Source organism: Marmota monax, unplaced genomic scaffold (genome assembly GCF_021218885.2).
Source record: "Marmota monax isolate L192 unplaced genomic scaffold, Marmota_monax_Labrador192_F-V1.1 WCK01_AAM20220418_F8-fsc00325, whole genome shotgun sequence".
Classification (NCBI taxonomy): Eukaryota; Metazoa; Chordata; class Mammalia; order Rodentia; family Sciuridae; genus Marmota; species Marmota monax.
Window position 1 is genome coordinate 999,351 of NW_026694961.1, and position 72,089 is coordinate 1,071,439.

Genomic DNA, 72,089 nt, shown 5'->3' on the forward strand with positions numbered 1-72,089 from the left:
TTAAAGAGCTTTGGTTTTGCTAGTTGTAAATACTGCCTGATATTGACCTTTCCATCAAGATCTTTATCTCAGGTCCCTTCCAGAAGATCAGGCAGCACATTTGAAAAGCAATGCTACACACATTGTTTAGGAAAGTATTGAGATAAGGCTTCTGGCCTGTTTGATAAGAACAGATCTCTCCAGTCCTTACAGAATTTACTTAAGCAAGGACATTTTAGCATCAGAGGTAATAATCCCAGACACCATAGTGGCCTGTTACTAACTCAGCCCACAAATTATGAAGATCTCTGTGAATTTTATCAATTCTTCTTTAAGAATTACTTGTGTTCTTTTACCTTTTCTAAAGAAGATAAAAACAAGGGAGTCTGATTCAATAAAAAAAATTTTGCCAAATCTATTAACAAAATTCTGATAAAAGCGTTTTCCCTTCTGTGTACAGTGGTACATGTCTATAATCCTGGGGACTCAGGAGGATGGGACAGAAGGATTGCAAGTTCAAGTCAGCTTTAACAACTCAGTGAGAACCTATCTCAAAATGAAAAATCAAAAGGGTTGAATATGTGAACAACTTTGGGTTCAGTTTTGAGTACCATAGAAACAAACAAACAAAAAGAAAAAAAAATTCCTACTAGAAGGGAGACAAAATAGAATTCCAAAGGCTGAAAAACATTTTTCTCCATGTCTAAAAGAATCAGTGATGAGGACACAGGTAGAGTCCACTGCCAACATTAGTTGTATGGATCCATTTGGATTTTGCAAAGGAACATATTACACTTTTGCTAAGACTCACCTGGATGATGGTTGATATAAGCTCTAAAGGTGTATTTAGAAATATTAGTAAAATTCCTTTCCCACTCTTGAGTGCATACATTAATCAACATGATTTCAATGAATTAAAATGGTTTATTTATACTGTTTTATGATAATCCATGTGAAGAAATTAGATTGAAATGTTTTCTTAAGTTATAAAGTAATTTGTGGGAATGGAGTTAAGAATTTCTCTGAGTTTAAAAACAAATTAAGAAAGAATACTGGCAACACCTAGATGAATTGACATCATGCACATCTGATAAAGGAATCAAAATCTAGGAACAAGTGTGCTGTGTAGGCAATGATTTGGGCAAACTTTTTTTTTCTTAAACAAGAATTCTTTTTTTTAATTGAAAACTATACATTGTTGAAAGGCTTTAATGTATTTTCTTTATATATAAATCTGAGATGTTCCTTCATTAATTTGGCAAGAAATCTTTAAAATACCTTTAAGTTAATTACCATTTGGAACATTTCAAGAAAAATAAAATTATTTCTATTTTTATTTCTTTTATAAGGTAAAGAAACAAAGCTTTGTGTCACCTAGTGTAACTTTCAAGAAATTTAAATGCATTAACACTGTGTAATCTGAATTGGGGGACTAAATTTGGACAAAGCAACACCAAATACATCCAAAATGACAAGGTAGGTGTATAGGTCTTCATTTGTCAAAGTTAAAATACTTACTAAAAGATAACATTGTAAAAACCAGAAACAACATGATTATCATTTTTTTAATATCATAAAAATGAATCCAAGTGTTGTTTTTTTAAAAGAGAAAACCAAATACCCGGGTGTCCGGTAAATACATGAGCAATGTAAGATGGGAGCTCTCAGGAAGACAATAGAGGTTTCAGTGTAATTCTAAAGTTAAGTTGCAACTTAACCATTACTTTTACAGATAGAAAGAATCAAGGCTAGGAAGATTAAGTAATCTACAGTGTATTATATAAGTGGAAACCACAAGAAACAAGAATTAATGTCAGTTTTGTATGACTAAAAACATAACCTTCTTGCCTTTGAATTTGTAAAATGAACCAATTCCATACTGTGTGGACAGAATAGAAAGAAGAAATCATAGATGAATTCTAAATTTCAGCACCTGGAGATTAGTATTACCAAGTGTGCTGAGGAAGGAAGGTAAGGAAGTGACAAGTGACAAGTGTGTTAGGTATGGATAGAAAAACATCTATTTTAGTCCTAGATGGTAATGTGGACAAAATGGTACCTAATGTGGATAAGAAAGATATTACCGGGGATTGCATTGTGCTGTCACTTTTGTGCCCTTGCACAAGAGGATTTCAAGCAAAAAACCAGACTTATTAGAAGACTAGTAAATGTTATTAGAAGGGAAAGAAGAGGGAAGATACTCTCAACGGGGAGAGTGGCTTCTCTCAGAGAGGAGAATAACAACTCTCTTCTTTGTGTCCCAGTGTTTTCTGGCATAGGAGTAGAGGTTTCTAGAGAATTCTGACCAAACACTGCCTCTGAACTTTTGACTGAAAGTAGAACTGCTTCTGATTTTTAGGTCCCTAATGTGTATGTTTTTACCTAAAGACAACTTTTGATCATTTTGGCTTGTGTAAAGGTCACGCCCTCTTTTATCCAGATCATCTTCACATCAGGGTAACTTGTGGCTTTTTTTATAAGTAGAAGAGTTTTCAGACATCTAACCCTCAGCTTTAAGAAGGAAGACCAACCCTGAAAATAGCAAGCTTCTAGGTCAAGAATTGTAACATTGTTATCTTTTTAAACCACTGCTGGGTCAGAATGGCTTGTACAAATTGCTTCAAAGAAAGACATGGAGAGAGTTAGAACAGAGGCTCAGGCTATAGATTTAACCATTTAAAGGCCATATTCCCATCTCCTTAGTCTACCTGTTACTTAACATAGTAATTTTGAGATGGCTTATGGGTGAATAGTGAAAATTAAGGGATTAGGGTAAAGCATGTAATCAGCATGTGTAATGTCTGGGTTTCAATGCACAGCAATGCAAAAGACACACACACACATACACACACACACACACAGAGAGAGAGAGAGAATTGTATCAGCACAGATAAATAATTTTGAGATTTTTGAGCATAGCAGTTGTCTATAATATTATGTAAATAAAGAAGATCTGATGGAAAGGCAAGTATAGATGAAAGAAGGCTAGAGACCAAGAGACCAAGATTTGAGACATTCTCAAATTTTAAAGTTTAGAGGATAAGGGGCTGGGGATGTGGCTCAAGTGGTAGCGCGCTCACCTGGCATGTGTGAGGCACTTGATTCAATTCTCAGCACCACATAAAAATAAAGATATTGTGTCCACCTAAAACTAAAAATAAAATATACAAAAAAAAAATAAAGTTTAGAGGATGAGTAAAGAATCACTGGTGGATGGCATGGGATTGACAAAGAGAATGCGGTCACACAGAAGTAGAACAGAGTTTTTTCAAACATTTGGAGTCAATGGTTAAATGCACCCGCCAAATACTGAGAATAGTACTCAACAGTGGTTCAGATAAATATTTCCCAGAAAACAAAGCCATTCTGATAAAAACACTTATTACAAACAAACAAATGAATTATTTAAAATGTGAAAAATATTAAATAAACTTTATTTATGCCATATGCTAAAACTGATTCCAAATGAATGCAGTTCACTGGTTGTTTCACATTTAGTGACTTGTTAATCTTACCAGCGACTTCTCTGAGTTAAGCAAAACTGTAACATTTTTCATGCATTATTGCAATATCCTCCTAAATAGTCTCCCAATAAATTGAGGCAATGAGAGATGGTGAAATTTGCTCAATACCAATGAGCTACATAGCAATGGATTTGGAACTGGAAAGCAGGTAATCCAGCTCCAAAACTTTGGTTTTACTCATTGCATTGCACAACACAATGACTTAGTAAAATACTTACAATGTTATTGATAAAGTGGATATTAATCTGGTTGGCATTTAAGTTACCTGTCAAAAATTGAGATTCAATTTCCCAAATTTAACAAAATTAAAAATTAAAAGTAAATTTTTTGTTAATTAATTTGCAGTGAAAAATATTCACTGTCATAGTGTGCTGTAAAAAAGTGAACATTTCTAAAAATAAATACTTTTTGAAAATCTTTTTGAATTACATGACAAGAAAATTGTTAAATTTGTAGTTTATGATCAGCAAAATTTTTTCTAGGCATATAAATTTATATGTGAATGTGTCTCTGTGAATTTGCTTTAAGGGAAAAAGTACACATTAAGTTTATGTATCCCATTGTTAGGATTTGAACTTGAGGTATCCCAAGTGCTCCTGTTAATGTAAAAATATTCAGAGGTGAAATAATTGGATCATACTGTAACAAAATCTGTCTATCCTAGTTTGAATGTCTGACTGTGTGATAACTGTAGGCAGATGGGGTGTGACTTGAAGAGGTGGGTTACTGAGGGTCCAAGGAACTGTTCTTCCCTTAGCCCCTTTGTCCCTTCTCTCTATCTCTGCTTCCTGATCCCATCATGAGCCGAACAGCTTTCCTCCACTGGCACTTTCCCCATGATATACTTCCTCATCTTGGGCCCAGAGCACTGCAATGAGTCATCTATGAACTGAGGCCTCTGAAACAATGAAACCAAATAAAGTTTTCCTTCTCCAAGTGATTCTTGTTGGGTATTTTGGTCACAGTGAAACCATGGACCCAAATAAACTTTTCCTCCTCTAGGCCATTCTTGCTGGATATATTGGTAAGGATGAAAAAAAAAATGCTAACTAAAGCAACTATGAATACCTCATTTTATATAATTGAATCTACACCTATGTGCATAGAATCTATAAAGCAAGCATGTCATTAAAATGCCCACAATTTTGATTAATAAAACAAAATTTAATTTTATTTTATGCTTTATTATATTTATGTCATGTTATTATAATTCTTCTTATGAGTTTTTCCAGTTTTCTTCAATGTCCATAAGCTACTTGGTCATTGAATGAATTTATTTTTTAACTGAAATTTTTATTATAATTTTTTACACACTAAAATTTATAAACATCTAAGAATTCAAGAAAAAGTAGTTTAGTTGAATATTCAATGATGGGAGAAAATGCTGGTGATTAATTTTTACTGTTTCAGTTATAAGATGAGCCCTAAAATATCATAAAATTAACTGGCTTATAAAAAGGTAAATTTAAAGTTTGTTTATTTCTGTTTTTCCATTGATATTCTAATATTGTGCCATTATTTAGATAACTGGGAATACAAAATAGCATTTCCCAAAATAGAAATGACCAAAATTTATCTATGATAATGACGGAAAAATATTTTGATTTAGTGTGAATCATAGTAACCCCTGGAAACAGCTCTGTAACTTTTCATTCTCATAAGTGACATCTCTGTATTGAGCATTACTGCCTGACCTGTTCCTTCCCTATAGCTTGGAGTGTCATGAGAGAAGCCAGGAAAATTGGTTCTTCTGTTAATGTTTTTTCTCTAATTTCCATGATCTGCCAGTGTTTTCAGGATAAAATTATGGAAAGGATTTTGAAATTCAGCATGATTAGGCAAGTCATTTTCTACAAGATTGAAGCACTGTCTCTTGGGACAAAGATCTAGAGAATAACTTTACTAAAATACTAGACTTTAGATTATTTTAAATCATGGTAACATTTGAAATTAAGCCTTTTGTCCCATTAAGATACATACCGACACTTTTCCTTTCATGATCTTCAGTTGTGCTTTCATAGGGAAAGTACTTTCTTGGAAGAGCTCACACTATCTGAATGATGCCACATATAACATTAACTAGAAGCCTTTTGTAAAAACAATTTTTAAAATTTGTTCTAATTAGTTATACATGACAGTAGAATGCATTTTTGCACTTTGATATATATATATATATATATATATATATATATATATATATAAATGGGGTATCTTTTCTCATTTTTCTTATTGTACATGTTGTAGAATCACATTGGTCATGCAGTTTTATATGTACATAAGATAATAATGTCTGGTTCATTCTACAATACTTCCTATCCACGTATCCTCTCCTCTTCCTTCAAGAAAAGCAGACCTCCAATAAATCATTCAAAACTGTGTCGTTCAGAGTGAATTTTAAAACATACCCTACCTCCCTTCATGAAATGCATTTCAGTGTCAAATAATCTGCTCCATTTTAAATTATGCATCAACCTGACTATAGAGATAGCAATGAAACTAATTGATTTGGCAATAATCCTTCAAGACTTAACGGTAAGTTTACAGCAGTATATATTGTCACTACAAATTTAGTTCACAAACCAATCAACTTGTTAGGGTCAAAGGAAAATATCTCTGTATGCAAAACATGTTTTAGTCCTGATTTATGTATAAAGGAATTTATGAAATTACATAAGTATTTTTTTTTAAATTCCTGCACCTTGTGATCTTGACATTAGCAATTTTGAAGGAAGCATTTAAGAAAAAAAATTATATGGAAACATTATTTTGATTTTTTAAAGAGCTAAAAAGCAAAAAATCCTCGGTGATAGATACAGATTCTATTCCAAGGAAGGAATCTTATCTTGGCTACTGGGAACAATGTTACAGAATGACTTTAGCTGTCAACCCATCAAGGATTGCCTGAACTGTAAGAGCTGTCTGGCTCAAAGTTAGGCAGGTACTTCCTGGAACACCTGACAAGCAAACATTGATGGAGAAAAGGATATAATATACAGTCATCCTCAATGGGATGATTCTGAAAGATTCTTCATGTTTATATTTGGTCCTGAATTGATAATTATTTTTTAAATCTTCCACCAAAATAATGGTTAAATGATAGAGAAAATTGTTTAAATTTATTTTACATCAATAACATAGTTTACTATATACAATTAAATAATAATTTTTCTATAATTTATGTTCATTAATTCCACTCTTCACAATTTATTATTATTATTGTTAACTCAGCTATTAATTTTATTTATTTGTGGTGTATATTCTTATACTTTGATGATATGTATATAATAATAATAATGAAAAGTTTCCTCATCAGGCAGGCTATTCTATGTATTTGAAAATCACTTGTTCTGTGAGTTCTAGTTTATGAGTGTGAAACATGTAGGAGTGGGAGTGAGAATAATAAAAATTTGTGATCTATATATTTCTTCACTGCAACATAATTTACTACATTGATTTTTTACTCTTTAACCCCCATCCAAGTAAATTTTTTCAGCATGCATCTAGGAAGCGCTGAATAAAAGGAAGAGAATTTAATATCTTACACTGAGACAAGTAGTGACTTCATTTTGATTTTCCATTTAGAGTTTATAGTCTAATTAAAGAAAATGTACATATATCTGGAGATAATCATGGATAATAAACACATATAATTACCATTATCAGTAGATATTGCAACAGCTAAAGCACAAAGAGAAAATGAAAAAGGATTATCAGCAATATGCAAATTCATATGCTCTTAAAGAATTCCAGTTATAGTTGAAAATATTAAAATAACATGCAGAGCCCATAATCTTTGTTATAATTTTAAAAACACATTCAAAAATATCTCTGTATGCAAAACATTTTCATAATGATCTTGTTTAAATGAAAGTGTTTAGAATATTGCAGGGTAAAACTATATTGCAGAACAAAATTATTTTTCTCTTTAGAACACATATAATACAATGTAATTACTGGTGTTTTTTCAGGAGTATTCTCTTAAATAATAAAGATAATTTTTCCTTGAGGCAAATATAGTGTTTTAATTATTTCTTAACCTAAAGAGAATATTAACAGACATAGTGCACAACAGAGATAGTGATATATATCACTATTGATATCATATATCAATATATGTATTATTAAACTGTAAAGCCCAGTAAATATGCTACATATCAAATATAGCCTCATATTCATAGGTTCTTGAGATAATATTATTTTTATTATACATTTGAATTCTTTTAGTTAATTTGTTTTTGTTTTTTATTAAATTATTTATTTATTCTAATTTGTTATACCCAGTGGCAGAATGTAATTCATTTCATATTACACATATAGAGCCCAATTTTTCAAGTCACTGATTGTACACAAAGTATTATCACACAATTTGTGTCTTCATACATATACTTAGGGTAATGATGTCTAACTCATTCCACCATCATTCCTACACCTTTTCCCCCTCCCTTTCCCTACCTCCCCTTGACCCTATCTAAAGTTCTTGCATTCCTCCCTTGCACCCGCCCATCACCATTATGAGTCAGCATTTTCATATCAAAGAAAACGTTTGATCTTTGTGTTTTGGGGATTGGCTAACTTCACTTAGCATTATATTCTCCAGCTTCATTCGTTTACCTGCAAATGCCATGATTTTATTCTCTTTTAATGCTGAATGATGTTCCATCCTGTATATATACCAAAGTTTTCCTATCCATTCATCTACCAAAAGGCATCTGTGTTTGTTCCACAATTTAGCTATTGTGAATTGTCTTCATGTTTTTATATTTCATACTAACAAGTAGAATATCTTAAACCACTTATAAAATATATATACACACACACACATATATATATATATACTTTATATATTGTATATCTACATTTATATATAATTATTATTAACCATAGTGTTTTACTAAGAATCCCTAAATAAAACTGACAATCATGTTACAAATTACTACATATTTTATATATTTGGTCACTTTTAAAAATTTAGTAACTTTTTGCAATATCAACATCACATTAAGAATCTACTAACAAGTAATACTTTTTTTAATAAATTTGCTATTTTTGCCTGTTAATATTCTGGTATATAACATTACTCAAATAATTAATTCAATGTCTTTACTGTGTATATCATAGGACATGTATTAGTCTTCTAATGTTCATGGTTACATCTGATGACATAAATTCCAACTTTTAGCTGAGCCACATTTACAGGAATCTTTTGCATCTGAATTCAACTGTGTTAAGACAAATTGTATGTAACTTCTGGAACATCTTCTTTAATGTATTGATTCAGCATGAGGGTATGCCTTTTCACTTTTCTCTACTTTCTGTTGCTGGCCTGGAATACAGAATTGATGGATGGCAGTATGAGGTAACCTTAGAAGTGGAAGTCATGTATAAGGTTAGGGAAAGGGAGACATACTAGATTTGTTTCTGATGACAATGTGACACTTGCACACTGACAATAGATTGCCAGTTTGTAGATTTCTTATATGTAAACGAAAGAAATCTTTATATTTTTAAACTTCTATAGTTACATCTCTAATGCTGTTTTCTAAATGATACAAAGGTCCATAATAAAATGTCTTAGAAGTTTATTCATTACTTTAATGTTTATAATTTATTGGAATGTTACGCTTGTACTCTATGCATAAAAGCACTTATTCAAAGCACAGTCAGATACTGAAATCTACATGATAAGTCTTACTTCTTTTTGTTGTATTATATGATTTTGTTGACCTAATGATTCTGTTAATTTTAGTATCAAAGTTGAATGCATTTCTGCTTATAATTTTGGAATGGGAAGGTCTATCCATTGTGTACATTACTGCTAAGAACATTATTTACTTCAATAATCCAATGACAATAATCTCTTACATATATAGGGACTTACAGATTTTTGTTAACATACATTTTGAAAATATTAGAAAATTTAATAATAGCTTTTCTAAGTCTCTTTTCAATGTGACTATTAAAAGTAGACATGGAATACTTACTTTAAATATGAAATGGAGAAAAATATGGTACATTGAATCCTGACAATGGAGATGATGTAGCTATCATATGGAAGTATTTATTTAGAAGAGTTATACTCCAATAGAGCTAGTCAAAGGAAAATTATCAAGACAAATCTACAAGTCATATACTGCAGGAAAATATTTCAAAGCAAGTATAAGTAACACTCAAACCAGTAGATGTTCTTTAAATTGTATAAAAGTCCATAACTGTAACAGCCAGCACACGTACAAACTAACAGGGGCTTGTCCATACTTATCTCACCTGCTGATAAAAGCAGAATATCATGCTGTACTTCTCTTAACAAGAGGGCACTAGGAATATTCCTTCCAGTGTACAGCAAAAGAAGTAATGAAGATATTTTCCTTTGTTATAAAAATGAATATGGAGATGCTTTAATGGCATGTGATATTGTTGCTGGGAGAAAGTCAGCACCACCCGAAACTGTTTACCCCTTGAAACAATTTGTGATTATTTGTCTCCATAACACTATTATATGCTTGATCTTTTTTTTTTTTTTTTCTATTCACACAATCTGGGAATGAACAGAGGAGATGCAGAAGATGGAAAAGTGCAGTGATGGACGTGCTTTTTGGCATCCTGAGTTTGGTCACATCACAAAAGCATGCTCAAATTTATAGTCATGAGAGAATAGAACCTCTAATGAGTTGAGGCTGCTTTATTTTTATTTTGATTGGGTCAGCATTTAGGCCTTACAAAGGATATATACAAAGTGAATCAGCTCTGAGGGGATTCAGCAACTTTGCCACTTTGCCATTCAGGGCCTGGCTGATATTTGGTTGTTCTAACAGTGTATTAAAAAAAAATAGTTTCTTGAATTCCCTATTCTCAGGGCTGTGGCCTTCATGTTGTTTTGACAGGTAGGTAGAAAGCAAGCATCCTTCAATATTCAAGTGTCTCCTCTATTGTTATATAAGAAATTCATGTTGTGCCAGATCTAAATTTTGCCAAATTGTATTTCTTATGACATTATTTAAGTTTATTTATAGTTTAATAGATGAATCAATGCATACCATTCCTGGGTCATGAAAGACACAAGGTTATGTATATAGTCATTACAACTTAGAGGAAGTTTAGAAAACTTTAAGGTGGTGTGAAATTGCAAATTGAATCATTACAGAAAAAAAAAAAATGGATGCACAATATCCTTTGCTAGCCTGACTTCCACCACGCTTAGAACACAGCCAAATTTTAATCTAAACTTTTTTTGTAATTATTTTCCCAAATAGTGGTCCCTTCTTGTCTGTTTTTTTTTTCTTTCTGCTGTTTCAGTTACTCATAGTCAATTTCTGTCTGAAAATATTAAATGGAAAATTCCAGGAATAAACAATTCATAAGTCTAAAGTCTTGAGCCTTTTAGAACAGCATCATGGAGTCTCACACCATCCTGCTCTGTCCCAGCTGGTACAGGCATCATCCGTTTGGGCAGCTATATATGCTGCATACACTCTCCAGGTGTTAGTCTCTTAGATTCCTCAGCTATCTGATCAACTGTCATGCTATCACAGAGCTATGTCCACACAACTCTCATTTCACTTAATACTGTCCCCAAAGCTTCAGAGTGTTGAAGCAGATATTTGGATTTGACAAAGTGAAGCCATAAAATGTCTCCTTTACATGAAATTTAAACATAAATAAGATATTTTAAGAGAAACACCACATTCACATAACATTTATTACAATATATTATTATAAATGTTCTATTTTATTTTTATTATTGTTATTCTCATTTTTCCTACTTATAAGTCAAACTTTATTGCAGGTATTTTCATAAGGGAAAACATAGTAAATATAACATTTAGTACAAGCAGCAGCTTTGAGCATCACCTGTACAATTTATTCCCCTGGGTAAAAGAGAACTACTGAAAATCTCTCATTTTTTTTTTACAACATGCCACTTCAGAGATAAAATTAGATTGCCAAAGAGCAATTGCCAAGAGGGCTGTGATACTAATTGTCTGTTCTGTTTATTTGACTGCTTCTGAAGTCTAAAAATTATTTTATTTTGTAGTAAATCACACAATTTTATACAAACATTTGTCTGCCAGGATTCCTGTAATAGTTGTCAGATTATCAGTATGTATAAACCTATTTCCTCCTTGTACAGATTTTGATTCTTAATATAGTACATTTATTTTATTAATGATTCTAAGGTCTTTTAAAATAAGATATGCTTTTTAGGATAATGCTTTTAAAGTAGGTAACCCTTTGACAAAAACACAAATGGTGAATTTTTATGCCTCTGTTATAAAAAGATTTAAAATTCTGTGCCATATGGGCTATGAATTCCTGTGTTTCATTTTTTTACACTTGTTTCCCATATTATTTAAAAGTATGACATTAAATAACATCATTCAAATAATTCATTGTTCAGTATAGATGTAAGAACAAATTTGATGTTCTATATCCATTATACATACTTTATAAAATCAAAACTACATAAGATGTAGGATTCTAAACTTTTCATGTCCACAATATTCATTATATAATTTAATAAAACTTTAAGTATAAAGTTTGGAGTGCAGTTCATTCACAACAAATATTTGTATAATAAGAACATACAACATAAAACTAATTTTAAAAAATACAAATAGTTATTCTCCTTGACAGAGTCATGAATATTTTTTGACATTTCACATTACTCTTAGCATTGAGACCATAAAGGCCAAGAAAGAAGAGAAGACAAAAATACAAAAGTGTTAAGGTATTTTATTTTACACATAGTGTTGACAATATACCTTGATATTTGTACATTCTAAGTTTCTTTGTATGATTCTTGAACTTGTTTTTTTCAAAGATTTCAGAAAAAAATTCACATCTGTTGTGGGATTTAAAAATTTCATAGCATAACAAACATCTTCCTGAATCTGAAGGTGGGCCAATAAAATTTTTGTTTGAAGTTGTGATGACTCTTCAGGATGCCTAGGGAAAAGACCTGAACATGATAAAAAACAAACTGTTCCCTCTTGCTTCTACGTCTAATTTCTTCCTGAACAGTCTAATTTCTTCCTGAACAGTCATCATACTAAGTAAAAGCAGCAACCTTCCTATATAAATACAACTGGAGAGGGAAAGACTGTTGAGTCCAAAGTCAAATCCATTCAATAATGATGATTGAAGAGATCAGGTATGTGTGCAGGAATGTGATTCATTGGCCCTACTTCTAATTGAACCAGTGAGATACTGTTACATTCTGTCCCAGCAGCTTTCTTTCCTTCTCTCTGTTTCTTCTATTCATCTGTCACATGTTTGTAATCTCTTTATTTAAGTTGCTCTTTCATAGATCACCTCATATATTATCTAATGCATCAACCTCTCTCAAACTATCTTTTAAGAGATATTCTGCTAGATCAGCTATTTAGTCCAAATGTACTTTTGTATCTATATGATACATGTTCTAGTAATATGGATCCCATTATAAAAGTGACCAAAATTGAATCAAGACATGCTTGCTCCCTCTGGGATTTCTATTATGCATGGCTAAGTCCAAACAGCCTTATCTTCTCAATTATTTTGCTAGCATTAAAGCAAATATCTTTTAGTTCTCTCCACCTTGTTTTATCTAGATCTCTTCTCCACAAGCTTCTAATAATTTGTGTGCATGTTTCTATTTTAAATTTCAGCTACTTTTATTCCTACTAAATAACTTTGGTTCATTTTCCTCCTACAATACAATAAATTGCTCATTAAAATAATACCTCCAAGTCAAACATTAAGGTCAACTTGAGACATAACAAGAGGCACAATGGAGGACAAAGTCCACACCCTTTATAGTTCTGGAAAAGCAGTAGAAGTAGATAGAAAGAATGTATCTGGAGACTACAAAGTTTCCACACTCAATTCCACTCATTAAAGGCATAATTTTTATTTAAACTGCTAATGTTTCCCTCCTTAAACCATGTCCTCTCTCTAATATTCAGTTATCCAACAACCATTTATTTATCTTTTATTTACTTCCAAGCAGTGTTTCAGTGTTGAAAATTTCGGTCTAGTCAGTAAGCAATATAGATGATTCCTGACCAAATGAACCTTTGTTTTTTGAAAGTAGGGGCAGGGGTGGAGGATACCAGGGAGTGAACTCAGTGGCACTCATCCACTGAGCAATATCCCCAACACTATTTTGTATTTTATTTAGAGACAGGGTCTCAGTGAGTTCCTTAACACTTGCTTTTGCTTAAGGCTGGCCTTTTTTGCTTGAAATTGTGATCTTCCTGTCTCTGCCTCCAGAGCTGCTGCGATTACAGGCATGTGCCACTAAAGAGATGTGTGGAAGGATGAATGCATTCTCTATAGGTATGAACAAAGTTGCAATTTCAAGTGTAATAATATGGTGTCACTATAGTCATTACAACTGATTTGGCAGTAAGGGACAGAAATCCAAATAGAGAGAGCAAAGCTATAGGAAATACACTGCATATATCAAAGGGTATGTGTTATAGCTTTTGGGAAAGTTCAGTGAACAGGTTCGAAGTTTGTGGGTGTAACTTGGTTTAAAGAATTGTGACATATATGGACTCAGTGACTGCATACCTATAATGCTAGCAGTTTGGGAGGCTGAAGCAGGAGGATTACAAGTTCAAAGCCATCCTTAGTAATTTAGCGAGAGCCTAAGCAATTCAATGAGACCCTGCCTCTAAATAAAATACAAAAAAAGGGCTGTGGATGTGACTCAGTAGTTGAGTGCCCTTGAGTTCAATCCCCAGTACCAAAAACATAAATGGTTTTATAAAGACTTAAATATTTCCATTCTTTTGCAGGGTTTTATGCCGATATTTCCTTAAGTTTATCATCACTATTGCTAATTCTCACCACCAAGACACTGCTTAGAACAAAACAAATAATAACTATTTGTTGGATAAGTATATACATGTTCAGACTTATCTTTTGGGATGTTTTAATATGATGCAAAATCTAAATGGTGTTTAAAAATGTTAATAACATGTGAAGTCACCAATACCATGCTGTTTTTGTTACTATTGTTCTGTAGTACTCTTTAAGATCTGGTGTAGTAATGCCACCTGCTTCACTCTTTCTGCTAAGGATTGCTTTAGCTATTCTAGATCTCTTATTTTTCCAGATGAATTTCATAATTGCTTTTTCTATTTCTATGAGGAATGCCATTGTGATTTTGATCAGAATTGCATTAAATCTGTATAGTGCTTTTGGTAATACGGTCATTTTGATAATATTAATTCTGCCTATCCAAGAACAAGGTAGATCTTTCCATCTTCTAAGGTCTTCTTTGATTTTTTTTCTTTATGGTTCTGTAGTTTTCATTGTATAGATTTTTCACTTCTTTAATTAAGTTGATTCCCAAGTATCTTATTTTTTTGAGGTTATTGTGAATGGGGTACTTTTCCTCATTTCCTTCTCAGAGTCTTTGTCACTGATATACAGAAATGCCTTTGATTTATGGGTGTTGATTTTATATCCTGCTACTTTGCTGAATTCATTTACTAGTTCAAGAAGTTTTCTGGTGGAGCTTTTTGGGTCTTCTAGGTATAGAATTATTATTATCAACAAATAGTGTTAATTTAAGTTCTTCTTTTCCTATATGTATCCCTTCAATTTCTTTCATCTGTCTAATTGCTCTGGCCAGTGTTTCAAGAATTATGTTAAGTAGAAGTGTTGAAAGAGGCATCCCTGTCTTGTTCCAGTTTTTAGAGGGAATGCCCTCAATTTTTCTCCATTTAGAATAAGATATGAAAACTTGTGCTCTATATGTGTAATAGGAATTGTAATGCACTTTGCTGTCATTTATTTTTTAAAAATCAATTAAAAATGTTTTTTAAAAAATGTTAAGTCACCAAGACCTTAAGTTTTAGAATGAAAACTGTTAAGAAGAAAGTTCAATATAAGAAATTGTACTTTTTGTTAATTTATCCAATAGTTTTTTTGTTGTTGTTGTTGTTGTTGTTTTGTTTTTTTGTTATTGTTTTGGTACTGGGGATTGAACTCAGGTACACTCAACCATTGAGCCACATCCCAGTCCTATTTTGTATTTTTATTTAGAGACAGGATCTCACTGAGTTGTTTAGCGACTTGGTTTTGCTGAGGCTGGCTTTGAACTCCCTATCCCCCTGCCTCAGCCTCCTGAGCTGCTGGGATTTTGGCATGCATTACTGTGCCCAGCTAGTAACTGTATTTTTGATGTTTATATCTAAAAACTAACATCTATAGGCTATATATATATATATATATATATATATATATATATGCACTTATATACATTCACAAGTAGGGAAAGAGTAAATTTTTAACATTTTTGATGTTTGTTAATTTTAGTTTTATTTTTTCCTCTATAAATCTTTTACTGAATTAGCATTTCTAATTTTAAACAATAGTACTTTACAATTTGGAATAAATTTTCCAGGAGGGCTGAAATCTTCTTTTCTCATGAATTTCAACTACCAGGAATAGTGTGAAATCAGTATTTGATGTATTTGTATGCTAAGATTTATTACCTACATAATACACCATTCTTATAAGTTAGAGCACATAAAACAAATAGTTACTGGTGGAAAAAATAATGTATTTTTTTGAACCTATTACAACATACATGTCTAGCACTGTGGTAAGTACTTTACATCTTTTATTAGCTTTGTTCTCCTCTTTTTCTTCATAATGATGTGTAGGGCAGGTACTTTCACTATGTAATGGATGATACAAATTATCATTTATATTTTCAAAAGATTTTCTACATGTTTATGAAAGTCCAAATAATTTTTTTATTTTAAATAAAATTTTCTAAATATTTTAAAGAATTAATAAGTGTTGAATTCAAAGTCTTCTAAGAATTATATATCAAGATAGGAAGAAACTTTTTTATAAAACATTACTTTTTTTTGTAGGTTTTTGTTTCTCATTGCTCAACTATACCACTTCCTGAAGACATTCAATTTCAGGATGAAATTTTGTAATGGGTTGGAAAGGCAAATGTTCTGCTCAACTTCTCCAGCTTCTTTCTGTCTTTTCTCTTTGAATCAGAGGCTGATTTGCTTTGAAGTCAGAATTTTAGCTTTTATTATTCTCTGAAAATAAATTGGAAACATTCTAGTTTTTGTCTTCCAAAAATATCATTTTCCCTGAAGAAAGCAATGATGAAATTTCATGAATACAAATAAAGATGGCATGTGATTTAAATATATATATATATCTATATATATATCTATATATATATATATATATATATATATATATATATATATATGCACACACACACACATACATACATATATATTTAAATTGAATTATTTCCCTGTTAAGGAAACAAGCGATTAAATTGGATGAATATATAATAGATTTGGCCATATCAATTATATACAGCTCTCTGAAGTCTAAAGTAATTAAATTATATCATGGTTTAGACAATAGAACTCTATAAATCATTGCATTCTTCAATACTAGAATACATTTAGTATTTTTGGACATAAATGTATGACACGGAGCTATTTATATAGCAAAAATATGTTTATTTCAAATATTGTATCAATATTTATGGACATTTATGTTTCTGTAGGAAGTATTAAGTAATTATGAATATTTATGAACTAATTTTTATCATTTTAAATCTTCATATTGTGCCATATGTGCACTCTTCAAGTTAGTCTGTTTAATCAGTGACAGGGTAATCTCTCAATATGTGTCAACATGTGCCCTCAGGGTGTACTTGCACACTAACATTGCCATGGAATCAAAATTTAAAATTATTTTATTCAAAATTTGTAGAAATTATAATGAATTGCTAGAAAACTCTCTCAAATTATGCATGATTGATCCTGGATAAAAGTAAAACGTCTCTGAAAAACATTAAGATGAATTAATATATATTTCTGTCCATATGTTGAAAGTTAAAATAAAAGCACCCTGGTGTCCTTAACTTTGATAATGGTGAAATGTGCTGAAATAGAGAGGGTCAACCTACACTTTGAAATCCTTGTACCTTTTTATAAAAGTTGACACCATCTCATCAGATTGAGAGTCACTAAGCTTCTGGCTTATGAAACTGGCAATTTTATATACATAGACAAAGCTATACTTCAGTGTCTTTAAATTTTCAAATGTTGATCTCTTGGAGGAAATTAAAATAAACTAAAGTCTTATTTAAACAAAACTGTACTTTGAAACAACAGAATACTTTGAATGCAAATAATCAGGATGTCAAAATATATGAGCTTACTATCTCTACTGATATGTAAATTGAAATAGTACTTTTAACTCTGTTAACTGAATTAGCCATATAGATCTTTCTGCCCCAACATAGGAAATCCAGTGCATCAAAATATCAAGAATTAATCTTTACTCATCATTCATGTATGCATTTATACTTTCAACAGATAGTAGTTTTCTATTGAAAATGAGTAATCTTGACAAGCAATTCACCATTTTTACTTTTCCTATTTTGGGGAAGAAGACTAGAAACTGATTTTCATAATCTGAAAAACAGGCTATCATCTGCTTTATCGGTGACCAAACTGTTACAACTTGAGCAAGGTAATGAACTCATTCAGGGTCCTAGCAATTGATTGAGAAAACGCATCCAGAACTAAATCTTCGCTATTGAAAATGCTATAGTAAATAAAAAGTAAACTAAGAAATGGGAACATGAGCAGAAAATCATTAGATAAAATAATTGGTAGAGCAAAACACGTTAAATTTTTTTCAGAGTTCTACTTCCTTTTACATTACAATTGAAAAATTTATGCACAAACCTAAAGCTAATTATGTCACTTTACATTTTGTCAAAATATCAACTGATGCTCCAAAATACAAGTACAAAAGGGAGTCAGGGACTCAAGCTAGCTACCACAGAAGGCAATATTAAAAGCAGAGACCAGAATAAAATATGTTTGGGGATTTACCCAGTAAGAGGATTTTAATCCAAATCACATTTAAGGATTTATGTAGTTCTCTCAGTCATTCAGACTAGAATTCAAAAAAATATTGTGTGCTAAGTTGACAAAGTACAAAGGGAAAAGATAGATTAGCTAAGAATGTCGCATGTATAACCTCCAATATACATACTTTAAGCAAAAAAATGTATTATTACAAATAAAATTTTAATTCTGAATTCTTCCTTGGCAATAAACAACTAGTTAAAATACACTGAAGAATAATAGCCTATAACTCCTATATATAATTTTGTGAGTATAAATATTAAATTTATTACATTTATGTTTTAATTAATATAATTTATTAAAATAATTTGTTTCTTACATTTTTCATAGTTAATAGAGAGCTCTCTCTTTCATCTTTGACACTGATTTATATATGTCTAATAACTGTTGTTTTAACTGTTCTAAGAGATTATTTAGTGAGTTAAAGCAAAATGAATCCTATAAAAGGGCAAAAACTGAAAGATTATTAATATTAATTACTATAAAACTTGATTTTTCATTATTCTTGGGCCAAAATATTTAAAATATCATTGCAAAAATAAATATAGAAACTGGCCCAGGTCAAGCTTTATGCCGAATAAAAAAGTAGTTGACATATATTAAGTTCTATGGCATAGTTTTAAGTATGTGACATCATCACAATCTTTCTTGTTAGTCTTTCTCCAGTTACTGCAACCCTTAATAATCTCATTTGGTCACATAAAAGTGATATGACACATAATAGTTATGTCATGATTACCATCAGAAACTGGAAACCCACAGTCTGACATGATCCAAGATATCACTTTCTAGACTTCATTGTAGATTTAATTTGCTCTTTAATAGATTGACTTTCTTCTTGAGAGTAATAAAAATCAATTAATTCTTCTCCACATTTGTATTGTGCTATCTATTGATGCTTCATGTAATACGAGATTATGTGCAGAAGTCTATATCTAATTATTCTGAAATGAGCTTGCCAAAATGCAAAAATAAAATGAGATTCATATCAGTGGATTTACTTTGGGGATCAAGTGCTTTATTAAGTAAAAGTTTTTTTTTTTTTTTTAAATCCTTAACCTAGCACAATTTAAACCTGGCATATCTCTCAAAAGGTACAACTGCACTGAACATGACTATCTGTAAAACTATAAATATGATCAGAATACACTCAAAATAAATTAAGTTTTAGCAGCCATCAATTTATTCCAAAATGACACTAGCATGAAATGTGACTTATTGAGATTATTTTGTTAGCTCTTGCGAGAGATAGTTCAGTATTTTTCAGCTCAGATGTAATTCAAGATATAATTTTCTGTTAGTAATCATATTCAAACTATTTTGAGTGTATAAATGCACACTTCTTAAGATAGTTCCAATATTCTTCTTCATTTCTACGTTTATTTTTAAATAACTATCATTAATATGAATATCTAAATTTTGCAGTTGAATTGTTTATAATTTCTGAGTTCTAAGGTAGATAAGAGGTAGAAGAGGTCTTTCAAGCTCTCTTTTTAGGGAAGAGAGAAATATATTACCAGAACATGGCATGAAAAGATTAAGATGCAATATTATAACCCTAGGAATATTCTCAACTTCAGCACTATTCACATTTTGTGACCTGATAATTTTATTCTGAGGCTCTGGGCATGAATTGAGGGATTTAATGGTATTCTTGGCCTCCACCTCTTACTTAGTAGTTAACATCACTCTCTACAATAACAACTATAATTGTCTAGGCATTGACAAATCTTTCCTGGTGAGAAAAATCACTCCCAGTGGATAACTTGTTGAAATTACAAGAACTTTCATAGCAATCACAACATTGCTTATTTTATATTAAGGTTTGAAATTAAGTCAGAATGGACACTACACTCTCTTATAGTGTCATTTTGAATTATTTCTCCATTCTCCTTTTGTTGCTACTAATTTCATAACTATCTTTTAAAAATATTTTTATTATTTACTTATTTATTTTATTTATTTATTTTTATGTGATGCTGAGGATCAAACCCAGGGTCACGCATGTGCTAGGCAAGTGCTCTATCAATAAGCCACAACCCCAGCCCCTCATAACTAATCTTAAGAAAATATACCTTAATAATAATACATAAATATCATCATACAGAATTTTCCATAGATTTTTTGATTATTTTAACATAACACATTCTTCAAACTTCATGTACATAAAAAGTAACTGCTTAGGGCCTGTGTGTCTATGTGTATGTACTTTCATAGACACCCTCATATACTTATGTACACATACTAATTTGTTTCACTGTTTATATTTTTTGAGAGAAAATTTGGAGATTTTTTCAGGGTATTTTAAGTTACAATTAATTTACTTTAGTTGATACATTGTAATTCACTGACTCTTAAGAAAAGGAACTTAAGGTCCACATCCATTTCCTCAAAGACTGAACATCTGTCAATGTCCACAGACATTTCTGAATATCAGGGCTGGTTGGGTGCACTTCTGCCCTCTGATGGTGAAGGTCATGGGTGCTGGCAACCATCTATTCAGTCCCATGAGAGAGTTCCTCACAATGACTCTGAGAAACTGCTCTAATTCCAACACAGGATAGATTTTAACCACATACAGAAGAGAAAGGTTTTAACTTACAATGGAGGAAAAAAAGTATAAAAGATGAATGGTGATTTTTATAATATAATTCAATTGAAATTAAAAGAAAATGAGACTAAGTAAATCTGCATTTTATAAAAGTCCTGTGGGCCTTGTGAAGCAGAATGGGCAATTTGAGACATTTTTAACTGACCTAAAGAAATTATGGACATTGCAAGACTAGATTATCCTAAACTTAGGACGGCTCTTGAGAAACATTTTCTACTAAAAGCTTTCAAGGCACGACCATGGAATCTTTGGGAATTCTATAGGGCAGATGAGAGTCAGGAAGGAGACACTTAGCTCAGAGGCAGAACACAACATATCAAGGTGCAGAAGTACACAAAATCAGGAAAGTTAGAATGGAAGTCTAGACACAAACATCACTGAGTATATTAATTGCATTATCTGAAAGAATACAATACAGAAATATATGCTATATTTTCAAACAATGAGAAAGATATTACTGTTATTTTCTACAAAATGAAAAATCATAAAATTTTAATGGCTTACAACAAAACTTTCTTTTTACTCATTTTTCTTATCAAAAAATTAAGTGACTATGTAGAGACAGTATGGAGTGTGGAGGGAGGGACTAATCAGTAAGGAGCTTGAGGAGGAAATTTTTAGGATGCATAAACTGTTTGTTTCAATGAAGGTGGTGATGGTTCCACAGGTATGTAGATAGATAGGTCTAAACTTATCAAATTGCATATTTCAAGCATGTTTGGTAAACTGTATAGTGTAATTATATCTCAAGGAGTTGAATAAATGATTAAAAAAAGAAGACATATGAAAGTCTTTTCTTTCACTATTATCAAATAATTCACAAGCAGCCTGGAGCAGTGACTCATGCCTTCAACCCCAGCCATTCGGGAGGCTGAGGCAGGAGGATCACAAATTCAAAGCCAGTCTCAGCAATTTAGCAAGGCCCAAAGCAACGTAACTAGACACAGTCTCAAAATAAAAACTAAAAGGGGCTGGGATGTGGCTTGGTGGTTAAGTGCCCCTGAGTTCAATCCCCCAGTATTAAAAAATAAATAAACAAATAAATTCCCATTAAATTTAAAAAAAAAAAGAAAAGAAAAATTGTTCATATTTAATTGCTGGTATGCTGTAATTAATACAATAGGGAGAATAATTGTCTCTTTCTTAAAAACTCACCAAAATTCTCTGGACATGAACTCAATTCTGGGACTCAGCTTATAAGGCACCACTACTGAAGATTAGATGAGAAAAACACAAAAGCAAAACTGAAAGCACTAGGTTTGGATGCCCATCAGGGAGGACATCAGATGATTTGGATAGATCAGGAACTTTCTCAGTCTTCAGTAGAAACTTTCTCATTTTCCCCTCAGAACAAACTAATCTCTGGATGTGAGTCTGAGCGCTGCTATTTCTCTAAAAATGTCTTCTCTGATCAAACCCTCTGTCTCCATGTCAACTCTCTGTCTCCTAAAGTATTTGAATCTTGATGTTTGTATTTCAAAGTCCCCTGATTGTAGCCATGTAGCTTTGTCCATTTTCCCTTTCCCATGATTCACTTGAAGTTTAGCTTCATGCAGAGATCAGTGAGTGACCCAAGGGTGACTATTTACAGAGTCGGTTTTGTCTCTGATCCCTTGTTGTTGTGCTTATTTTATTGTAAACTCTGATCTACTTTATTTTTGTTGTTGCTTCCTAAAGCCCCCAAACTGGAGGATATACTGTTTTATGATCCATTAAGCAAGAACATGTTGCTAATTAAATTAAGAAATACCATTGAATTAGAAAGCTCATCATATTTTCAGGAGATATGTTAATATATTTTCAGGAGATAGTTAATAAGAAAAACATGAATCTTAAAATATATAAATTATGAGCATATCTTTGGATAATTATTTTAATTTTTATATTCTATAGTGTGTCGTTAAGAACAGACCCACCTGTATTAGCTTGGAAAACATGTATTTGGAGGTTTTCTGCATGGAAAATGCCCTTTTTTCTCCGTTGTCTTATCCATTCAAACATTTATTGATAAAAGTATTGACACATAAAAATTACATTTTAGGTTATAATCTAATACTAATTTATATTATTACCCAAATTGCATACAAATAACAATTCATTAGAAGTTCTTTGATATTCCAGCAAAAGGTTTTTTCTTTTGTTTTATTTTCATTTTCATACTTTCTTACTTTCTGGCACTACAAGTTGCTCCTGTTTTTTTTTTATATATTTTATTCCCTATTCTTATAATCAGGCTTTATGCCCACACATACTATTTTTTTTTTTTCAAAAAAAAATCAAGGTTTAAGAGTGAGGTGTACTTGAAGCTAAGGAAGTATAAATTCCTCAGACTCTCTAGTGGAAGAGAAATACAAATAGGTTTACAATCTTACTCATTTACTGACTTGTATCTCTACATATTTTCATATGTAATCATCTGTGAATATAATCACTTAAACATGGGTTCTGATCGATTCCCAAACTCTAATCTATTTTCATATGTATCATTACCAACTCATTTTCTTATCCTTAACTCCAACAGTGAGAAAGCTGCCTTTCACCATCTGCTATTTATTTATTAACTGCATAATTCCAATATATGTAAATTAGTTGTATTTCTAGAACTGATAATCTGCTCCTGGTGGGGGAATATTTTATCAACTAAGGTACAGAGCTTAAGTACATTTTTTTTTCTTTTTGTCATTAGAAACTCCATTCATTTTCAATAGAACTGTGGTCAACTCTATTCCCCAGAAATTTCTTTAGTGTAATTACTTTATATGTTTATAATACAGCAAGATAATTTTATAATGTTCTGTGTTATATATTGTGATCTCAGTGACTTAATTGATTTTATTAATCCATATATAAATGTTTGCACTTTGAGTCTTAAAGCTTTATGTATTCAGCTATTGTTACAAGACATGTTCTATAAATATCAATAAGATCAGGTTAAATGAAAATGCTTTCTGGTCAACTCTATCCTCATCAACTTTTTGTTTGCTTGATACACAAATTACTGAAGGAGGAATTTTTAAGCCTCCAACTGTAATTTTAAATGTGTAATTTATTTTCTTTTCAGGTTGACAAGCAGTTGATAATTAAATTTCTAGGGCTGGGGTTGAAGCTCAATGGGGCTGGGGTTGTAGTTCAATGGTAGAGCACTTGCCTACCACCTGTGAGGCACTGGTTTTGAGCCTCAGCACCATTTAAAACTAAATAAATAAAATAAAGGGGTTGTGTCTATCTAGAACTTCAAAAAATATTAAAAAATGGCCAAACCCCCAAATAACCCAATCAATAAATGGGCCAAGGAACTGAACAGACACTTCTCAGGAGAGGATATACAATCAATCAACAAATATATGAAAAAATGTTCATCATCACTAGCAATTAGAGAAATGCAAATCAAAAACTACTCTAAGATTTCATCTTACTCCTGTCAGAATGGCAGCTATTATGCATACAAATAACAATAAGTGTTGACAAGGATGTGGGGGGAAAAGGTATACTCATATATTGCTGGTGGGACTTCAAATTGGTGCAGCCAATATGGAAAGCAGTATGGAGATTCCTTGGAAAACTGGAAATGGAACCACAATTTGACACAGCTATCCCTCTCCTTGGTCTATACATAACAGATTTAAACAAAGCATTCTATAGGAATACAGCCTCATCAATATTTATAGCAACACAATTCACAATAGCTAAACTGTGGAGCCAACCTAGATGCCCTTCAGTAGATGAATGGATAAAAAAATGTGGCATATATACACAATGGAATACTGCTCAGCAATGCAAGAGAATAAAATCATGGCAATTGCAGGTAAATGGATGGCACTGGAGAAGATAATCCTAAGTGAAGTTAGCCTATCCCCCCAAACAAGTGTCAAATGTTTTCTTTGATATAATGAGTCTGATTCCTAGTGGTGTAGGGAGGGGGAGCATGGGAGGAATAGGGATGGGAAGGAAAGGAAAGGATAGGGTCAGAGAGTTACAAATGATGGTGGAATATAATGAACATCATTTTCCAAAGTACATATATGATGACACAAATTGGTGTGAATATACTTATATAAAACCAGAGATAAGAAAAAATGTGTTCTCTATGTGTAATATGAATTGTAATGCATTATGCTGTCATATATAAAAATTCAATTGAAAAAAGAAAAAAAAATTCTAAATAAGTTGACTTGAAGAACAATTATTCATTGTGGTCCTGACCTAATCAAGAGAGCTCTTGTAAGGACCGAGGTCTTCCTGGATAAAGGTATTAGAAACATAAGAAGGATTTGGGGTGAGGATGATTCTGGCTTTGAAGATAGAGTGGTTAATGTGACATAGAATTTAGACAGTGTCTAGGACATGTGGTAGCCCATAGTTGATAGTCATTGAAGAAACAAGGAATTCATTCCTACAAGCATGAGTGATTCTGCAGACTACCTGAATGAGTTATGAACCATTAGGCTTAGAGATAAGAATGCAGATCTTATGAGACCTCAAAAGTGAGAACTGGTAGAGCAGCATCCAGACTTCTAATCTACATAGAGGCACAGTAATTAATTGGTACTGTTATAAACTGTGGATGTTTTTGTTTTCACAGCAATAGCAAGCTCATATATGAGAAGTTGCTACCATTAGTAAATAATTAAAACACCACAATGCTATTAATAAATAGTCTACCAATCAGAAATAAAATACATAAAACTATGCCTTACAAGCACAAGTTTCAATAACTAAATGTATGAACACTAGATAGGACCAGAGCATGGGCTTTACAATTTATTAGGGCTTGACATTGAACTAATTAATTGATCTATGCCTCATTTATTTACCACTAAATGGGGGATAAAGAAAAGTGCTATTAAAATAATTACATGAATTAATATTTATAATTTGCCTAAAACAGTGCTTTGCACATAGAAAATAACACACAAATGTTTGCTCAATAAGCACATACTTGGAATGTTTCATTATTGTTTTGATTCCATATGTAACCACTCATCTTACTTCTTGCTATGGTTTAGATATGAGATATCCCCATAAAAGCTCATGTGTGAGATAATCCAAGAATATTGGATTATGAGAGCCTTAGCCTAATCAGTGCATTAATCCTCTTGAATAATTAACTGGGTGGTAAATATAGGCAGATAGATTGTAGCGGGAGGATGTGGGTCACCAGTGGTATGCATTTGGGGGCTTTTTTTCCTTCCTTGTTGGGCAGAGTTCTCTCTATCTGCTGCCTGGTCACCATGTCCTCAGCTGCTTTCTTCTTTTACACCCTTCTGCCATGATGTTCTCCCTTTCTTCAGTCCAAGAGGAAAAGAGTTTGCCAATCACGAATAGAGATCTCTCAAACTATGAGCACCAAATTTTTCTCGTCTACTTTATGCTTTTTTTGTGTGTACTGGGGATTGAACTCAGGGGCACTACACCACTGAGCCTCATCCCCAGCCGTCTTTTGTATTTTATTTAGAGACAGGTTCTCACTTGCTTAGCGCCTTTCCTTTGCTAAGGCTGGCTTTGAACTTTAGATCCTCCTGTCTCAGCTTCCCAAGCAGCTGGGATTACAAGCATGCACTACGTGCCTGGCTGTCCTATATCTTATTCTTGTCAGATCTTTTGGTCACAGTGATAAAACAACTAACTAAAACACCTGTGTTGATTTACCTAATTAAAATAATGTATATATTGTACTATTTTATTATCCTGTTTATAATTCTACTCTTTTTTGCTTCATATTAAAAATAGAGGACTATTTCCAATATTATATAACAATTTGTAATTCAAGTATTTTGGAGCATTATTGGATTTTGAAGTCAAGCATATTTTTGATTCATTGAATTTAATTATACATTTGTTAATTGATTAACGATTTATCAATTTGCCTACATCAGTCTGAGCTACAAAATTGCTTTGAAATTGCCACTGTTCTAAAAAAAATAATTATAAAGATTGATGCTATTTACAGTAACTGATATTTTAAGGGCTATGAAAGAGGATTCAATCGCAACTGGAATGATAATAGATAAATTTCAGAAAATGAGGGGTTATTAGATAAAGAAAAAAGAAAAAAAAGAATATTGCAAAAGAAAGAAAACAGAGTTTTCATGGTTGGTTTTTGTGAAGTAGCTACATGCCTTCAAGAAACCAAAAGTCTTATAGTGTCACAAAATTCATGAGTTCACTTGGAAGATTTTTCTAAAAAATCTAGGGAGTTGTTGTGTGTGAATTTATTGGCAAAGCATGTGATAGGTGGGGAGTCCCATTCTCAGCTAGCTGCTTTTTGGTGGGTATGGATAACACTGCAGGAATAAGCTTGTTAAATAACACATGTATGCAGATAATCACCAGAAAGAGATGAATACTGGAAATACAGCATGAAAGTAATGAGTAAATCATGGGAACTGAACTCACAGGGATGGCTGATGGCATGCAGGGAGATGGTGAAAAGTGAGCAGACCAAATACCTGGTACTTGAACTCCAAGAGAGCATTTAACTTTATGAGGTGTAGGAGATGAGAGGTGACAAAGTAGCATAGGAATTAGAAAAAGAGTGAACATAAAAAACACAATAGAAAAATTCTAGAATACATTTATAGGAAGTAAAGGAAAGGAGAGATCTAAAAAGTAAGAGTGTTGTCAAGAATTTCACATGTTAAAGAATAAGAAACATATAAGATAATATGGACAAGAACAGAAATTTGGTTACTGGGCTCAGCCCTGGATAACCTCTTATTATGAGCAAGAATACGGCAATGGAAGAACCAGACAATTAACGCAAGTCAATCAAGCTGTTGGTGTGTGTTTGGTGCCATGCTTAAATTGCATCAGTTAACACTGAAATAAAAGATTAAGTGTTGCTATCAGTATAGTCTTTAAATGTTTTATTGCCTATTAGAGATTTGATACTGAGAGAGTTTTAGGGACTGACCAGAGAGTTAGACCCTAGATAAAGAAAAACAAACAAAAACAAATACCTGCATTACTAGCCTGCAATGCCTCCTAAAGAATGTATATGTATTATTAGTTAGTTTTGGGGCACAAAAATCTAATTTTTCTAGTTATTGTAGCTTAGAAAATACAATATATTATACACACGTGCATGAAATTAACTTATTATCATTAGCATAGCTTTAGTTATGTATAATGACAATAAAAATAAAGCAATATTTATCAATTAACAGAGAACTGGCCTAAGTGGTATATATTACAGAAGATTTGAGTAGGAACTTTATCTATAAGCAATCCGGGTTTTGGGTTATACAGCTGATTATTGTTCTTTCTGTTATTTTAATGATTTAAAATATATTTATTGAGAAGCTAACAATTGGAACGCATTATAATGGATGGATGGATGGATTGCACGGATGAATGACATTCAAGAGATTTCAGGGTATATTTGGGATGATATTCCATTTAAGAATTATATTACCCTAGTAATATAATTAAACCTAGTAACTGTTACAGTGAGGGGCTTGACACAGGGTGAGAGAGGATTGCTATTGTTTTTATAGAGGTTCTTTGGAAGCTTTTATGACAGATGTATAATACACCTTGTGAAAAAGTTTTCTCAACACCTACATGCCACAGTCCGGCTGCAGCAAAATAACCAGGGGGTGACGAACAACTTGTGTACATTGATACAGCAGGAGTAGGAGCCATTTATTGTAGGACAGGAGTGGTATATATACATTCCACACAGCTTATCTTAATTAGCATAAACTAGATACAGCAGTGAACCAATAAGGAATCTCCACACTTAATGGCTTGCTGGTGTTACTTCACAAACCACTCCCTCTGGCAAAATGCCAGGCGCCATCCAGACTTGTTTACACACTCTAACATTTGCCAGGCGCCATCCTGACTTGTTTACAGACCTTAACACCTACACCCTTTTTACAATTGAACAGGTTCGGGAATTAAAACAGAAAAAAGCCAGCAATGCAGCTTCATGTGAGGCAGTGTTCTGAAAGCAATTTATACCACATATCTATTGTGTGCTCACTCTCAGACTGGAAGAATGGAGTAAGTCAAAACCCATCTCACTATTGATGATTTTGTCATAATGTCAAGGAGAGAGTATATCAATGGTAGTGGAAGAGACAGCACTTAGTGTCCTTATGTGAAATCACCAGTTCTGTGGATTGACATTCTTCAAGTTTTGTAACAGGAATATCCTCCCTACCCAGGAAGGCAGGAATGGCTGTGTGGCTTTGAATTCAATAACCCAGGTCCTTTCCATGCCTTCAGCCACAAACATACTTGCAGCTGGTTTGCCTCTTACAATTCTGTATGTATCAAATGTGCTTTCTGCTTGAGATGCCTACTGTGTTTTCCATTTCCTACTCAAAACTATGGGCAATGTAGTACTTTAAAAATTGTTTTTGAAGAAATTCACTAGGCCAACAAAACTGAAAGAGAAATGAGTTACAAATCTCTGCCACCTCCTCATCAAAGGATAGGAGCTGAAGAATGAAGAGCAAACAGTTTTAATCACAGTCTGAGTTTTGTAGGTCTGCAGCACAAAGCTGTTAGATGAACCTATTAAGAGCACTGTGGTAGCAAAGCAAAAGGGTTACCATAAGTCCTAAAGTTTTATGTTTCACACAAAGCAGTTTTATTTATTTATTTAGCTGCAGATGGACACAATATCTGTATTTATTCATTTATTTTTTTACATGGTGCTGAGGATTGAACACAGTGCCCCATATGTGTGAGGCAAGCACTCTACCACTGAGCCACCACCTCAGCCCTGACAAAGAAGTTTTGATTATACCTGCAACCAATCAGCCTCAAGCCAAATGGTGTTCCCATGGAGAGTGTATCTCCTGAAATGTACAGAGTTTGAGAGGACTAAGGTATAGATAAATCAGAAGAATTTTTGTAAACATGATTTCTACCTATGACAAGATTATTAATAATTAGGAAGTACAAATGCACCTGCATTTATACTCTCATTTACCTTCAAATATTGTTTTTCTTCTCTAATACTCTAAAAGTTTTTCCTAATTTGTTTCTTTCTCTGATGCTGTAATAAAATTTCTAACATTATAATTTTATTTAAAAATAAAGGAGAATAAAATGTAAACCTGCTCATCATTTTTTAATTCTCAAAATGTGCATGGAGTTCATGTGGATATCAGATACTGTTGTACTGCAGCAGATAGGTGATTATATATAAGAATCTTGTGAAGTGTTTCCAAATGAATGAATAATGATTATTGGGTCTAAAACATTGCATCCCATATAATTACATATAAGGAAATGTTAGAGCGTGATGAAAGATTTCTGATATTGCTCATCCTATTTTTGAATTAAGTACATATATCAATCACTGAGGAAAAGAAAATTAAGCTGAGAACTGATTAATGATGCCTTAATAACCATCTAAGATATAGAAAACAACTCAAGGTAGAGAAAATGGAATTGTGAAAGGCCACAAGTGGAGCAGAACCCAACTTTCAGATAAACTGAAAAGTTGTGTCAGAAACAAGAGATTATGGGTAAACAAATATGGCACGAAGCCAGAATGGCAAGTCAAGAATTGTAGGCCAGGAGACTGCTAAGTTTCTGAATATTGTGCTAAACATGGGAACTCTGTGTTTAGAGAGTTTTTGAAAAATGTAGTTCATTAAAATTTTGAGAATGAATTGAATGGAATTTCTAAGGAAGGAAATGTTCAATGTAAAACAAAAGCCTAATTTAAGATACTTCAGTAACTCATGGTGGTTAAAACTAGTACTTATGAAAATAAAAAGAAAAATGAATAGAATTATATATTGATGAGGATACATTGTCAAAGTTAAAAGATAGATTTGATATGGATAGTTACAGAAGGAGATGCCAAAACAAATATTCAGAATAAGGAAAATAATTGATTTATTAAAAGTAAATAGTGAACTGCATTACATTATCTTGAGTATAAGTGAAGTTGAATTTTTAAAGGAAGTTTGGACTCTGAGCATAGATCTGGCCTGGAGATATGCATTTCTAATCCCTAGAATATAAATGGGTTTTAAAGACATGGAAGTATGTACATTTGTTTTGGGAGAGAGGAGGAGGAGAGTAGAAGAAGAAAAATGAGTTTGAGGTGGAAGGAGAAAAAGAAAGAGGAGGAGGAAGAGAAAGAAGAAGTAGAAGAAAAAGATTAAATGTAGAGGAAATTCAAATTTAATTGGTAGACATAGGAAGACAAGGATATGGAAAAGGGTACTGAAATATATATATATTTAGAGAGAGAGATCGAGATTAGAAAATCATGGAAGTGAAAGAACTTGAAAAAAAATGAGGAAATGGTTCACAAAGAGAAGAATAAAATTGTGATCAAAGGATAAAACAATATGGAGATATTCAAACCTATTTAGGTTTGTTTTCTGTGCCTTAGCAGGTTGTGTGTGTGCGAGTGTGTGTGAGTATGTTTGAGATGTGTGTGTGTGCTTCTAGGAATTGAACCCAGGGCCTTGCACTCTACCATTGAACTGCATGCCCAGACTGGGATTAGTAGTTTTGCAATGAAAATCTTCTCAGGAAATAATAAAGGTGAGAAGGAAAATTACCCAAATATCATATTATTGGCCCAAAGAATGTAGGACTAATTAGGAAATGGGGAATATGTTTAAACATCATAATATACTAGTTCAATGTACAGTGACTCATTATTATTTATTTTCAGGTTTAAAAGTAGTGATTATCACTTTTTCAGATACTTTCATTATCTGTTACATAGGGGAATATACTTATTAATTAAGCAACAAAATGCAATTTTGACATGTGAAACATTACTAGAATTCCTGAACCAATTAACCTGAAGACCTGAATATATCAACTCACTTTCCTATCCATCCTAACATCAGTGAAAGGGAAGAGTCCACCAGATGATGAGACTGATTATATAAATAAGTGAATATACCTTCCTCATTTACATACTTACAGTGTATAAATCAGTTTTATTAGCAAAACGAACTAAAACACACTAAATTATGTAATAAAACATAAATAGCAGAGAAAATTATACACCTCTTCTACTTAATAATTGCAGTATTATATATTCTTTTTTAATTTTTTAATTGTTGATAGAACTTTATTTTATTTATTTAAATGCAGTGCTGAGTATCGAACCTAGCGCATCACATATGCCAGGCAAGTGCATTACCGCTGAGACCAGTCCCAGCCTCAGCCCCACGATTATACATTCTTAACTGTATTTTTCTTGTTTTCACCCAGGAATTACTGAAATTGAAATATCACCTCACATATTATAAGACAATTTGTGATTAAAGCAAAAAATGTGATTAATTTATATAAAATTGGCCCACTTCAATAATGAAAGTGGCAGAATGAAAGGATTTCTTCTAGGACTGCACCTGTTTACTGCCTGAGATCATTTCTCTTGGCCACAAATCAATATTGCTTTCATTCATTCATCAGTGATCATAAAGCTTTTCAATAATTCTAATTTTAAAGAATGATTACAGCAAGTATATAGTCATTGATTGCTTAAAGGTTACAGCTAAAAGGAGCACAAAGGTAATTTTATTTTTAATGAATGAGTCTGTTTGAAAAGTCAAGGATTTTTCCTGCACAAACTTTAAGGTTATATATCTGATTATGTATGAGTTTGCATGCATGTATGCATGTATTTGTGTATGTATTATTTCAGCAAACCATACTGTTTGTTTCACAGGTGGGAATTTATAACAGAAGAATTCTTGAAATTTCTAAAATGGTTTTATATGGATTCATGAACTATGACACTATTCAAAACATGTTCACAATTATTTTTTTATCTTTTTCACATCAAGTTGTAGAGTTTAATATTCTTCCCCTTTAGTGTGAGCTAGGCTAAGTGGCCCCTTTCTAAGAAATAAAATGTCTCAGAATTGGAATGCAGCTTCTAAGACAAGCCCATAAAAGAGGAGGATGGTAGTCCTGAGTGAACTCTTGCTGTACTCTGACTCCCTATGTGTCTGTCTTATCTCTGTGACTTTCTCTATTTCTATCACTCTCTGTCTTTCTATCTCTGTCTATCTATGAGTCCCATCACCAGGTAAATGATTCCTGATTATCTTATTAGAAGAGTCACCAGGAGAACAAAGGCCCTGAAATATTCAGGTGATATGGTAAAAAGAGGGACTGTAGATGACAGCCAATTAACTGATTGAGGCTTCTTAGAAGTAGTTATGTTATGGACTGACTGTTCTTGTCCTTCTTAATTTCATATGTTGGAATCCTAATACCTACTGTGGTGGTGTTAGGAGGTGGGACCTTATGTAGTTGACAAGGTCAGTCATCATGAGTGGGAGTAGTGCCTGTACAAAAGAAACCCCAAAGAACTCCTTTGCCCTTTCCACCATGTGAAGACAAAGCAAGAGAACAGTAATCTATGTACCAGGAACTGGCACCAAACTTGCTGACACCATGATCTTTGTCTTTCTAGACTCTAGAACTGTGAGCAATAAACTTTGGTAACTTATAAATCATCCAATATAAAGCATTTGTTACTGCAACCTAAATGGTCTATGACAAACTTACTAACAATAGTCTTTAGAGGATGCAACTTAGACAAAAACTTTACTGTGACCTTGACTCATGAAAGAACAGGAATCGGAATGTGCTAGCTCAGTAATGTTTTTTACCTTTTAAAATTGTGTAGTAAATATTTGCAACTTTAAACCATTACATTTTATGGTATATTTTACATGAAAACAAATAATACATGATCATATATAAAAGTTTAATTCAGAAAAAAATACAACTGAAATAATATTTACCTTTAATTGATTATACAAGTCTTTTTACTAAAGTGACTTTTATCTTTCTTCTATAAACCTAGTGATAGATCAAGATGGAATAATCACTTAAATCCATATTTGGGTATTGCAGTAATCAGTGTTTATCAGTTCAAAACCTATCTCTCAGTTGATTTCACTATCTGAATCCTGAGTCATAGCAAGATGCTTACTGTATATGACATTATATTCATAGATGAGCATTTTTTAAAAATCCCTAATACTAAGAGGCTGGAGTAATTTACAAAACATACTAAAATATTGTTTCTATTTCTTAAAAAAATGTCTTCTTGAACAAAAGATTTACTTTATTTATTTTTTAATTAACTTTTTATTTATATATGACAGCAGAATGCATTACAATTCATATTACACATATATAGCACAAATTTTTCATATATCTGGTTGTATACAAAGTATATTCACACCAATTCATGTCTTCATACATGTACTTTGTTTTTTGTTTTTATTTTTTTTTAATTTTCTAAAAGAATTCTAAAATATACATTGTTGATAGACCTTTATTTTATTTATTTATACGAGGTGCTGAGAATGAAACCCAGTGCCTCACGCATGCCAGGCAAGTTCTTTACCCCTGAGCCACAGCCCTAGCCCTACTTTATTTTTTATATCATCACTCTTTAGGAGGATGGAAGACAGTGACAAATGAAGAAGGGGAAATATTTATTATAGTGTAAGTGCCTTGCAGGAAAGTAAGGGAATTAAATAGCATTGTAGGAAAGAAAGTAAAGCAATTGCAAAAGTAAGTAAAAAGTTGTACATCACCGTCATCACTTTTCTTCCTGTCCTTATGGACAAAACTGACAGTGTTAGAACAGAAAACAGAACACAGAGAGTGTTTCCTCTTCTTTATTGGGATATGTGAAAGGACCCACAGTTACATGGTATACCCAAATTCACATCTGGACAGTATATAAATAAAATTGTGTCAAGATATTAGGTAGATTAACCTCAGTTTAAAATAAGCCTACAGTGGCAGGGGTCTGCCAAGTTGTATTACAAATTGTGATTTTTTATGTGAAACCAAAAGAAATAATTATAATATTTTCATATTTAATAAGAATGGCAGATTTGAATTATATAATTATTAACCTGGCTACAGCGCAGGATTTAGAATACAAAGTTTCAACAGAGAATTTTTATAATAGTCTTGAAACTAATGAAGTAGCCCACAAACAAATACAGTTTTGGAATGATGAATAGAGAAGATGATGAATGGACATGTTATTATAATATTTAGAAAGAACAATTAGTAAGCAATGAGAGTAGACAGAATGTGAAATTCTTCTAGGGAGATAGACATCAAGAAAAATCTCTAGGATACTGGTTTGTATTGTGGGATAGACATGGAGCAACTTGGTGAACCAAGAAACATCCAACAAGGTTTTGTTCCAAAAGGGACATTGGGGATTTAATTTTCTGATGTTGGGATTAAGACGACTTTGAGATTCTGAGGGGAGCTCAAATAAAAGAAGTTGTGTATATTGGTCTGAGGTTCAGAAGGAATGCCTGAGCTCTAGTGGAGATTGAATTCAGAGTCCTATGGTGTAATTAATATTGAAGCTCTCTGTGTAAATGAGATTGCCTGTTGAGCGCATAGATTGGAAGGAGAAAGGACTAAGAAGTGAGTTTGAGCATTCATTGGCTGTGTATGGGCACTTGAATCTACAGAGGAGACAAAAGTAAATGAGAAGTAGGAAGGGCATAAGGTAAATATGACATCATAGAAGTGAAAATCATTTTTCATGTTGGAGTTTTTTTTCAGTATAAATAAATAATGCCAAAGGATCAATGACTACATGCTCCCTGCAGGGCAAAAAGAAAAAAATAGACACACACCCTCACACACAAATATCCATTTATTTTGGAAACACAGTAGCATTAACAAGCTTTCTCATGGTAATATTATAGCTATGGAAACTAGATAGATCTGAAATTAAGGATCTGACAAGTGGGAGAAACAGAGTGCAAGAAGCCCTTTGATAAGCTTGATTGTTGACATGAGGTGAGATGTAGGAAGACAATGGAAGGTATATCTTTTAATTGAAGGGACTTAAAAATAAATGATAAGTATCAGTGTTAGACAAAGAGATTAACCATTTAAGAAAAAGAAGGAGCGAGAGATTTTAGGGTTGCTGAGAAGCCAGTATGAAAATAAAATTGGGGGGATGAGATTACATCACATGCTGAGGGGTTTACAAAGTACAGGGACATGGGGTTCACTCTTTTAAGAAAGGCAATTATGAAGAAAGCTGAAGTGAGGAATGGAAAAGAAACTGTCAGAAAATGTCACAGGCTTTTGTGATACTGCTATCATAACATTGTGGTGTTTCCAATATGCCACATTTTGTTTTTCTAGAATTAGACTTTTTATTTGGTTGATTGGTTGGTTTGATTTTCTTTGCGGTATGTTACATATAAGATACATGCAAAGGAATTTAGAGCATTTGCAAGAATGCTACTGAACTGATAGACAACAAGTTTAAATGAAATAAATAAGCAACTATTGGTAGGAAAAGACTGGCAGTTTAGAGAAAAATAGAAGTATATGTGATTTTGAAGTTGGATTATACTATATATATATATACTACTATAATGATGGATTATAGTAACAGAAGAGAAATTTTAACCTACAATTCCCTTGAAAAGAAAAGAAGGGGGGTGAGTTGTGAAGCAGGTTCACTGTGTACTGATTACCAGTTTCTCTGAGTCCAGTGACACATTCATACACAGTAAGTTTTATGAAGCTCATTGTCTTACTAACACAGACAGCAAGAAACAATGGAAGCTTAGGGTTCATTATGAGCCAGGCCTTTCAGGTGCAGAAACCTGCCCAACATGGATAGAGCCTCAAGTATGTACACCCCACTTGCACCCCAAGTGAAGCACCCTGAATGACCACCCAGACTAAGGTCTAAATCTTGGGATTATAGGAATCACTGGTGTGAAGCAGCAAAGGACATCCTCTTTTTCATGAGGACTGGAACAGAGAGCCCAGCCGTGCCCTCCTGCTCCCCACTTATCTCAAGAAGTTGCAAGCACAGCAGATAGTACAGTTGTTCTCTGGAACTACAAGTAAAAATGTGGGAAGATGGGGCCAGTTCAAGGAGAACTGTCCTCAATGGATGGCTCTGTAGGCTAAAGTGAATGTAGGAGGAGCTCAGTAGTTTTGAGGTATAAAGAACACAAAAGATGGAAATGGATCATTCTCACTAATGCTGAGAATGACCTCAATACTGAAACATATTAGAATGTGAAGTCCCAGAGACAGGAAAAAGTCTCATATGAAACTGAGGAATTGACTCTGATTTCTTTGGATTGCAGAAAGGAAGAAGAAGGTAAGAGGTTATAGAAATTAATGGTCTAGGAATAAAAAACAAATTGAAGGGAGGAGAATACCAGCTCCACTTCCAAAACAGAGGCACACTGAATCATGGATGTCTTTGAGTGAGTCAGAAAACTATAAAGCCCAGGACGTAAAGAAAAGTCTGGGACCAAGTTTCACAGCATAGGAAATGTTCTAATTTTTATTTTTATTGTTATTGCATTCATACATTATAATGGTATATAACAGTGGAGTTCAATATGACATACTCATTTATAAACATAACATGATTTGCTCCATTTTATACCCCAGTACCTTCCTTTTCCCTCCCCTCTTCCTTTCCCCTGACCTACTTCCTCTGCCCTACTGGTCTCCATTATATTTATTCATTTTGCTGGATGGTATATTATAGTTACAGATAAAAATTGGATTCATTTTGATATATTGTGTTATGTGTTTAGCACTTAGCATAACTTGGTCAGTTTCAGGGTGTGCTCTAAAATTAAAAGGGTAACTTTTAATTTTAGGAAGAACAATGAAAATTGTGAAGTGGAGATGTATGAGTAGCCAGATATGGATGTGCAATAAAAGTTAAGTACCTCTCTCTATTCATTTCTCTCTTTTTTCCCCCTTTCCCCTCACATCCTCTTATATTTAATTTTGTATAACAATAAGGGTCTCTTTCCATCTTCCATGCAATTCCCCTTCTCTCTCCCATTCCCTCTCACCTCTCGTCCCTGCTTAATGGTAATCTTCTTCTCGTTCTCTTCCTCTCTGCTCTGGAGGTGATGGGAGGGGAGGGTAGGGGAGGGTAGAGGGGATAGGAAGGGAAGCAGAATACAACAGACACTAGTATGGCGGTATGTATAAACGCGGATGTTTAACCAATGTGATTCTGCAATCTGTACACGTGGTAAAAATAAGAATTCATAACCCACTTGAATCAAATGTATGAAATATGATATGTCAAGATCATTGTAATGTTTTGAGCAACCAATAAATAAAAAAAGTTATTCACCATATCTCAAACAGTGACTGGGAAAGCCACTATTTGAGATATGGTGAATAAAAACATGGAAGAGAAGAATACTGGTCAGTGAAAGAAAAATTGCATATTTACATGGTTGGTCTATAAAAGATACCTAAGATCAAACAAAAGAAGCCTCTGGATCATCCGTTCATGAATTAATGGTACTGTTGAAGAGAAAACTGTTCAGTGCCAAGAAAATAAATTCTTTCTCAAGGAACAAAGATGGTATTTAACAGAGTTGTATTTTAAATTTACAAATTAGACTGGAGAGATGATCAAGATCAGCCCTTATAAAATATTTATTTTCTCATGAAGCCAGGTGCTCATTAGCTTTTCAGATAAATGCCAACTTCTTATCAGATTGCTTTACCCTAACTAAAACCCAACCCTTCAACAAGGGCATTTATTTGCATTTTTATTGAGAGTTTAATGAAGAAAACTTTTTTTTTTAAGAAAAAGTTAGGAATGAAGGACAAAGAAAGGGGGAGGAGTATCTAAAGTGGTATTTTAGTCACTGAAGTATTCAGGAATTTAAAAATTAATCAGGGGAGTCAAAAATAGATAGCCAGCTATTATAATTGAGATAATCATTGAAGAAAAATTGAGTCAGTATGCCTTTAGTAACTACTTTCCTTTCTGTATTCCTAAGCAATCTCGTATAATTCCATTGTAGTTTACAAAGTTACAGGAACTTGGCACTTTTTTAAATGGTGTATTTTTGATGTGGAAATCATATTATGACAGGTAAGTAACCATTATTTCAACAAAAGTCATAAACTACTCTTCATTCATTGTACATTTTCTCTGCTCTGAAGACTTCCCTAGTATTTTTCAAAAAAAATATTTTTTATTTTTTTTTTTAATTTTCTGTACTTTTCTATTTTATTTTTGAGGCTAATAAAATAAACTTTAGGGTCAATATAAAACACTGGAGAGACTTTAAAAGAAAAACTCCTCCTTTTCCCTTTACTATGACATTTACTGGTTAATAAATATTAAATAACAAAAAGAAAAGTGAGACGGATTTTGACTTCTCACTCTACAGACCTTCTACCTTGACAGACCTGGCTGAGGAGAGTAAAACAAGACTCTTTGTCAACATTGGAGTGTGTTTCCTGTATCCAACTTCTCCAACTCCACTCAGCCCTGATACCTGCAGAAGGCAGCATTGCCTCTGAAGACTGTCAAGAGTTATCCACTTGCCAGGTGCAGTGATGGGTCATAATCCCAGTGACACCATGTAAGGGAGGTTGCTCAGTGGTTGAGTGCCTCTGATCCCCAGTACCACAACCAACCAAACAAAAATACATCCATCTCTCTCTTTTTCCAACTTAAGGTTAATGTTTGATGTTCCAGATTAAGGAGATGACTACACACAATTTTTCTCTGTCTCCCCCCATCATTGCTTATCAATTAACAAGGAAAAAGAACCATATCCCTCCAAAATAAAAAAACAAAAATAACTAATCTGAAGAAACACACCATTTCTAGAAGGCACAAGACACCAAAGAACAAAACAAAAAGAAGTTGTTTTGCTATCAAAAGTTTTCCAGTATACAATCTGCAATATCTACCATGACTTTCTCCAAAACAAAGGTTAGCTAACAATGTCTATCCACACATGCTAATGCCCTAACCACTATTCCTTACCACTGTGGTTCTCAGTCTACTATGTGAGAGAAATAAAGTTGATATCGAGTAACTTGAGGATAGCATATAAATACTGATTTATTAGCAAATTATACACGTGTGGGGAAACATAATTAAAAACAAGACCTCCTGCCAACCAACAAAAGCTCTCCATGAAGGTGAAAGATTAAAACACAACACCACCAACAACAAAAACAAATAGACCTTAAATGAAAATGTACTATACATAACAGTTTATTGCATAACTAAGCAGTTGCATGCATCTTCTTAGGGCAAGCCATAACCATTTTCCACTAGAGAAACTGGCAATACTACTTGTCACATACAGTTAATCCAAATGCCCTTGGCAATTGGATAACCCAGTCTGTGTTAATACACTTAATCCAAAGAAACATTGGATACCTCACATCTCTACTTCAGGAGACAGTTTTGCAACTTGAAAAAGGCAGAAGAGTAATTTCTCCTCCTCCCAAAGAAACTGGGAAATAAGAGTATTATCTCCTGGATATTTCTATCCTATATAAAGGGCTTCCAAGGGGTGTAATACTGGCAAGTGTCTTATTTAGCTTTTATAAAAACTTACATGTAATTCAGAGACAGAAAAAAATTAACAACTCTAAATTTTATTTTAATATATTTTCCCCTAAAACATTAAAAATCTTTACCCATTCAATAAAACAATTTTTAAAAGTTACTTTTTTGTTATTTCATTTTAATTGACAAGTAAAAATTATATATGTTTATGGTACAATGAAAAACTAAGTCAAGCTACTGAACTTATTTTGCATTACCTCACATACTTTATTATTTGTTATGATGAGAACATCTACTCTTTTAGAACTTTACAAGTATACAATATATTATTATTAACTGCAGTTACCATGATGTACTATAGCCTTCTTCAAATTATTCATCTTGTCTAATAGGAATTTGGGGTTAATGCTCAGTATCTCTTATCAACACGGAAATGCTAATCAATACTACTACACATCTATTAGATAGGGGAATATTTCAAAAAGACAAAAGAGAACAAGTGTTGGTGAGAATGTGAAGAACCCCTGGGTGGGAATGTAAATTATCACATACATTACAGAAAAAAGTATGTAGTTTCCTCAGAAGTTTATAGCTGCCTAAATGGAACATACAATAGCCTTTGATAGCAGATGCCTCTAGTCCCAAGCTGTACTTATCAGTGTGCTGTGTGCACTCAAATTGCAGCAAGAGACAACCGTGTGTAACCTAAGATTCACTCTACAAGAATATCTTTCCACCTTCATAGCCAACTTCGGGCTTTCAACTGCAGGCCTTCTGTCTCACCACTGGAGTCCATTCAGCTCAATTCAACCACAGCCTAAATACAGGGATGTTTTCACCACCAGAGAAATCCTTGGTGATGTTCAAGAGCTCAAGAACAAATAACTTCATCTTTCAGGTGGACAATGTAGAGCAGTATATGATACCCTAGCAAAAGAAATACTTTCAGATCCTTAGTGCAGATGAACTTTCTAACAAAGTAACTTCTTAAAAGACTCGTTACAAAAATCCATCACCTAACATTAGAGTGACTAAAACATTACCTAAGAGTTTTAATAAAAACCAACAAATGAACAAAAATAAATTAATCATAGGATCAAATCATGCAATCTGGTTCCACCTATCTAGATAAGTTTTATATAGGGTTGGGATACAGTTGAGTTGGTAGAGTGTTTGCTGCTAATGCACAAGGCCCTGGGTTTCATCCCCAGTAACACACACACACACACACACACACACACACAAACACAGTTTTATATAACAGAATGTATTCAAAATAAAGAAATAGTGTTGGAGAGAAACAGAAAGTAAATCAGGAGAGTGGAGTTGGTTAATGAGAATTACACAGGGTTTATTATTCAGCTTTGTTTATGATTCTTAAACATTTTCAATTCTTACAATGTTCTCTCTGGAGTATATAAAATTTAGGTATTCATCAAACTGTAGGTGGTGATATTTTCTCATTCTCTTTTTTAAGTCATTTCCTAGAGCTTCCTGATTTTTTAAACATCTGTTCCTCCAATCAGTTATCATTTCTCTCAAAACATGCTTAAAGTAAATACAAATGAATGAAAGACATTTTTATATTTTTATGATTTTACTATTTAAATTTAGAAATCTGAAAAATGTAAATTTGTTATCAAGCCACACTGTCTTGATTCAGAAAACTTATTGATCCCCTTCTAATTAACCTCATGTTGAGTTCAGGATTTAACATGGAAATCACTCCTACAACCCTAAAGATGGCTTGACCATTATGCTTTTTAAGAAATTATATTAACATTCTCAAGGTCATATTTTAAATTTTCCTCACCTGTATATTTATAATAGATTCTAAAGGTCAAAGTTTTTTTTAAAAAATTTGTATTTGTTTATTTTTGAGAAAGTGTTTCAATTTGTGAGCAAAAGTTCATTTTGGCATCTGTAGCCACCCCCAGAGTCATGGAATAGCAGAGCCCTTTCACTGTCCTAATGGTGACAGCCCTGCATATATTAACTACACAGCAGTATTTCAGCCAAAGCTTCCGAGATTAACTTTTCCCTACTTCAGAGCTGTGACCTTTGGATGATGAATGTGTCACTAACACAAATATTTTACTAGCTTTTAAAAGAATTGTCTTTGTCAAATCTTGGGAACAGGGATTGTTTTCATGCAATATCTGAAATAGATTTATAATATTAAAATATGATGAATTAGAATGCTAAAAAATAATAAATTCTAATGTGACTGAGCGTTCAATAACCTAGGAACTCACACTCATCAGAGAAATGCAACTGAAAAGTTTAAATCTCATAAATCAGATGTTTAGTATCTTGCACTCAGCAGAATCACATGAGAAACTTAAAGAACTGTAGATTATTAGATTCTGCAATCAAATATTGTAGGAGAGTAATCAACAATGTGTGCATTCAACATCTTCTCTCACATGGCTCTACTGAAAAATTGGCAAGTAGTTTGGTGTTGGGTTTCTGCATTTGAATTTCTTACAACTTTTTATGTCCTAGTCACCACCTAAACTTACAAGTTCCTTTAATGATAAACATTAGTTTCTACAGGTATTTAATATGGGAAATAATTGAATCCAACTCAAAGGAATGAAATGTTAATAACACATGTAAAATGCACGTAACAGAACTTCATAAACATTATTGCCATGTGTTTACTGACTCTCAAATTAAAATAAAACAAACTTGTACTTTGAAAACATGCTCTGTGTGTGGGCAATATGATTCCAAGTTGATATTTTCTAAATATTGAGTAGGTCTTTCAAAATATTTGTGGAGGTTTATATGCAGGGATCACAAGAAGAAAATAACCTTGTAAGAATATGCTAATTGTTGTAATATGTTATGTGGCTTATGGAAAGCTATAAGGGAAAACTTGCACAGTCTAGAAAAAGGCTAAGCTGAATTTATTTTCTTTTCATAGATTGATAGTTGAAAGCATAGTTTCAGCTATTATTTCACTTTTTTCCTATTAGACAACACTCATAACTCATTACCTAAGAAATAGGGGAAAATAAAACTTGTACAGTGCTTACCATTCCTAAGTTTTCATGCCAGGCTTTGAGGACATTTTTTTGATAAAAATCCATATTTAACTACTGGCATTCTTTCTCTAAGGCATTTTTTGGACAGTCTGAGAAGACAAGTCCAACACAATAAGAAGCCCATGTAGGGAAAAAGTCTGCAAGATTCTTTCTAACAAAGAAAAAAACATAGCAGCTGCAAAGCCCTTGTTCTGGGTGCTTTAGATCTCTTAAGCTACTAAACAACAAAGCAAAATAGCCAGGGGCTTTCTTTTTTTAAAATTGTGTCTCAATTTGTAGAGCACAGGCCAAGATCTAGCATTGGGATAAAGCCCAGGGGTTTCAAACTCTGTAATAAGCCAAAACCTTCAGAAGATAAGTAGAATAGAGGTGGGGTAATCTTCTTATCTAATGTTATTTAAAAATGTTATTTAAAATGTTATTTAAAAATGAATTTCTAATGCTTTCTCTCACGTGGAAAGGATATTACATAAATAAACTTCTGATATATATTTAAAGTAAATCATTTAATGCATCAGGTTTCATATCATCTGATGATCTTGAGAAAACTTCAGTCCACGAGGCTACTACACATCTTCACAAAAAAAAAAAAAAAGTGGTTTGAACAGTTCCCAGAGTTATGGACATTGAGGTACCAAGAATAAAAATTTACTGAAACTCAGGGCTGATGACTGTTTTAGAGCCATTGTAAGTTCTGGGCTGTGTCATGAACAAAGCGATGTTATCCTTGGATCCATGACTACAATTTCTGAGGGGTGGATTCTGAGAGCATGGATGAACTACAGAATAATGACTTGGTAGAAAATCTGGCAAAGATAAGCAATCTTGGTTGGTTCCACAGTCTAGCAATTGTGATTAAATAGATGAATGGATAAAAAAAATGTGGCATTTATACACCATGGAGTATTACGCAGCACTAAAAAATGACAAAATCATAGAATTTGCAGGGAAATGGATGGCACTAGAGCAGATTATTCTTAGTGAAGCTAGCCAATCCCTAAAAAACAAATACCAAATGTCTTCTTTGATATAATGAGAGCAACTAAGAACAGAGCAGGGAGGAAGAGCAGGAAGAAAAGATTAACATTAAACAGATACATGAGGTGGGATGGAAAGGGAGAGAAAAGGGAAATTGCATGGTAATGGAGGGAGACCCTCATTGTTATACAAAATTACATATAAGAGGTTGTGAGGGGAATGGGAAAATAAACAAGGAGAGATATGAATTACAGTGGATGGGGTAGAGAGAGAAGATGGGAGGGGAGGGAGGGGGGATGGTAGAGGATAGGAAAGGTAACAGAATACAACAGTTACTAATAGGGCATTATGTAAAAATGTGGATGTGGATGTGTAACCGATGTGATTCTGCAATCTGTATTTGGGGTAAAATTGGGAGTTCATAACCAACTTGAATCTAATGTATGAAATATGATATGTCAAGAGCTTTATAATGTTTTGAACAACCAATAAAAAAAATTAAAAAAAAAAAAAGATAAGCAATCTTTCCTAGTAAAAGTGCCATCTGACATGGATGGAGGGTACCACATAGAATATTCCACTAATAAAATTTCAGAATTGGAGTGTTCTCAGAAACATCCACAGTTTCCAGATTCCCATTGTAAAACTTGGTTTCACCTACCTGAACTTGTACCTGTACCCCATTAGAGAAGACTGTTGGTGATCTCCTATGTTTCTGGCATGTTGAGCATCGCCAAACTCAAATCGGCACATGTTTACCATCTTCTATGTGATATGCCACCCACAAAGACACAGCTTTTGAGTTCTCATTGGAAAGATTATAGCACTAGCATTGCCAAATATAAAGCTGAAAGTAGGATACACAGAACTCTGAAGACTCCTTAAAAGGTGAAGATATGGTGCTGATAGGAAAACCAGTGACAAGTATCACTATCAATGAAGCACCACAGCACAGCACCTGTTTCCTAGGTAAAACATTTGCTTTGCCATAGTTTTGCTATATAACAAATTACTTAACTTTGCTTGCCTAAATAATCTTACCTGTTTACAGGGCATTTCATAAGGTTGTGTGGTTTTCTTAAGAATAAATGACATACTATATTTAAAGCACTTAGCTCAGTGACTGGCACAGTATAACTGCTGTAAAAATGTTGACTATTAATATGGATTTTAGATTTAGAGATAGATTCTAAGGTGGAGGAGATCTAGTATTGTCATGTAGGAGGACAATGTTCTTGCAAAACATAGCCCTTTTTGGGCTGGGAGTGTGGCACAAACTAGTAATCCCTGTGACTATGCAGGCTGAGACAGGAGGATGAATAGTTCATTTCAAGCCTCAACAACTTAGTGAGTCACTAAGCAACTTAACAAAACTCTCTCTAAAAATAAATAAATAAAATGGCCTAGGAATGTAGCTCAATGTTAAAGCACCACAGTTTCCAATTCCCAGTATTAAACACACACACACACACACATATATAATATATAATATATATTATATAAGATATTATATCATGCAATATATCATCATATTATATAATATAATATGATATATCATATTGCATCATATATTATAATGTAATATAACATAACATAATAGAATAGAATGTTATATATATTACATATAATATATATTACACATACTATAAATAATATACTATAGAATACATTAATATATATACTACATATAACATTGTATATTATATATATTATAACACAATATATAATATTGCATGCACTATATATTATAATATTGATATATTAATAATTATATCTTATATATATTATTATAATATTCATATGATATATTACATATATATGGTACAGGAAATTGAAAACAGGGTTGTTTCAATTAATAGTTTTATATTTTATATTATATATTTTTATATTATGTATCATATATTATATAATATGTCATATTATATTATATAGATTATACATTATAAAATATATTGTGTTATATATTATCAGCACCATAGCTTCACCTTTTAAGGTAATATGTGTATATATATTTATAATCTCATATATATAGAGAGAGAGATAGATAGATAGATATCATTATTAATAGAATATTCTTCTTCCCATTTGTTATTGACACACATTTGGATTTCCAGAACCACATCTTCAATTTCAAGGATATACTCCTGCCAACTAAGGGCTTTGTCAAAGGAAACTAAAGAAAGGCCACTTCTCAGGCATGAAGTTATGACTCTTGCTGGGCAGTCAACATTTGCCAATATCTGTCAGAGTGTCCTTTTTTACCAAATGCATGTAGAAAAAAGATTCATTTATAATTCATGCAATTTTTAAAGCCTTCTCATGTGTATTTATTAATTAAATATGAAGTCCTTTCAATCTATAAGAATTTACAGAAAACTTGATCATAAGCTCTTAATGTCCAAAGCAATCCTCATGCTCTTCTATAATTAATTTAGATAGCCTTTCAATTAAATTGAATTTCAATTAAATTGAATTGGCACCCTTAGTGATCCTCTGTGGCATTCTCCAATCTTATCTTTATGTATTCCTATGAAGTAAGTGCTCTCTAAACTAAACATGTTGTTTATCATCTCCATAAGGGTCCTTTTACATTTGGCGACATATATTATATCTAAAAATAGATATCATTGCTTTTAATTTTATTGACATTTATAGAAAAGATTTTAGTAGCCTGCCTCAAAGAGTCCCCAATGATTTCTGCCTGCTCATACTCTTGCCCTTGAATCGTGTCTTCCATTACTGCATTACAGCCAAGTCTACATCATCAGTAGACTCTGAGAAAAGTGACAATGTGTGACTTCTCTGGTTACAAAGGCATTGAAGTTTCTTCCTTGGTTTCTGATCTTTCCCTATTGTTCAGCCACCTGCTATGCCCAGATGACACAGAAACAGCCAGTTGGAGAAGATCATATGAGGAGGAACTGAGGCCTCCTCCATCAACAAAAAGTATCATCTTGCCAGCCCATGAGTGATCCATCTTGACAGAAGTTCCATCTTTTAAATTTAATAGATCATGATACCTCAAGCAACACTGGACTGCAAACTTATGCACACCTGGAGCCAGAAGAACATAGCTAAGACACTCCCATGTGTTTCTGGCCTACAGAAACTGTGAGAAATAATCAAAGCAATTGTTATTTTAAGCTATTAAATTTTGAAGTAATTTATTGTATTATAAAATAGATAGTGTTGTCTATGTTCTACGTAAATTAATTTTTTATTTAATATTATTTATTTTTAGGTTTATTTTGGTTGACACATGTAGGTCTATATAATCAATTTTAATTGCTTTATTGTAATGGAGCACAACATAATTTTTTGTGCATTATTTTTTTAAGTACAGAGGAGCCAAAGTTCCTTTCAGTTTTCAGTATATGCCCCATCAAACTCTTGAAATGTTTTTCTCTAGCAAATGTTCAGGATTGCTTATAAATTACTGAGTTACTAGCGGAATTTATAGAACACCAGTTCTTTGAAATTGGTATTACCAAGGTACTCTCCAAAAAAAAAATGCCCAAAAGAAACAGGTAATGTTTTCATATATATATATATATATATATATATATATATTCCCACTAGTGATTGGTGATATTAGACTAGTTTTTCCAAAGCTGTTATTCCTTTCATTGTTCTCTTTAAGATATGTGATTTTATTGGTAATTAATAAGTTTAAATTCCTTGATTTATGATAGTAAAGCAGTGTAAAATATCAAACATTTCCTTTAAAATTTCTAAAAGGTATCCTAAAGGGAAAACTCTAGGTCTTAGTCATGGCAATAACACTAATCACATCTCTAATACAACTTCACATTGAATTCAGCATCCTCTAGCATTGTAAAATATGACAACATGTATACGCTTATCTAGGGGTTTCTTTGAATGCCATGCCTGTAACAAATGTGACTTTAGGGGGCAATATGATGGGTTTTTCAAACATCTGTATATATCTTGATGTTCTACCAGGAGTGTGACATAAGCCTGGTATTATCTGATGAACTCAAGACAATGTAAGGAAAAACAGTTAAAACGAGGAAGGATAATGGTTTGATTGCTATGAATTTCTTAAAGTTAAACAATATTAACTCCCATTTAGGGGGAAAAATGCCTATCACAGGGGATGAATTTCTGGGGATAAAGGGGACAATGGACAAAGGAATCAGACGAAAGTGTGGAAAGAGAAGTGGGCTACCACAAAACCCTAATGTCACTGGGCTAGGAAAAGTGTTGGGATCAGCTGTCTGCTACTTAATATTTCATAAAATAAATTTGAAACAAAAATCAGTAAGCTAGTTACATAAGAAAATGTGCAATGCTAAAATCTACAATAAACTTTGTAAATGTAAGGACTGAGGATGTAGCTTTGTGGTAAAATATGCCCTTAGCATTGCAAGGGCCTAGGTTTATCCCCAGTACCTCATAAAAACAAGGAAACAGTGGAAATATAATAGTTATTTTATTTGTGCACCTGAGAGTAAAACAACAACTTCCATAAAATAGAGACCACTGAAACTAAAAATAAAAATGAAACATACTGCTTCAGTTCAAGGTTGTTAAATGTTCAGAAATTAATAATGATAATTATGAAGTTATAATAGTGTTCTATCAAATTGTGTTATCCAACAGAAAATAAATATTTTTTATATAGGTGCTTTTAGTTTGCTAACAAAATTTTACATAAAATATTCTCAGTAAATTGTAAATAAGAGTTATAATTTGCAAATTTTTATTGAGCTTATGGCTAATATAAATGTTTATAATACATATTGCCTTCTTTTGTTAAGCAGCATATAGGAATTTTGATACTGGGAACTAAAACCAGACACTATCTACCAGGAAAGCATAAAAGTTTACTTTTAGTTTCAAATATTTATAAAGCTCTTGAGATTCCTCTTCTAAAAAATTGCTTGTTTATAGTTGTTCCCATTTTTCTGTAATTTTTTTTAAGTTTTAGATGATGGTTAGATACTAGTGCAGATTCTAGTTAGTATTGGGATTGATAAATCATACTGTGATGAAAGAAAGGAAAAGCAAGACAAATGAACAAGTTCCTGTCTGTGATGCACATTCAGGGTGAGGCAACTGGACCTACATTTTCCATTCTCCATGCTTAGGGACCCAAGTGCAACTGTTCTCTGCTTTAGGACACTACAGATCTGGAGGGGCAAGGACAGGAGGAGTACACAAACAGAGAACTGGCTTTTAAAGCTCTGACCTAGAAATGACACTCTGGCCTATGTCACATTGATTCAGAATTCATTGACCAAATCACACTAAGCATCATACAATTTTTAGGTAGGAAAATAAAGTCCGTCCTATTCTGTGTCTGGCAGGAAAAACATAAGTATCTACTAAAGAGAAAAGTAAAAATGTAACAACCATTTAAAAAATATTTCCTCCCTGTCAGTCACCATTATTTATTTATTTATTTATTCATTCATTCATTCATTCATTCATTTCTTTATATATTTATTGGTACTGTTTGTTTGTTTGTTTACCAGCGTGTGATGGTTTGTAGAAGAAAGATTTTCATGATCATGTGAAAATTTTAAAAACCTTTATGTTAGTGCATTCTTCAGTAATTTCGGATAAATATATTCCAATTGATTAAAAAGACATTCTACTATATTATTAAAATGCTTATAAAGTTCAAACTTTCACATGTCCACATTTAATTAACCTGAAGTTTTTCTAATCATATAATCTCTAAAAATATATAACCATTTTTTTATTCACATGATTTTAATTTATATGCACACTATTATATATTTTTCCAGAAAAATCAAAGTTATTCTTACCAATAACATAAAAATAGACTTTTATAAGGTCTCTTATCATCACCCAATCTGTTTAAATTATCTAAAATTTTCATTTTATTCTCTTTTATTGCAGAGTAAAATCCCATTGTGACTGTATGCCATATTTTTTTTATCCATTCATCCATTAAAAGACATTTAGGTTTGCTCCACAGTTTAGATATTGATAATTGTGCTGCTATAAACATTAATGTGTCTGTGTCCCTGTAGTATGCTATTTTTAAGTCCTTTAGGTATAGACCCAGGAGAGGGATAGCTGGTTCCATTCCCAGCTTTCCAAGAAATCTCCATACTGTTCTCCATATTGGCTGCACCAATTTGCAGACCCACCAGCAACGCATGATTGTACCTTTTTCCCCACATCCTCAGCAACACTTCTTGTTGTTTGCATGCCTAATAGCTGCCATTCTGACTGGAGAATTTGCAGGTAAATGGATGGCATTGGAGAAGATAATGCTAAGTGAAGTTAGCCAATCCCCCCAAAAAACAAATACCAAATGTTTTCTTTGATATAAGGAGGCTGACTTATAGTGGGTTGGGGAGGGGAGCATGGGAGGAATAGATGAATTCTAGATAGGGCAGAGGGGCGGGAGGAAATGGGAGGGGGCATGGAATTAGCAAGGATGGTGGAATGTGATAGACATCATTATTCAAAGTACATGTATGAAGACAAGAATTGGTGTCAACATACTTTATATACAACTGGAGATAAGAAAAATTATGCTGTATATGTTTAATAAGAATTGTAATGCATTCTGCTGTCATTTATTTAAAAAAATAAATAGAATTTCCATTTTACAATTTCTAAAACTTAAAACTCATAGAATATTTTAATTTTAAGTTAATTTTGAGAATCAATGAAATATTTCTTTGATATTTTCCAATCCTTGTTTTTTCTTTTTTATGTTTTTCTTATGAGTAATATGTTTTCTATGACTGAAGTAACTAATAAATTCATTTAACAAAGACTTCTATGTGTTAAAGTGCTAACAATTTTTGTGATTGAGCATATATTCATCATTCTCTTAAATTATAGTTTGGCTGTTTTAACTTTTTTGATTGAATCATCACAATCTTATTGGAAATTATTAGTCCATTTTTCTGTGATATTTATTTCTGATATTTGTTAATATTCTTAATATCATTGAATTTTTCATATTCTACATCTGTATTCTGTTAATGTTTATGAAATACATCTCTATTCCTTGTATTCTCTTATAGATAAGGCATAACAGAAAAAAAAAAAACAAAAAAACAGAAAAACTAATAACAGTAGCTTAGCCAAGAAAAAAAATCAACTTATAAAAAAAATCTGAATGTACTTTTTGAGAGTCCAAAATCATCATAGACAAGTGTTGTTCCTCTTGTATAATTTTCTAAAATTATACAAGACTTTTAAATTATAACAAGACATCTAAAAATGTGACTTCTATTTGATAATGCAAATTGGATATATCAGCTGCTTAAAATAAATCTTAGAATAAGAAGGAAAAGAAAATGTGTGAGGAAAGACTTTCTTCCCCTAATTAATGTCTATGCCTGAGACCTGCTTACAGCATTTTTGCCACCATATCACTACTACACACACACACAAAAAAAAAAAAAAAAAAATTCTTCCTATATATTTCTTAATACTCAGATATTATTATTTTTCTTGTGCAAGAAAAATACAAATTTCATTCCATCCAAATATATTTTCTTATAATAAAAATCAGAGCAAAGTCTGAGGTTAACCAACTTTCAAGCTAACAAGTTAACCTGCAATAGTTTTGTAGATGTTGGCAGAAAACAAAACAAAACAAAAAAACTTCTGGTACAGTATCTGAGCAATTTTATTACTTGCCCAATAACAGGCATTCTGAGCCTCATGTTCAGATTAATTTCGCCCACCCCCAAATCTCACTGTGGCTAAGAAGACAGCCTGTTTGATGCTGTGAACACAGTGGTTTTGTGTCACAGCTAAGCAGTGCTGTGCTTGGCAAACCTGGCAAACTTTTATTCAGAGCCATCCTTACTATCCTCATCAGAAAGGAAATGTGTCCACCTCCCAAGAAAGAGACTGTAACTACTTTCCAAGGCAATTTTCTGTACAACATTTTTCAAAATATTGGAACAAATGATGATTCAGAATGTATTTCTTTTCCCTCAACATTTCAAATATGCATAAGTTTAAATATCTTATCATTTCATAAAATAAGTTTAATTGGTATAAAACCACAATCCTCTGTTGATTTTGGTGGTTATCATTTTGAATAGTATACTTTCAGGTGGAAGAATTTGCAGTGCAGCTTCATTTGGAGTGGGACGTGTGTGTGTGTGTGTGTGTGTGTGTGTGTGTGTTATTTTCAGTCAATTTTTATCAACATTTTTTTTCAATTATTTGAATAGCACCCATGATAAAATGTCCCAAACTGAGTAGATTATAAGGCCAGACCACATATATCCAAGTTTCTCTCCCTTAGTAGTGTGAGAAATATTACTATATCTGTACTTTGTTGCATGACTCAATTATATATATATATATATATATATATATATATATATATATATATATATATATACATGTTACTAACTAGCATCCTTAACTCATGTTTTGTACCCTTATGAGTTCTCTTGCACTCACCCCTCCATTTACTGGAAGGAACTCAATGCCACACTTTAATTCCACGTAATGATTTTAATTGAAAAATGTGACTGATATGGAGATGTTTTAGTCCTTGTTCCATTACATAAGGTGATCTATCCTAAAGAACTCCATAGTTGAACTAGGGATGGAAGTCCTAGATGTCATGATTTACAAATGTTCCTAACTCCAGTGTGTATATGTTTCTTGTTTGTTTGTTTGCTTGTTTTTGTTTTGTTTTTCCAAAGAGTTTTCTGATTTGTAATTTTTTATTTAATTGTGATTTTCCTTTTCTCTGAAGTTACTTTGTATTTGGATCAGAAGTTCTTAATCTGATTCCACTCAAACATCATATTTTAAAATTTTTAAATTGATTCTTTAAAAAATAAATGACAGTGGAATGCATTACAATTCTTATTACACATATACAGCACAGTTTTTCATATCTCTGGTTATATATAAAGTATGTTGACACCAATTCGTGTCTTCATACATGTACTTTGGATAATGATGTCCATCACATTCCACCATCCTTGCCCTTGCACCCTCCCTTTCCCTCCATTGATCTAGGTTTATTTGAGGTGAGCCAAACATAAGTATATTTGACATCTCAAACCTGGGCCAAACTTTAGTCATTTAGTTACAAGTAAATGAAGTTAGTAAGACATTAGTTGAGAGAAACCCTTTAGAATTTTTTTCTCCTCTCAATTTCCTATTTCTAATTTCCATTTATTTTAGTGTCAATTGGGAGCTGGAAAGTACCTGTAATTCTGAAAGTGTAGTAAAAACAAGTATTCTTTGTTGTTGCAAACAATTCTGCACAGTGACGCTTAAGTAGCTTGACCTCATAAGTTAAAAAAAAAAAAAATCAAGCTAAGGGAATTTCTCATATTGCAGAGATTTTTATGGGAAAATAACTTATTAGGACACACAGCTGGTTTAGGAAAAAAACTGTCAAAAATGCAATCTTTCTGAAAATAATGATGCTATCTAAAGAAAAAAGCACATAATGAAGATTTGAAAGAGAGGACCAAAGTCCTAAATATTTAAGACATTATTTATAAAATGCTGACATTGGTCAAAATTGTCAAAAGCATAACAATAGATTTTTTTTTTTTTTTTTGGTACCAGGGATTGAACTCAGCAGCACTAGGCTACTGAGACATATCCCCAGCACTATTTTTGTATTTCATTTAGAGACAGGGTCTAACTGTGTTGCTTAGTGCCTCACCATTTCTGAATCTGGCTTTGGACTCAAGATACTCTTGTCTTAGCCTCCCGAGCCACTGGGATTACAGGCATGCACAACCATGCCCATCTTAGATTTTTTAATATTTAATAAATCATACTTGGCACAGAAAAGGCTGGGTTAAAATGAGTTATATAGGTACTGGACATAAAGATAATTATATTCATGAACAAATCAATCTACACTTCATTTTATCCCTAAATTTCTTTCCTGATCAAGAGTTTCTGGCCTTTAATTGAATAAGCCATGGAGACTTAACAGCAGCATTACGGGACTGAATTCCTCACCTTGTCGAGGGTCTGTATTTCAAGTTTCTTGCTACTGTCAGCCACTGCAAGTGAATTTGGGGAGGATATATTTGGTGATAGAAGAAATTTAAACCTAAAGTGAATCCTTTTCTAAACCTCCATGTGGCATCAAATCTTCTCAATATTTTCAGAGAAATTTATATTAAAATTTAATATCTCTATTTTATAGGTAGAATTAACTGAAACATGGAATAAAAAGTTGACCTGCTCTCCTTTTCCATTCTTTAAATTAACAATTTATTTTAAAAATTAAACTCAGGTTAGTAATTACAATCTTCATTACTTATCCCAGCACCATATAAACTAATATAAAGGAACATTTTTATTATTTTAATAAACCTGTCAATATTGTAAAAATAAAATTATATTTATCCATTGTTATCAGAGAATTTTTTTTCCAAAATTCAGCATTATTTAAATGAACATGTAATGAAACTTAAGATTTTAATTCAAAAGTAGAAAATATGAACTTCTATGAAAAGCCATTTAGAAAACTTTCTAAGTTGATCCAGAATTTAAAACAAAATAGAGATTATAATAACTATACAAACTCCTTCAGTTTCTTGTCTAAGTTTTACCCTTATCTTCTCTCTTCTCTCTATTCACTTTTTCCATTTTCATTCTGTTATTATTGAAACTTTTAATTAAATACTCCTGCACATTACTTAACATCTCTATTCATCACCTACTAATGTAAAACTCAAGGCAACTACTGTCAGTCTATTAAGAAATTGACCTTCAAATAAATAATTATAACATAATGTGAATATTGTTCTATTTAACTTTTCATACTCCAAGTTTTAACAATTAGTTGTTTTTTTTTTTTAACTAGGAAGATCTATGCTGTTACTTTTGTAAGTTTTAATTATGTAACAGTTTTTGTAGGAATGGATAAAGCATTTTTATACTGTGTGTATTGCTTATCAAACTGGAAGCAAAGCATGCTCCCCCTTAAATTTCTTAATATTTTATGAATAAAATATATTATGCTGAATCTATAACTTTATTTTCTACAACACATAATGCACAAATAAAGTCCTGCAACTGTAGATAATAATTATGTCAAAGGCCTTCTTCTATCATTTTATAATGGAGTGCCAACTTCCTCTGAAAAAGAAAATTCTGTATTTCAAAGGTAAAAAGGATCATATTTAAATAGAACTCTAGAATATTAAATCTAGTCTACAGAATATATGCAATAGAAGATTGAGCTCAGGCACTATTAAATGGTACTGAAAGAAAAATGAAGCACATTTGCATTCACTTTAAAATCCTTAATTGAGGTACCATTTCAAGTTAAAAATTTTTATAGAACTGCTTTATAGAAATATCTCTAAAATGCCTAGTGATAGTAAAATTCTACTCAGATATTAAAACTATGAATGAAACAATAATATGGTGGAACTATAGGCATGGAAAATGAAAACTAACAAACGCAGGTTGTATAATACTGGTGAGATTTATTTAAAGTGGGGTTAGTTACCGGTGAACCTAATAGAAATTGAAAATAGTCTGAGTAATTGTACTTAATAGACCTAGTGAACATCACAACTCAGCCACACAGTGTACTGAGGATTATGGGTTATTTGCTCTCATTATTGCATGGTTAACTAGGAGCTGTGGCTCCTGCCATTGCCCATATCACCAGAGAAGCAATATTAGCACACCAAATATTACTACCCTGGGTAAAGATCAGTATTCAAAATTTCAAGTAGGATTTCTAATGAAAACCCAGAATTTTTATGCCTTTGTAAAACTTAAAAAAGGAAGTTGAAACACTGTAAATTTGAAACCATCTCCATTAACTACACAACGACATATGAGTATATGGTAATACAGTAATGCATATTCCCTATCTGCAGACAAATAAAAAGTTACATTATTCAATTTTGACTTTTTTACTATTTACCTAATGGGGAAACTTACCTTCTACATCTATTAAAGTGTCTCATAAAGACGTTACATTTAATTTACTGAACATTAGCCAAAGAACTATGATGCTTGCCAAATTCTGATATTGATAAGAAATTAAAGGGAATCTGAGTAAAATCAATTTGTTATGTTTTAAAATAAGCATTTAAATACTAGACAATCCATGAATTATGCTGTTTGACATTGCATAAATCTGCTTTCTAAGGTATGGCTTTGCATAAAATTTAAAGTATTACATTATATATTAATAATAAATAGTAATTATTGGTTAACACCTGCTTCTCATGAAGGTCAAGGAGCATAAATATATCACTAACCACATAATTGCTATAAAGTATGATGAGTGCTAAAATTGACTGGCCTTGGGGGATCATGGAAGAAACACCTAATTACATAAGGGGCATAGAAAGACCTTAGAAAAATAAACTTTCAACTCAATTATAAACTATGAAAATAAGAGTTAGGACAAAAGAGATAGAGAGTGTAGTGGAAATATAAATGATACTATTACATTGTTAAAAACTGATATTAAAACTAGAAAAAAATCCTTTCCATAAATTAATATATATAAGAAACAAATTCAGCTAAACCAGAGGTTCAGAAGAATATGATTAAAAGCATATTTATTTCTCATAATTCAGAATTTATTTAGAATGAATTCATTAATTTTATACAACTAATATCCAAAAACCTCTGTGTACAATATGCCTTTTCAACATAGCATAACATTCCTATTCTTACAGTAAATAATTTCATGTTATGTTTCTACTTCTGCCCTAGTGGCCATAAGCATGGCACAATATCTACTTAACTATTCAAACGCATATGTGTGTGTGTATATTCCTGCTTGTGTGAATATGCTATAAATGGGAAAACTTATTTGTTTATTTCTTCATTCCTTATTTTCTGAATTATTTAACTATAGTGTGAATTAAATACTTCTTACTCAAAATATATTAGCTGGAATTAAGATGTCATTTTTTTCCTTTATATGTATAATTTAGCTAAACATTGTAATATTAAGGTACAGTAATGCTAACTTACATTGCTTCTGTTTTCTAAAAGTGCAAAATCTTGTGAGTACAAAAAAAAAGGTTTATTTACAAGCACCTATCAGTTTCAGCAATCAATAAACTGTAAACAAACAGAAAATAGGAAAAAAAAAAAACTTACCATACATTCCCAGGAAACAAATACTGTAAAACTTAGTTTTGTGTTCACTTGAATCTACAAATACTAAAGGCAAAGTTATCCTGACAATAGCAAGGATTGATTCAGAATAAGGGAATAATGTTTGGCAAAAATGTGTTTCTATAAATGATAGAAAAAAATCAAGTCGTCTATTTTACTTGTCTGAAAATATCACTATGTCTACTGTTACAGACTATAAACCTTAAGAAATGAGACTACATGCAAATAAAGAGTACTATTTGAATAAAAAGAAAGGCATGTTATTATTATTTATTTTTTAATTTTCATTGCTCATGTGGTACTTCCTCAGTGCAGGGTGTATTAACTCTTTAAAACTCTAGGGAAGCATTTAATATACTGAAGAACTTAATAGGACTCTAGGAACCTGAAAAGTGGATTACACTGTGGGAGAATCTGGCTTATTAAGTTCAGTGATGCAGCACCCAAAGGTATTGAATTTTAAATGGATTCACAAACTTACTAAATTATCCTTGCTGTCAAATGAAATATAATTTGTGAAAAATTTATTACCCATGATTATCATGTATTAAACATGGTTTAATATCTAAGCAAATGTTATACTCCTCGTTGGATAAACACTCTAGATTGCAAGGAGTCATTAATGCAATTTGACATCTAGCAGAGTTTACATTTCTAATGAACATGGTTTCATTTTTGATAGCTAACTCATAACTTTTCTTGTCACTCAGAGTACTAAATCCATCTGTAATCATGTCACATATATTTTTGTGCTTTCACTTCTAAGTCCACTTATTCATCTCTTTTTGAATGCCCATATATCTCCTTGACTAGATTCAATGTCTTCAGTGCATTTTGGAGGTGAAGAAAGGCAACATAGACACTTCATAAAGAGTCTATGGCCAGAAAATACACCCAGGTATCTCTAAAATTAGCCTTGTGGTTCATGGCTGCCTTTCACCGCTGCAGTACAATTCAATGAAGCATTTTCATTTTTAACTTCTGTCCTGACCAGATGGGCCTTCCCATATATGAAAACTGACATTATCTATATCTTCATTCATTTTTCTGCATGGCAAAAAGTCAAAATTCACACAAACATAACCTTATAGGCTGGGGTTTGGCTTATTGGTAGAGCACTTGCCTCACACACATGAGGCCCTGGGTTTGATCCTCAGCAACTCATAAAAATAAATATATAAATAAATAAAAATAAAGAGATTTTTAAAAAAGATCTTATAATTGTGGCCTTATCATCAACTGTATGCCTGATAGTAATTATCAAGCACTTTTGCTATTGAATTCTGATTATTGATATAAAAGTCAATAAAAATGTATTTGATAAAAATTTATGACCATACTAAATGTAATTCATATCTTGGCTATTGCAATTCACACATCATAAATGCATGTCCATGTTAACAACAATAAAAGATAAAATGCCTAGAAAATTTTTGATTTTATCTCCAATTTATAATTATGAACAATCTCCATTTGATTATTTAAAATTATTAAAATGATTCAGTTTTTTTTTTTTTTTTTTTTGCAGGAGATGGGAACTTTATTCAACAGTTGGCAATACAGATTCACCAGCTGGTGGGCCAGGGGCCAGCTGCAAGCTTACAACCTTCGATCCCCTCCCGGGGTTTGAGTACATCTTTTATAGTCCAAAATCATATTAAAGCATAAGTTGCTATTGCTATGATTCAAAACCATAAACAAACATCATGAGATTGAAAATCATAAGCAGAAAACAGAGTGGGCCAAAATGTCCCTAGTTATGTACAAGTTTAAAAATGGTTACTAACATCTAGACAATAAATCTCTGACAGGGCACATTGCCCAAGAAAAACAGAAAGCAAAGACGGAATACTTTTACATTGTATAAGAATTGTCTTTTTGTGTTGCCAAACATGCTATGCTAAGCAAAAGTTGATGTGTACAGAGGTGGGGCTTTCTCAGGAAGAATAATTTCTTACATGATGTGGAGTCTCAGGGCAAAATGGAGCCTGTTTGGTCATTGCCCATATAGCCTGGCTCATAACATAAACATAATTTTTTGGTGTGTGTGTGTGTGTGTGTGTGTGTTTCTTTTTTATTGATTTTTTTAAAAAATAAGTGACAGTGGAATGCATTACAATTCTTATTACACATATACAGCACAATCTTTCATATCTCCGGTTGTATATAAGTTATGTAGACACCAATTCTTGTCTTCATACATGTACTTTGGATAATGATGTCTATCACATTCCACCATCCTTGCTAACCCCCTGTCACCTCCTTTTCCCTCCCACCCCTCTACCCTATCTAGAGTTCCTCTATTCCTCCCATGCTCCCCCTCCCTACCCCACTATGAAGCAGCCTTCTTATATCAAAAAAAACATTCGGCATTTGTATGTTTGTTTTTTTTTTTTTTGACTTGGCTAACTTCACTTAGCATTACCTTCTCCAATGCCATCCATTTACCTGCAAATGCCATGATTTTATTCTCTTTTATTGCTGAGTAAAATTCCATTGTGTGTATATGCCACATTTTTTTTATCCATTCATCTACTGAAGGCGATCTAGTTTGTTTCCCCAGTTTAGCTATTGTAAATTGTGCTGCTATAAACATTGATGTGGCTGTGTTCCTGTAGTGTGTTGATTTTAAGTCCATTGGGTATAGACCAAGGAGAGGGATAGCTGGGTCAAATGGTGATTCCTTTTCCAGTTTTCCAAGGAATCTCCATACTGCTTTCCATATTGGCTGCACCAATTTGCAGTCCCACCAGCAATGTATTTTTCCCCACATCCTTGCCAAAACTTATTGTTGTTTGTCTTCATAATAGCTGCCATTCTGACTGGAGTGAGATGATATCTTAGAATACTTTTGATTTTTATTTCTCTAATTGCTAGAGATGATGAATATTATTCCATATATTTATTGTTTGTGTATCTTCTTCTAAGAAGTGTCTGTTCAGGTGCTTGGCCCATTTATTGATTGGGTTATTTGTCAAACAATTTCTTATATGTTTGACTCTATTTGTAAAATTTAATGTCAATTTTTTTTAAAGAGAGAATTTTTAATTTTTTTTATAGTTTTCGGTGGACACAACATCTTTAATTTATTTTTATGTGGTGCTGAGGATCGAACCCAGTGCTTTGTGCACGCCAGATGAGCGCGCTACTGCTTGAGCCACAATCCCAGCCCTCTATTTGTAAAATTTATTATGAGACAAATATCAAACTATTTAGGAAAAAATAGTCAATTTTCACCAGTTTATAAATGATAAATAAATCATGTATTTTATGAAAAATCATAAAGAATTTATTAAATAATCAAACAATTACATATTTTAGAAAGTATGAAAATTTAATTTCTAAAAATTTTGGTTTATTCTGCTCTTTATTTTAAAGCTAAATTAATATTGAATTTATTTATCCATTTATAACAACATTCAATATGTACTATAGGTTCTTTTGTGAATATTTTGGGTAGAGTAACAGGAAGAATGTGGCATCCATTTATTGACATAAGAAGAAAAAATCAAGCAATGAGTAAATTTAAGACAAAAGTGGAAAAATAGAAATATCAACATGCTGTTGAGTATAAAAAGGGATTGTATGTGAGAATGTTCTACTTATTGATTCACTGATCACAAAATAATAATTTCATATCAACCTCAGTTCTTGGGTTGGTTTCAGGTAAAGTTTTTATTTTCCTTGATAATCCTAGCAAAATAGAGAAGGATATTTCTTATTTCAATGCCAGATAACCTCTCAGTCTATTTTTCATTATCTATATTCAATGTAAGCCAGAAGCAACTCACAATGGTTTATTGGAGAAAAACATTTTGCCACCACTGGAGTTAGCAAGCTTATATGAGCATGTGTGGAGTTTAGATGAACAAAGTGGGCAAAAGTTATAGTATCTGAACAGGGAAACCTACATTTAGTGATGATTCAGCTTATTTTGCCACAAAGTGATCCTCATTTAGTAGTTTTGATTTCCCTTTTTTCAGTTGATTATGGTCAATATGAATCTGAAAATATTACATTTAATTTTCAAAAATCATTCACAAGTTTTAATTCTGCATTATTCTTACTGTGGTAAATTCTTATGTCATCCCACCCAAGATGTGATTTTTTTTTTCCAAACTCCATGTCACAATGTCTGTCATTGCTGAATGTATGAATTAAACTTTATTATATGTATGTATGTGTTAGAAAAAAAAAACACAGTATATTGAGGTTTCAGTACCGTCTCCAGTTTCAGGCATACACTGGGATGTTGGAGTGTATCCCTGGCAGACAGTGCATGTGAGAGAATCAAAGCCTCTCAAACATTTAACATCACACTCCAAATTCTTTGTCATCGAGTAGCCCACTTAGTCAAACTAGGTGTTTATTTTCAATATTAAAAAAAATGCAAGTGGAAAATTGATAGAAAAAATGCACATAGAACTGAACAAACATATTATTGGTGATTTGTTATAAAAATCAGTCTACAACTCAATAAGAATTTAATTAGACCTTAGTTACTCATCTAATCTGTATAACAATATCCAACAAAAATCATGGATACTTCTATGTACAAAAAGCCTTTATTTATGTACTTAGGAAGAATATATTTTCCTACCAGAGTCTAAAGAAATCCTGCTAAGAAGGGGCAGAATACATAATTACCTCATTCTAACATAATCAACATCATTGTTTTGGGCTGGATCTTCATGGAAACATGCTGTCTGGCTGACTTTAGGATCTCAAACTCTTTCAGTGACATAGCATGATGATTATTAATTATAATTAAGCATTGAAATGATAAATATTAACTTTCTATTTTAAAATAATTGAGGCTTCCAATAAATACTGATTGCTTTAACATAATGAGGATGACACTTAACTCCACCAATCTAGCCCAATTGCTGTGAAGATACTGATCTGGGATTCTTTGCTCCTTCTCATCCACAACTTCACAATAAAGGCAATCATAATGGCAATAGAAAAGACCCCAACATCTTTCCAATGATGACCTGTATTAATAATTTGATATGCTTCTTCCATGTTTAATCACTACCTATACTTAAAATATGTTTACCATGTCCTAACATCATTATAATGAGCAACCTTCATAATCACACTTAATATTTCAAGGTATATTGAAATTCAGAAAAAAAGAAACTGCTCTGTGCATGTTGGTTTCCTGTTTTCTTTTTCATAAATTCATATTTCTAACTGATGTTTCTCTCTTAGTATAGGTTAAAATAAATGAAGTAAATTACATAAAAAACTCCACTTGAAATAATGTTATTATACACTAAAATTTATACTATAAAATCAACACTAAGTTATCCTTCCAGTTTATGTTTTTACATAATACATGCTATTTATTTTAGAGTTCATAACCACTTTCTACAGCAAATATTAAAAAGAATTTAATATAATAATATTCTGATGTGATCATTTCATAAATGTTAGTGATGTATGGTAAGTTTTTCATTCAATTTTTATACTGCATACTTAAAATTACCATTTGCCTAGTTAAGAACAATGGATTAGGTGTCATGAACAACCATATAAAATCCAGGAGAACTTTAATAACAAGGAGCCATTTGTTTGGTAATAACAATCCATTCAGTTCATCTGTTTAGCATATAAATTAAAGAACATGGATCAAACTGATTACTCTCAATTGATTGGTTTTCTGAGTGCTAATGCTGCCGTGCTAGGTTAACACTAGCATCTGTTACAAACAATATCTTATCATAAAAATCATATGTTCATTTAAGTTCACATATAAATACATACTCAATTTTTTTAAATTTCAGCAGTAATATTTATCATATTATCATTAAAAGTAAAGAACAGAAGTAAAATGACTTCTAAGTAAATAATATGAAAATATTTGTTAAATGCTAAGCTATACTTACACTTGTTTAATTAATTTAATTACAAACATTTTTGAAATGTATGTTTTTGGGTTGTTGTTTTTTGTTCATATGTAGAGGGTACTTGAAATTGACTTCAGGGGCACTAAAGCACTGAGCCATATCCCAAGCCCTTTTGTATATTTTATTTAGGGATAGGGTCTCCCTGATTTCCTTAGAAACTCACTTTTGCTGAGGCTAGCTTTGAACTTGCTATCCTCCTGTATCAGCCTACTGAACCATGGGGTTATAGGCATGAGCCACCAGGACAGGCTGAAATGTATGTTATTAATACAAATCTTAAAATCTTAAGAAATAGAACTTTATTTAACCACATAAATAAGAATTTTATTAAATACATGATTTGTTAATATTTTCTCAATTAATAGATTATATTTTATAGTTTAGTTTTAAATATTTTCACCAATAGGCATTAAGGAAAATCTATTTTATACTGACTGCATTATAAAATAAAGGTGATTATCTATACCACAGTGATCTAAATTTTGATTTCAAAACTTAGGGGTTATTGGAGATTTTCATAAACTCTCATTATGTTGAATGTGTTCATAATTTGCAAATAATCTTTTTTCTTTGATATATAATTTAATCTTTGTTGATAGAAGCAAATGCTAAGAGGAGATACAAAACTTCCGCATCCACATACAACAATTTAATAGACAAAAGAAAACTAATCTTATTTTTAAAAGTGTAACTTCTAAAATCACTCGTTTTTGTTCAGTCCTTCTAATTCTCCTGACCATCCTCCTTAAGACGATAGTTCTTATTCTGCCATAATTCATGATTTAATGCTGAATTAATGATACATTTCTACCTTCTTAAAACAGTTTCATAGGGAATATAATTTTATTTAAAATAAATAAAAATGTTGCAGTTCTTACTTGGCATGATAGTTTGAGTTACACAAGTCAGCTAAATGGACCAAGGAGGATCCTGACCTGGAATAGGTTACATGAATTATTCGCAAGTTGTATTTTAAATTTGTCAGATACTAACATAAGACAGGTCGAAGAGTTCAAATGAATGCAGCTTTTGAACATTTTTTAAATATTTAAAGAACATTTTCCTTGTGTAAGACTCTACACTTGGTGCATGGAATACCAAAATATTAAAAGAAAAAAATCAAAGAACACTGAGTCTAGCTGTGGAGTCAAAAGTAAGTAAATAATATTATGACATAAAAATGCAATTATATAAGAAGCACAAAGCATAGAGAGAAATTTCAAAATTCTTCCAAGTAATATGAAAAAAATACAGATAATATAACACTTATTTGTAGTTTAGATAAAATACTTAAGCAGACAATATAAGATATCAACATAAGTAGAATCTTACATATTGTTTAGTGGTTATAAGGTCTAAATGACAACTAACTTTGCAGCCCAAACTCTGGTATAAAAGTAAAATGCTTAAACCATTTATCAGCCTGACTAGAGTAGAATCAGGAAAGCATTATGTGAATCAAATTTTCTATGGATGAAGCATGAATTGCTGTGGGAGTTTGGAGGCATGTGCCTCTGTGGAACTGCAGAGAACCCACATCATGAAGGTTTCTTATGACCCCTTAAGAAATAGTAACTGAGTTTTTTGTTTGTTTGTTTGTTTTTGTGGCACTGGGGGGACTGAACTCAGGACCTTGTGCATGCAAGGCAAGCACTCTACCAACTGAGCTATATCCCCAGCCCCAGGAATAATAACTGTTCCACAAGTAAATTTATCCACAATCTATTCAGGGGAATACCCAACCAATTGAACATATAATCCATGCTTGTCTTAGCTTACAGTGATATAATGTAAGAGCAAAAATTGGGAGGTTTTAATCAGGTAACTTGGGAGACTAGAACATCAAAAATGAAGGTGCTGGTAGACATAGACACTGGTGAAGGGTTTCATTGTAGTTAATAGGTGGTAGGAACCTTCTCCTTATGACCTTACATGGTAGAAAAGAAAAGCAGGCTGTTTTAGAATTTTCATATGAACAATAGTCCCATCCATGAGGGATCTATTGTCATGTCCTTATCTAATCCTGATTACAACCCATATACAACTATCTCCCAATAAAAATCACGTTAGGAGGCAGAGTTTCAGAATATAGATCTTAAATGGACTTTAGCATTCACTCTATAACAGGTTTATACCAGAAGCAGAAAATACACAAACAACAGAATAAAGACACAGATTGGAGTTCTCATCAAGGTTACATTTTAAGCAAAGAAAGAAATCAAAGAAGAGAAAATATAGAGTGGTGTAAGGAGATAAGGCATACGAGAATTAGATGGCAATATTGAATATATATATAACTCTGGTTATATTTAGAAGGTTAGGTGAGAGCAAAGATTTGATGGAGGTAAAAGACCTTGACAAGTTGAAATCCCAGCATCTCAGGCAAAAGAAAGAGAGACCTAAGAGACCAGTGGGAGTAGAGTGAACGTTGGAGAATGTCAAAACAGTAGCAGTTTATTCAAATATTTAAGTTAGCACTACGTCAAGGTTGAATTAACAAGAATATGTATTCTTACCTGATTTTCATGTGTTCTATATTCAGAGAGAAAAATGACTTTTTTTTTTCACAAGGAAAAGACTAAGCATCTAAATACAATGTTTTGAATACTTGCTTTTTATGCATTTCCTAACAAATTTAAATTATACTTGTTCTATGGTATATTTAGAATAGATCTGTTCAAGAAAATCACTTCTAACAATTGTTTTAAGAACTCTATCTTGGGCTGGGAATATATCTCAGTTGGTAGAGTTCTTGCCTCACATGCACGAAGCCCTGTGTTCAATTCACAGCCCCACAACAAACACACAAAAGAGAACATCTATCTTAACTGGGCATGGTGGCACATTCCTGTATTCCCAGCTATTCAGGAGGCTTAGGAAGTTCAAGGCCAGCCTGGGAAACTTAGTGAAACCCTGTCTCAAAACTTGGTGTGTGGCTCAACTGTAGAAGACTTCTAGGTTCAATCTTTAGTTGGAAAGATTGAGGGAAAATAAAATAAAATAAAAACTGTGCCTATTCCAATATAATAGCATCCCCTGCATTTAGTGTAATCATATTCAAGGAGTAAGGCAATCTAGAAAACTTTATCATACTAGTGTATCAAATACACAGAACTAAATGCATCTACCAAAATGATTTATATTGATTTGAACTTTGCACAGGAGAAGGTAGAAGTAATAGATTAAATTAGCAAAATTCTCAAAAATAATGTTCATATGGAAAAAAAGTATTATGTGCCAGGTACACCTTTGACACCAGTGGCAGTCAGCAAATGAGTGCCTGTTTCTAATTGAGAAAAAGGTGTGTAAAAATAGTTACCTGCTTCAGACCCAATTAGTTTCCAGAGAATCTCTCTATGGGTACAGTTATAAACTTCTCTCTGATTGTTTGTGTATTCATGACATTGTTTGACCTTTAACATGGTACAGTAGAATAAAATACATGTTTACAGTCTTCAGTATGAATCCAAATGTCTTCTCACAATCCATTTTATCACTGTCTGGATGAAAAGTGTTTTGAGGGCAATCATTGGACAGGTGCAGGCTCAAGGTCATGTAACTATTGTTTAATCTACAGAGTTTCAGTGTGCTCATTCATGTGATAAAGGAAATGCACATATGATCAATTGAATTAGAAAAGGGCTTCAGTTGCTTTCCTTATATCTCACTCTCCTCTCCTGAGCATACAAGGTGGTAACATTTTATTATACCTTGTGGCTGAGTGGGGCCATGTGACTAACTCTCACCAACTACTAGTCTCTTGTGATTCACCTGGGAAGCAGAATATTAAATTTTGGTGAAAGATGGACAAATTTCTATTCCCATATTATGGTAAATGAAGAAAGTTCTTTTTTTTGAGACATACTTCTGCAGAATCAAAACAGCATGGATCACTAGAGCACTGCATGTGGCACTGTCATGCTGGTGAGATAACATAAAATTTTTGAGCATGAAATATTTTATTATGTTTTACCACTGAGATTCAGGGGTAGTTTTTAAAATAGCTCAAAATAACTTTTAGGTGCAAGTTTTCATATATCTCTCAAAATAGTACATATCATTAACTTTCCTTCGAAAACCACATAACTCTATATAGTCATATACCACAGAAGTCTGGGACAATAACAAGCACATATTCACACTGATTACATGCATGCACAAACACAGGGATTTTGAAAGTTGATGCTAAGCAGAGGCAGGAGGGAAATTTTTAGTCAATACAAACTTGATACATTCTTGTGATTAAGATTTTAATGCTATTGTTTTAAGGCTAATATTTTAATGTTTTAGTTAGAAAGACTGATATTTCTTTACAAATATCATATTAACATCTGTGTATGTTAATGTATTTGAAGGGACACAAATAACATATAGATCAGGAGTTGTATTAGTTTGCTTGGGCTGCCTTAACAGAACACGCAGAGTGGTTTAAACAAGAGAAATTTATTCTCTGATGGTTCTCGAGGCCAAAATCTAAGATCGAGTTGCCTTCAGGTGAAGTCTCCCTCTGTACTTGCTGATGATAAGTTTTTACTGTGTCTTCACATGTCTTTTTCTCTATGTTCAAGCTGAGACAGTGAACCTTATAACATCTGTGATTCTTCTTATAACATCAGCCCTTTGAAAATAAAACCTCATTCTAAGAATTCAATTAACCTTAATTATCTCCCAAAATAGTCACAATGGGCCCTGAGCTTTAATATATGAAATTTTAGAGCACACCATTTTATCTAAAACATAATCATCCAGAATTCTCTCCTTCAGGGAGTAAAAGTATATCAAAGATGGATAAGAAGCATCTCTCCAAACCATATAAACCAAACCTCCACTTTTTGTAGGGGTTAATTCAACCCAAAGGCAACCTTTTAAGAGCATAATCAAGTAGTCTCTGACTATACTTTGAGGAAAATGTGCATTATATCAGGTGTGCTCTCATACACCTTCTGTTCTGCTCTGTTAATACCAATCACCTCTCCTTTGCAAGTCTTCCTAGCACCAAGAACACTGAGAAAAATTTTGAATGCATAATAAAAGAATAATTACAGCCTTAATTCTAGTCTGTCTCTGTGATCAAGGCTAAATATGCTTAGTCTATCCTATTATAATTATTCTCAGATTTATTATCCAACTGAACTTAAAAATCTATAATGATATCAAATGTCAAAAGTTTAAGTAGTTTCAAAGTAAAATGCAAATATTTATATATCCTGTATTTGATTATAAATTCCTCACTTTTACAAAATTTGCAAGCAGAATTTAAATGTAAAATTTCCTTTGGGAATTAAAATCCAAACAAATTGTGATAGTAGGAGCAAATGTGACTCCATTTTGTCTTATGACTTCATCCTGTAAAACAACCATGCCAAGTAGAAGGGTCATGACTGGGGCAAAATGTTCTTTTCCTTTTGCTATATAAACCTTTAAGAACATAAAACTACCTAATGGGGCATTGTTTTTGTAACTAGAGTAACGGTGGGGGAGCTGTTTCTATAACTGGGGTGACTGGGCTAACTGTAATTGGTTAGGCTTCCCGCCACTTGACTACACTCTCTGGCTTCTGTAACCTGGCTTGCTTGCATTGGCTAGACCTTGAACATCCCTTTTGTGGTTTTGAGGCTTATAAGGAGTGCCCTTGCAATTGTTCCGGGCTGATCAGGGGAACAGCTTTATGTTCTGGTCAGCCGGCACCAGTGTGCTTCAATAAAGGCTTGATTCAATTATACTTGAGTGGTCTGGAAGTTAGTTTATGAAACCCTGGGAGGAAGCTTTAACTATAACAAAATAAAAGATCAAAATTATTACGTACAAATGTACAGAAGTTAAAGTACAAAATAAGATTATTTAACATTCTGAATTAAAGAATAAAATATGTATCAATCTGGCCCTCTTCAGAGTTTTAATTTGGCTTTTGAAAATCAAATTGTCTGTTTCCATGGCCTGAGATATGTTTCCATTGAAATAGCCATTGCATCCTGAGTTTCAAAGTTTCATTACTCCAATATGAAAGCTCTTCACTGTTTGATTTGTTTAAAAATTCTAAATGTATAATAGGACAGATAAGCATGGATGTGCTCACATCTACCAAATTCAGAAGCCAGACAATGCCAAGAGGAAGCCATCATTTCAAATTTTCTCAAGATGAGTATGATTAGTACCTAAAGGTACTGAAAATGATAGCAGTTGCTTATTATGGATGAAGGATGAAAGATTACTGGTAAAAATTATGACTGCATATTTGCCAGATGACATGCCACTTCTGCTGTATTTAAAAGTCCACTATTTGGAGCCAAGTATTGTGGTGCACACCTGTAATGGCTTGGGAAGCTGAGGCAGTGTCACATGAGTTCAAAGCTAGATTCAGCAACTTAGTGATAATCTAAACAACTCAGTGAAATCCTGCCTCTAAATAAAATATAAATAAGGGCTAGGGATATGGCTTAGTGGTTGAGCACCCAGGTTTAATCCCTGTACAAAAAAAGAAAAATCCTTCAGTTTTAATCTACTCTGAATTAGGAGAAATATATGCACACAGAACTAGGATTACAATGTCTAGAGCCTGTATGTTAAATAATTGTTTTTAGGAAATGGTGTCTAAGAATCATCTACCTTCTTGAAAAGTCAAAAAAAAAAAAAAAAGATTATGATAGTGAACTAAAGGTGATTTATTCTCTTTTTCTGTATATATTTTTAGTCAACTTTTTTGCTACTGTGACCAAAAGACCTGACAAGAACAACTTTAAGGAGAAAAAGTTTATTTGGGGGCTCATGGTTTTGGAGTCAATTCCATTCCCTGGGGCCTGAGGTGAGTCAGAACATCATGGCAGAAGTGTGTTTCAGAGGAAAGCAGCTTAGGACATCACACCAGGAGGCAGAGAGGGAGACTAAGCTCAGCTAACACACATGCACCCCAAAGACACAGGTCCACACTCTACTTTCCTATGGTTACCACCCAGTTAATCCCTATCAAAGGATCAATGTGCTGATTGGATTAAGACTCTCATAACCCAATCAATTTTCTTCTAAATATTCTAGCATTATATCTCACATAAGCTTTTTTTTTTAAAAAATTGTTTTTTAGTTGTTATTTATTTACTCATATGTGGTGCTGAGAATCGAACCCAGTGCCTCACACATACTAGGCAAGAGTTTTACCATTGAGCCACAACCTCAGCCCCTCACACATAAACTTTTAGGAGACACTTCATATCTAAACCAAAACACATACTTCAAAAATATTATCCAGTTTCCTTCTGTGTTTCTTATACAAAAACCTTGACACTTAAACTGGAGTATGATGGTATTATATAGTTTTATTTCATTTTCCACCCCAGTTAGAGTGGCTATTATCAAAAACAATCAATCAAAAAATAAATAAAAATAAAACCTCCAAGGATATAGAGATAAAGGAACTCTTAAATATCCATGGTAAGAATGTAAATTAGTTTAGCCACTATGAAGAACACTATGAAGTTTCCTCAAAAATTATAAATGTAGAACTACCGTATAAGTTTGTTATCTCACTCCTGATTGGAGATAGATGGAGTGATAGATAGATAAATAGAGAGATTCAATATATCAAAGAATACCTTCATGTTCATGTTTATAGTGGTATCATTTACAGTAATTAAACATGCAATTAGCTCAAATACCTATCAATGGATGAATGGATATAGACAGTGTAATACCTATAAATAAAAGAATATTGTTCAGCCATAAAAAAATCTTATAATTGCAGCAACACTGATGGAACTGGAGGACAAAATTTTAAAGGAAACAAGCCAGTCACAGTGAATACCCTTTCTCGTAAGTGAAAACTTATAAAACAACAACAAAAGTTGTCTTTAAAGTAGAATAGAGATTACTAGAAACTGGGAACGGTGCAGGATATGGGAAAAGTTGGTAATGGGACATGATCAATGAATGCTGTGCACATATGTAGGAATACTGTGAAATACACTAATATGTGCAATTATATGTTATTTACAAAATAATACTAAATTAAGTATGGGATCTCCCTTTGTTAATTTAGTATTTAAGTTTTTCTATGACAAAATTCTACTTCTGTGTGACAACAGGCTCCTAAGGACATTTCCTTAATAACTTCACTTATTTCTATTGGATACATATTCTCAGTGCTGTCATTTTGTGACACTATGGGTGATAATTCTAGATCAGGTGAGAAATCATTGCAGGACTTTGTGATCCTCAAATCATTTCAATAAAGATTTGAATGTTCCATTCATTGAGTAAATTTTTATTCTGTTGTATTATTTTTTAACCTTCTATTTATTTTTTAAAAAATTTATTATAAAATTGTTACTTTACCATATACTTCCTCTGATTGTCTTACCTTTTATCAGGCTCAATCAAAGTAGTACAATTTATGGAGCTAAGGTCAGTCCATATCATTCTCTAACATGTGTAAGTATGACTGATATCATCTGCACAATTACAATGTCTCACACATACAGTGCCTCTGACTTCCTTTTTCCCTTGCCCAGGCCCAGACATTCATTCATCTAAACTTTCTTTCTTTCTTTCTTTCTTTCTTTCTTTCTTTCTTTCTTTCTTTCTTTCTTTCTTTCTTTCCTTCTTTCCTTCTTTCTTTCCTTCCCTCCCTCACTCCCTCCCTCCTTCCCTCCCTCTCTCTCTTTCTTTCTTTCTCTCTTTG